Below are 70383 nucleotides of genomic sequence, written 5' to 3'. Positions count from 1 at the left end.
GGTACGCAGCAGACTAGGGACTATTCCAAGAACAGGCTAAGGTTAGGGCAGGCAGCAGACTAGAGAGTATTGCAGGGATAGACTAATGCCCCGGTACGCAGCAGACTAGAGAGTATTGCAGGGATAGACCAATGCCAGGGTACGCAGCAGACTAGGGACTATTCCAAGAACAGGCTAAGGTTAGGGCAGGCAGCAGACTAGAGAGTATTGCAGGGATAGACTAATGCCAGGGTACGCAGCAGACTAGGGACTATTCCAGAAACCGGCTAAGGTCAGAATAGGTAGCAAACTAAAGAGTATTCCAGGAACAAGTGCAGGGCATGCAGCAGACTAGGGAATATTTCAGGGACAGGCTGTTGTGATGGCAAGTAGCAGGCAAGAGAGCATTATTAGGCCAGGATTAGAATCAGGTATGTTGCTTTGCACCCACAATCCGTTTTTCCTTCTTAAGGTGCCCATACACTGCACGATTCTCGTACGAGAATTGCGGGAAATCCCACGATCGTACGAGAATCGTGCAGTGGGAATGAAGACGTGCAACCGTTTCTACTGTACGGTCGCACGTCTTTAAGGAGAACGCTAGAAAACAAGCCGAAAATCGTACGATTTTCGGCTGATTTGAATGATGCTCGGGAGACAAATGCCGAACGGGCCGGTGTGCGCACGCACACACTGCCCGTTCAGCATTGCGGTCATTGCAAGTACGATCTGCCTGTCCAAGATGGGCAGATCGTACGTTTTTTAAATTACTTTACAACCATCGCAAGACTAAGGTCTTGCGATGGTTGTAAAGTGTATGCCACCTTTATCCAGATTTCAGAACTGTACTCTGTTCACTGCTTCTCTACAACATACTGTTAAACATATGGATGCCGGTAGATAAAGTTTTCAGACATGTCTTAAAGTGTACTGTTGAACATTTTTCAGTGCCCACTGTCTTTATTGTTTCTTTTTAGTATTCTGCAACTTCAGTCCCATCTGTACTACTTGCGAGTGAGTATTATGTGCTTTAGCTCTTCTCATTTATGATGCATATTTTAATAATGTCATCACATAACAATTTTTGATCTCTTACACTAAACCTCTCTCCTCTAAATAGGACGGCATTTAAGATCTCTTTACCTCCAGTCATGAAGGCAAAAAAGAAGAAATTAAAATCTATGTTTTAGAGGCAGGACTTGTTTCTGCACAGACGACCAGCGAGGTTTACATGGACTCCTCAGTGATCATAAATAATTACCACCATATCATAAATTTGGAGAGAAGCATCAGACAGCTAACAAGCTTTCATTCTGTTGCCAGAAGGACAACATGGCAACTGAAACTCAACAATCAGAGGAGCACATGCAAGGTGTGATATTTCTGCACCACCGGCAAAAAAAATATTTGTGCCTCAAGTGTAAATAGCAACTATCCACAATCAGTCTTTCACCATTTTATCTGCATTAGAATATTACAGATAGAACTTGTTTGGCTGCTATGGGCAGCACAGACCATTTTTAAATGGATGACATCCAATGTAATGATGCTTCCCTAGAGACTGACAACACTTAACCATAGCTAGCAGAAATGACTGCTGTTTGTATATGAAAATACTGAACCAATAGAAAAATATTACTCTTGATACTTTTATTTGCTGCAGCTATTTATATGTATATGTTTTGTAAAAAATAAAAACAGATCTAAAGTATGAGTCTATTAATTCATTGAGTGATTTTTAATGAAAATGTTTTGCTTTTGACTATACTCCGATCAGCCATAACATTATAACGACTGAGAGATGAAGTGAATGACATTGATTATCTCGTTACAATGGCACCTGGAAGTGGGTGGGATATATGAGGCAGCAAGTTAGCATTTTGTCCTTGAAGTTGATGTTTTGAAAGCAGAAGAATTGGACAAGTGTAAGGATTTGAGCAACTTTGAGAAGGGCCAAACTGTGATGGCTAGATGGGTCAGAACAACTCCAAAACTGCAGCTCTCATGGGATGTTCCAGGTCTGCAGTGGTCAAGACCTACTAAAAGTGGTCCAAGGAAGGAAACCAGTGAACCGGTGACAGGGTTATGGGCGGCCAAGACTCATTGATGCACATGGGAAGCAAAGGCTGGCCTGTGTAGTCTGATCCAATAGAAGAGCTACTGTAGCTCAAATGGCTTGGTGCCGGATACCACAGCATCCCTTCAGAGGTACAGTGGAGTCCATGCCTCGACGGGTCAGGGCTGTTTTGGCAGCAAAAGAGGGACCTACTCCATATTAGGCATGTGGTGATTATGTTATAGCTGATTGGTGTATTTGTATATGTATTTTTTTGAGGGATGTCATGTAGTGAACACTACAAAATTGGTTATTCAAATGTTCCTAAATAAATGTTTAAAGCGTGTCTAAATCCCTCTCTAGAGGTAGAGCCAGCTGTGCTCGCCCCCTCCCCATTTGACCCTCCAATCAGCCCTGGGGGAAGGGGGATTCTCTGCGGGGAGCAGTAACTGACAACCACTGCTCTCTGCAGGGAGAAGATCGGGAACTGAGCTATCAGCGGTATGCAATCCATCAGTTCTCGATATATAGCGCTGGCGTGTGACAGCTGCAGTGTCACACATCGGCTCTAACTATGGGGATGAGTGCATTTCACTCTCCCTATAGTTCTCCTTTAAATCTGAATCAGACTTCATGTCATCTTCAACTTCATGTCAGTTAGGCTTTACATCTACTTTAACTTGATATTTTTTTCATTGTTGCTTTTTCTAAGTCTCCTTCAAACTGTCAGGTTGTTACCAACTGTGATTTCCATTGGTGAAGTTAAAGAGAAGTGAAGTTAGGGGTACCATTTTTTTTTCTAGAGATGCTACATACCTAGATTATTATTGCTGTCCAGTAGTGGGCAGACTCCCAGTAAACATAAGCAGCCCAATCTAACTAAAAATCAAGGGGCTCCGTCTAAGAATGATGTAGACTGTCTTTGCTGACCTCTACTTTTGGTTGTCATGCTGATGCATTGGCATCAATGCTGTCTGAGTCACTGACCTGGAACAAATATAAAGATAAGGAATTCTGACCTTTGCTGATACTCATTTACAGCATACATGTTTCAGGTCTGTCGCTTAAAAGTAGTCAGACCCAGCCAAGCAAGTAGAATTTCTAAAGGACATTTCCACCTATGGTAAGTGATTTTGAGTTTTTGATGGTAATGGTGAGGTGCAGGGGGGATGTACATGTGTGTGCACATTCTCAGGAGTTACAGGGCTGTTTTTCATACTTTATTTTATAGACTCTTTCCTGCAGCCCCTGCACCTCTACATTACCACAAAAAAACTCAAAACCACTTACTAAGGTGGAAATGTCCTTTAAAAGGAGGCAAGCAATCACAGCTCCTGCACCTTTCTTCTGACCGTATTATTTTAAAGTAGGCACAGGCAAACTCCAGCCCTCCAGCTGTGGTGAAACTACAAACCCCATCATGCATCTGCCTCTGGGGGTCGTAGCTGTCAGAGTCTTGCAATGCCTCATGGGACCTGTAGTTCCACAACAGCTGGAGGGCCAGAGTTTTGCCTACACCTGCTTTAAAGTGTATTTCCACTTTTGCAGTCAAATTTGAGAAATCCCCTCTGTATATTTGTGTTGGTAGTCATGCAGCATACTAAAAAATGTTTTACCTTTTAATTATGTTTGTGTAGCACACCATTGCAACCTTCGATCTGATTTTCCAAGTGACAGGAAACTCTTTCTGTCCTTATAGAAAGACTAAGGACAGACTGAGCTCCCTCTCATTAACATACAATGCTTCTAGATATTTAACCTTTTGTTGGGGCAGACATTTTTTAAATCTAGTTTACATCTGATAATGAGATCTGCCAGCACAGCACAGACAGGGTAAGTTAACATTAACCTGCCCAGCCCCCTTGCATTTCAAAGCAAAATTCAGTACAGAGAACAATGTTTCTTTCAGAATACAGCATGTATTGCGCAAGCAGCAGTAGAAAAAAAATAAGGTGATGCAATGTGAATGAGAAACATGTAACAAATATAAATTAGGTGTTAACACAATTTGGCTGCAAAAGTGGAAATACACTTTAAAGTACATGTCCAGGCATTATCCAAATTTACCCCAAACATCTATCTCCGCCTTTAGATCATGTCCCACCATTACTTTAACTTTGTTTTTGTAGTAATAAACAGCTTTTTTCACTTTCTGTGACATCATCAGGTTTGTAAAATTCCTGTGGGGGCAGCTTCTGGGAGTCGAATTCCTATTGATGCCCCCCCTTTCCTCCAGGACCAATTATCCCGTAAGCCCTTTCCCTACACATAGGGGTTCATTTATAATGCCACTAGAGCCCCTAGATGGCACTGACAAACATAAGAATTTGTATGCTTGTCAGTGCCATCTAGGGGAGCTAGTACCATGTAAATAGCATCCCTTTATAAATGAATCCCATAGTATGTAAGCAGACTCTTGGAAGTCATGGAAGCAGTATTACTGGAAAAGAAATGCATGTATAGAGGGACAGAGAAGGTTAACGATAGGTGGAGTATTGTAGTCCAGCAGTCAGGGATGATAATGATGGCTGAGATGTCAGTGCAGCAAAGGTGCTGTGTTGTGTATGATAACAATAATTGCTATTTTCACCCTAAGTTTATGATAAAAAAAATATTTAAAGGATCTACAGTTAGTCAACTAATGGATAATGAGAAATCGTTGACAGCGATTCTCATTATATATTATAATTGATTAAATTGATAAGTTGTTGCAGCTCTAGTGGACATAATCCTCTTTATAGACTAGCATGGGGACCGCTGAGCACGATACCTCCTGAAGACGTGAGTTCTGTGTATTCTCAAACTATTTTCTATTTGTATTACTCTACAGCTCTAAAATACACCGTTTACCACTCATCCCCATTCTATTATCACCAATATCCAACTATCCACAATATCAGTTACTCTTGCTTTATTGAAAACAAAAACAATTATTAACAGAGAAAAAAATACAATTGAACAAGCTTGCATTTCTGTTCTGCTTTGGTTTCTTTAGAAACATTGTCATACTGGACTTAATCTTCCAATCTAAATGATTACAATGGTAAATTCAGTCTAGAGGCTACAAACATGCAGACATGTCTTTCTCCATGGATAGATGATGCATTATAAAGCAGTCTTCTGAAGAGTAATAAATATCCCTCTGTTATATGAAGCATTGGTCCGCAGTCCGTCCAGTCTTTAGCTCTCTATTTGACTCTGTATGCTGCCCGGGAAATGGTTTTGCCAATGTTTTCTGATCGTAGAGCAGAGAAACATCTTGTGCTTTTATTTAGTAGTTTTGGGCTTTGTCCACGGTAGCATTTATCAGATGGCAACAAGGTGACAAAAAAATGCTGAGATTCCTAAAGAAAATAAAAAGTCAAATCAAAATATGACATCTTTTGAAATACCTTCTTTGTAAAAAAAAAAAATTTTTTTAAATTGACCTTATGTATTTAAAGCAGCGAAAAAGCAAGGTCCGCTTTTTAAATGTGTCCCCTGCTGAAACACTGAAAAATAACACCTGTAGTAGAAAACTTGACATAATATATTTACCTTTCCCTCAGCTTATGCCCATGAGGCCTAGGCAAGAGTGACATCATGCTCCTTCTGGCAAGACCTGGGGAATGTAAAGTAGCCAAAATCTCACTAAAGCTGGCCACACACCTATAGATTGTCTGCAGATTTTCTATGGTCATATGGAAAAACTGCCACAGATTCCTCCATCTAGGCTAAACTGTGTGGATGGAGGAATCTCCCACTGGGCCAAGCTTCCCTATCTTGCTAGTCGGCCCCACTGGCTCTCAAAATACCTGAACAATCTGATTGGATGCCGGCATTGTTCAGGTGTTTTGAGAGCCAGTGGGGCCGACTAGCAAGATACTGAAACTTGGCCCAGTGGGAGATTCCTCCATACACACAGTTTAGCGTAGATGGAGGAATCTGTTGCACTTTTTCCATCTGACCACAGAAAGTCTGCAGACAATCTATAGGTGTATGGGCAGCTTTAAAAGGTAAGCCTGCACTGTGCTGCACTGTCTCCTCATCAGATTTAGATTCTTTTCGGCAGAATGTATTTCTAAACTCTTAATTTTTTCAATAATGAATCCAGGTCAGACAAACATACATTGCCCAGCAAAGTATTTCTTTACACCCCAAGCACTTAAAGTCATGGTCCTGAACAACTCTAAATCTCTCGGCTCTGCTTCGCTGAACTTCCTGTCCAGTACAAGATCTCAAGGGATAGCACAGCCTCCAGGAGCTGTTCATCTACTAGCCTGGAGAAGAAAGGAGGGAGGAAGAAGGATGGAGCAGAGGAGCAAGGGAAGGTTTGCCTTGCTGTGTCTCTGTGTTTGTGCAGACACACACAGCTTACTAGCACACACAAGGGTGGCTCCACAGGACCCTGCAAGGGAAGGGAGCCCCCTTAAAACAGGACATCAGGAGAAGTGCTCAGGGGACCAGCTGATTCTGCAGGAAGCTAAAACGTTTAAACATCAAGAAGCAGCATCTGTTGTAAGTGATTTCATGGGAATTTGAAATAGCGTAAAAACCTTTTGACTTTCATATCACTTTGAGGAAGCAGGAGAAAGGTAAGTATAACATCTAACTTCTACGGCATTCCCCTACAGGTATTTTTTTTTCCTGAGTTTCAGCAAGGAAGGGGGCACATTTAAAAAGCTGACCTGCCATGGAGTGGATTGTCCCCTTTAAGTTCGTAAGAGAAACAGATTACATTGACCATAGCAACCAACCATATTAGCCATTTCCTATATCTATGGTATATCTTAAAGGAAAGGGTAACGGAACCATCAACTCTGATGAAACACGTATTACTGCCATTTTGCAGAAGGAGGTCAGCAATGGCAGCTTTCATATTTCTTTATCTCCTGGACCATGCAAGATCAATCTAACAAAAGCTTGGTGTACAAACATGGGAGTGTTTCTTTCCTCCGAGTCAGGTAATACCTACAAATATAAAGATGTTCCCCCAATCCAGCCATAAATGACCATAGTCAATTTACCAATCCAAACACTGAACCAGCACACATATACATTAATGCCCATACCTTAGGAATGCACATGTCAATTTGCAGACATCCATGTTAGTACTGACCCAAAGGAGAAATAGGTGGACACATTTATATTTTTTCTCTGAACAGGTTTCCTGTAAACAGATAGACATATTCCTATGCAAATGATGACCAAACAATGTCTTCTGTGGTCTTTTATGTCCATGGACAATCCACGCTAACCCCACCCCCAATCCCACTAAAATTAGGACTTACTGATAATGGGAACCTCAGGCCATGGTATCCAGTCTTATTTATTTATACATTTATTTATGATTCAGAATAGTTATAGTTGGTTAAGTAGAAATTACATAATCAATCATGTAAAAACTTCCTTGAAACTCACTCTCATATGACTTGTACCATCGTAGCATGCTGTGCTGCTGAAAACTAGTGATGCTGGACGCGCTGTACTGTAGGCAGATGCAGATGAAAGAGTGGTAAAGCTCTGGCTACCGGATTTAACAGAAGACAAATCTGAGAAATGGCTTGTGGAACAGCTCTCTCTGGATTCCCTGGCTCGGCCCACAGAAGTTTGACGGCCAGTTCCCTGGGCTAGTCTCCTCCTCATAAGTAGAGCAAATTGTTTTTTCTCTTCATTTAATTGTGTTATTCTGCTTAACTGGCAATGATTTATCCTCTTCAGTGACTGAAACACACAGAAAGTAGAGGCATGTTAGCAATGTAAGAAACAGGACAATTAATATTAGAAAATAATAATAATAAACAGCTATTGGGGATCCTGGGGAGTTTTCCAATACTGAGAGCAATGTTGGGTTTTATGAGACCTGTGATCAACGAGAAAATGAGGAACTAAATGATAAGAACACATTGTAAGTTGTATATTTAATAGAGCGGGGAAGGGTTGGAACCTCTATTAGGTTTTATGTTTTTTGTCTTTATTTACATTTTGGAGATGCTCTTCTACTTTTTGGCCACCCTGACAGGAAGACTAGTGTACAAGAAGGAAAGCTTCAGACATGTTTTGTAAAGTCCTCAAGAAAACAACGTCAATTAATCAAGGGCATTTAACCACTTGATGACCGGGGTATTAAACCCCCTTCCTGCCCTGTCCAGTTTTCAGTATTCAGCTCTGCAGTACTTTGACATTTATTCCGTCATGCAACGCTGTACTGAAATTAATTTTATACAATTTTTTGGGGACACATAGAGATTTCTTTTGGTGGTATTTAATCACCACTACAGGGTTTTGTTTTTTTACTATATCAAGGAAAAATTACCCAGAATTTTGGAATAAAACTGTTTCCCCTATATTAAGTTATGAAATATTTATTATTACCCAATTTTCTGATAAAATATAAAAGACGGGTCACGTCCGGTAAATAGACACCAAACATGTCAAGCCTTAAAATTGCGCGTGCCCACGAAACCGCAAAAACTACAATACCCAAAATTGCCCATAGACAACAATTTAAAAGTTTTTACCGCTCATCAGTTTAGTGATATCAGTGATTGATGGCCCTAAAATTATTACTCTCACTGCGACATACGCAGTGATATGAAACATGTGCAGTGCAATTGTTGTTTTCCCGCGTTGGCACAAGTATACGCGTGGATGGGGTTATTAAAAATGTTTATTTTTTAAAAAATTTTTTAAAATGTGACTTTTTTTTTTAAACTTTTTTTTTTTAAACCTAATGTTATTGCTATCAGATAGGGGGCTAACAATACATCCTATGTGATAGCACAGGCACACTGACAGGTCTTCTTTATAGAGACATTAGGCTTCCCCAGCTTCTTCTCTAGCTATAGCAGCCAGAGAAGTGACAGCTGAATGCGGAAGTGATGTAATACACACCACTTCCACATTCAGAGATCAGAGAGGAGATCAGCAAGTGGAACAATGCTGATCTCCCTCCGATCTTCCTCCTGAGAGCCGCTGAGCTGGTCTTGGGGCCGCAGAGGGGACAGCGGAACCCGGGATAGAAGGTAACAGTGGTGGGGGGGCGTGCACACTGCAGGGAAGCACATACAAGCAATTGGATGGCTATAGACCTGCCGATCGCTTGTATATGTAACGGCCGTTTGCACCTGTCAGTGTGTCCTGCTCGTGTGCGCGAGCAGAAAAAAGAAAGCTATATATTCACGGTGCCCCGCTGAAAAGAGCTTGCCATCCATCCGTTTTTTTTCCAACGGGCAGACAGCAAGTGGTTAAATAGCAGCATCTGGATGCTACGTAGCCTCTTAATTCCTATGGAAGCAGTAAGGGTGTACTTAGGCAAAAAATTTTGTTGTTTTTTTTTTTAAATAGCAATTGCTTATGAAACAGAGTGCTTTAGCTGATGATCCTGCCATTCCTTGTCCAGGCACTTCCTGTAATGGGCTCCTGCGTTATCCTCCTGTCACACTCAGTGGTGACTACAAGTGGAAGTGCCAACACACATTACGCAGCCATGGTCTACCGTTCAGAAAGCCAATCCTGAGCAATGATGTACAGCCGACACTGGGGTAAGTACAAGTTTATAGGCAGTGATTGAAGAAGCCTGAAGAACATCAGCAGAGATGCAAAAACAGGATAAAAAATGGTGAAAACAGTAAATTGTGAAAAAGTGTCAACTTTTTAGGATACAAACTGAATGTCATCTAGTTAGGGTCTACATCTACTTCAAGGACTTGTAGACACAGGCTTTGTTTTTTATCAGAACAGCAAGCATTTACAAAGATCCCAGCAAGCTTTGAACAGCTTTATTACAGCCTTTAATGCAAGAGGGCCAGATAAGTAGTACTTACAAGATTCATTAATAAATAAGGAGGATGACATTAAAAATACCATAATTTATGCATGTGTGTCCTTAGGGCTCCAAGTAAACTGCTGTGAATAATATGCTTAATCAAATGTCAATACTAACATCATAGGACAGCACCAGAAAACAATTGTGTACAGATGGCAATGAGAACGGTTAAGCTAGTGAAAGACACGGCAGTGGGTATGCACAACCTGGATGCTGAACACAAGTGTTTGCAAATGATTCTTGCATAATCATAATCTTGCATCTTGCTTGTATTGCGTGAGCACAGTGGAGGAATTTCTGCCCCACCTTTACATCGAGGGAAATATTAATCTATTGCCTAAAATTGTACAACAGGCCAACTGACTGTAGTTGGTGAAAGATCAGGTATGCGTATCTGTAGGAGCTATGGGCATAATGAGATTAGTCCAATCTCGCAGAGAGTGATTGGATTAGTGTATAATCGTTTTACGTCTAGGTGAATTATAATGCGTACCTGTCCCCTCACTGACCCCTCACAACTAACCTTAACATAAAGACTAGGCACTGTAAACTGTTGATCAATAGCAATATGCCATTTTTTGGTGTTGGAAATTGCGAAACGAGAAACACCCCCAATGGACTTGCAAAATAGCATGTGGCTCCACTTGCAGGATATCTATGGTCAAACAATTAATATGTATATCTCTATTGAATTTGTATCAGTTCTATCCCATTCCTAATAACCATATTGACCTAGAAGTTTGTAAACTTACTTATTGAAGATGCCATAAGATGTACTTCCACAATTTCACTCAGCCCTGTTAATATACACATCCTTGTGTCACCACTCTCAGGCCTTGTTCACACCAAGCGCGGAGCAGATCCGGACCAGAGCAGGTGCAGACCGGATCAAAACTGCGTCCAATGTATTCCTATGGTATTTTGACCTCCAGTTCACATCGCAGCGTGCGGATCCAGACCAGATCCAGACCGGATGAAAAAAATGCGGCAAGCCCTATTTTACCTGCTCTGGATCTGGTCTGGAACGCATCAAAAACGCATCTAAAACGCAAAAACGCATCAAAAACACATCAAAATGCATGCAAGTGCCTGAAAGCCCATGTTAAACTTTAAAAATTTTTTTTTTTTTTTTTTTTACCAAAACCGGCCCTAAACGCATCAAAAACACATCCAAAACGCGTCTAAAACGCGGCACAACCCACTAAACTGCGTGTGCAGAAACCTGACCGGATCTGGTCTGCATTTGGTGTGAACAAGGCCTAACTCTCCTTGTGTCACCACTCACCACTCTAACCACTCTGTGAACCCAGCCTTAACTAAACCTACCATCTGAACCACAATGTAACATTATCATTGCATGCTGGAAGCAGTGCATGATGGGATATGTAGTCTTGAGAAATTGGGATTTCTTCACATCAAGCAGTAGGGAAAGAGACGCAAAGCACACTGGGAATTCAGGAAGTTGATTAAATTGATGGGCAGACAGAAAGCAGCACTCACTACATAAAAGGGATTTTTTCAAGTGAGCTTTGATTGTATTAACAAAAACAACTCTAGTATGTTATAACAGGATAGTACAGTGGTACCGCGGTTCACAAACTTAATTCATTCCACGATTCTGGTCGCGAACCGATTCAAACTGTGATCAGACTGCGATCTCAACTAGAGGAAGCCACGACCAGTGTCAGAGCAGGGAAGATGGCTGCGGTTGTGTTTGTCACCCGGTGCGGAGTTTGCGAACGAAATCAACATTTTGCTGAACTTCCTGTTTCCGCACCGAATTGTTCGCAAACAGAAGCATTCGTGAACCGAGGTACCACTGTATATGCTGGGAATTTACAACTCCATTAATAGGGTATTGAGGCTTGCACTGCATTCTGGGATTATCTTTTGCCACCTTTAACACCAAGTGTTCCAAAAGTCAAATTTGATACTGCAGGCACCTGGGTTTTCAGGTTTCCTGTGAAAATCCACAACAATTGTCTATTCTTCCAGTTGTTGACACAGAGGGTCAAATTGTTTCTTTCAGCATTTCCCCCTCCCAGCATCTCCTTGTGTGGCTATAATGTGGACTTATGGTAATTAGTTACTAGAGTACATATAAACCCTAACTAAACGGCAGTTTGCTAAAGCAGTGTGTATTATAAACCATTTTTGTTTCACCTTTTTTCATCATCATTTGTTGCACTTCAGTACTGTTGGTCTGTTGTAGCCCCTTTGTAGAGACTTCCCGTGCATACACTCCAGCAAAGGTTGCATGGCCATTTTTTTGTGGTTTCCTGATGGTGACAACAGAGGAACATGTCTGCATGCCCCCTTGTAGTCTCCAATTGAGAGATCATTTGACAGGGTGACAATACAGGAGGCAGTGGCAGAGTGTTGTTACCTTATAACAAGGACCTTAATGGCAGGATTGCCAGGGAAAAACTGTAATATTTTGCAGCTTTCCAGGCCATAGATGTGGTGACTGCATTAGCTTTCTTGTTTTGTCTTTTCTCCCTTTATTTTTCCTTTATTTTTACCTGCCATTAACAACCCTATGTCCTAGTAGGACATTGAGTACTCTGGAGGACCATGTTGTCACCCTAGGACAGACAGTGTGTTACGGTTACAGTACATCTCCCTCTCTTTTCATGTACATAACATAGGGTGTGTTTGCTGTAGTTGTGCACTGACAAACTAAACAGGGCTGGTGGGATAGGAAGTATAAATCTGATCTTGCTCATAACTTTATATCTGCAGTGTGAGATCTGAAGTACTGAAGGTCTGACTGCTAGTCCCATTAGATTTTGAGTGAGATTTGCAGGGTTATTCACAAAAAGGATGAAGGGTTTGGAGAAGGCAGGGGAAGTGATCAATCTAGGACAACATAGCTGATTTTGAAAAATTCTCCAATTCAGCTCACTTTCCATTTCAGCTATGTTGTCCTAGACCAGTGGACAACACTCCAGCTGTGCCAAAACTACAAATTCCAACATGCATCTGCCTCTGGGAGTTATGTCTGTGGCTGTCAGAGCCTTGCAATGCCTCATGGGACTTGTAGTTCCAAAACAGCTGGGGTGCCAAGGTTCGCCATCACTGTCCTAGACTGTTAACTTCTCCTGCCTTCTCCAAACTCTTCATCCTTTTGTGAATAACCCTGTTGGTGATGTTACGACTGTTCTCAATGCTTGAGTGAAGTTGCAGTGCATGCATCTTACTGTTTCTGTTTCATTTATGCTGGATTTGGTGTTCTATTGAAAGCTCCAACTTATCGAGATCTCCAACTACCTCACGTCCGGTGCTCAGAAAGACTAGAGCTCTGTACAGTTGCGGTGCGCATACGCGCATAGAGTTTTCAGAATACTCGTTGAGTTTGCCAGCTGCTGAATATTGTTAAATGCAGATGTACAGAGCTCCGTCAGTCTTTGTGTTTTGCAGTCTAACGCCGTCTGGTCAAAATGTCCAACTTGCAAGTACCCGGCAGTGATGTAGTTGGAGCTTTCGATAGAACACTGGGCTTTCTGAACCTCTCCTGCTGCTGCTTGATTAGACCTTCATCAGTCATTAAACTACCAGTCATGTGAGGCCCAGCTCTGACATGAGAAAGCAAAGCCAAGATACCTCCAAATAGAGATAGTGCAGAACAGGGCATGGTAAGTCAGTAATGAAGGAAGGATGAGCTGCGGGGAGCCTACAGACAATACTTGGTGGCTAGTCTTTTGTCCTCTGCTTTTCTTTTTTTGGCACAGTTTCCACAGTTAAGGTCCTCTTTAGGTCTGACAGCTAGCTTCTAAACCAGGGGTGGGCAACTCCAGCCATCCAGCTGTGGTGAAGCTACAAATCCCATCATGCATCTGCCTCTGGAGGTCATACCTGCTGTCAGAGTCTTGCAATGCCTCATGGGACAGCTGGAGGGTGGGAGTTGCCTACTCCTGCTCCAAACAGTCTGAGCACACACATTATTTTCCATCTGCTGAGAGTGTAAAGTAGAGCATTTCACAGGCTGCAACTGTCGGACTTCAGGTGCCCTCTGACCCCCAGCATTCCAGCTAAGGTGTCAAGCTTAGACTATCTAAAAAAAATTAAATAAGCGAAAAAACAAATCCTTTATATTGATATAAGCATGCACAATTACAATTATTGAAGCCAGTACCAAGGCAAAACATTTTAATGTCCCCCTGGACAGCCAAAATACTCATATTTACTCCAGAGCTGTCCAGCACAGTGCCTCTGCTGCATTACAAGATGTTCTTAGTCTTCTGGGTTGAATGATTTCTACCCCTCCCCCTAACAAGAGCACTGCAACCTGAGGGAAAAAAAAAAAAAAGGGAACAGTTTAAAAAAACTGACAGAAAAGGAAAAAGAGTTTTTAAATACTAAAAAAGGGTCTAAAAAGGAAAGGTAGGGATGCACCAATATCGTTTTTTCAGTAACGAGTACCGATAATTTTTTTTGGGTCCTCCCCGATACCAAATACCAATACCGGAAGTCCTATTAAGGAAGCCGGGCGGCCTGTAATGACTTGCCATCCAGGTTCCTGATTAGCCCAGAAGCTGGCTCTATGCTTTCTCCCCACCTGGTGGCTTGCTGGCCAATCAGGAAGCTGGGGGGAGGGTAATGACTCACCTCCCGGCTTCCTGATTGGCCAACTTGGCAACTAATTGTGAGGGCGGGCGGTAAGTGATTACACGTCGCCCAGCTTCCTGATTGGCCGGGAAGCTGGATTCATGCTCTCACATCACCAAGTGACAAGAGAGCATGAAGCCGACTTTCCGGCCAATCATGAAGCCAGAACTCGAGTCATTACCTACCCCGCGGCTTCCTGATTGGCTAGGAAGCAGGCTCCATGCTTCCAATCAGGAAACCGGGCGGCGTGTAATGACTCGCCGCCTGGCTTCCTGATACCAGAAGTTCCAGTATCGGAAAAAGCATCGGGAGTATTTGGGCGAGTATGAGTACTCACCCAAATACTCAGTATCTGCACCGATACCGATACTAGTATCGGTATCGGTGGATCCCTAATTTCCAGCATTACTCAACCCCGAAGACCGAGGAGACTGTGAGTGTCATAGCCCCACTCCCTGAACACAGCACCCTGCATTAAAGGAGAACTATGAGGTGAGTGCTTTTCACTCACCTCATAGTTCTAGCCGACTTGTGACAATGAGACTGTCACAGGTCGGCTCAGTAGATCGGGAGGTAAGCGAACCCATGCCGGTGTTCGCTCACTTCTCGATCCTGTCACGGCTCTCTGCCGTGACAGGGGAGGGGATGGATTCCCCCCTCCCCTCTCCGATCCGCCAGCGCTGACTGGTGGAACGGACAGGGGAGGGGGCGGGTACAGCTGGCTCTGCCTCTAGATAGGCAGAGCCAGCTGTCACTCACGCAGCTGGATGGATCTCGACATCGATGTCGGGATCCGCTCCGGCTGCGGTGTCTCAGTATACCGTGAGCTGTAGCTCGCGGTGTACTGAGCTTAGGGTGACGGGAGGACGCTAGTTTGTGTCCTCCCGTTACCCTAAGGAGAACTATGGGGAAAAGCCCTGACCCCATAGTTCTCCTTTAATAGTGCACAGTACAGAGAATGGCACTGATGTCAGCACATCAGCCACTCTCACATGACCATCCAGAAATCATGTGAAAAAGTAAAGTAAATCCTGCTTTAGAAATGTTTGAATTTGACTGATTACTGCAGAACAAAACATTTTGGTGTAAATGACTAGTTAAAAAAATATAAAACCTAAAACAAATGCACTGCAAAACTAATGACCTGTGTAACTAAACATAAGATAATTCGAGGATCACACCTTGGTTTTAGACTTGCTGAAAACCTAGGGTCTATCACCCAGGTAAATAAATGTTGGATGCAAACTGATTTATTGCTATGAGCAACTTTTTCAGCAGTTTTCACAAATCATCTCCAATGACTCTTGACATACACAGCAATTCTTCATCTACGCTGTTAGATTGTAAGCTCTCATGAGCATGACCCTCCTAACCATATTGTATTGAATTGTATTGTAAATGTAATATCTTCCTTTATATTGTAAAAGGCTGCGCAAAGCGTTGGCGCTATATAAATCCTGTATAATATTAATATTAGAACCGTACTAACCTCTGTGAGATTCCTTTGCTCCTTCAGGAACTGGTTGGTGACACGTTGTGGTGCAGTCATCAAATCAGACAGGCAGAGTGAATAAAAAGAGTCATTTTTATACAAAGACGACAAAGATGCACCAAAGTCAGGATCCATATTCAGCCAGTAATGTGATTATTGCAAAAGTCAGCAAGGATTTCCTATAACTAGGTGCAAGTGAAACTGACAATTGTTCAGCTGAGTGAGCAGAGATAAGTCAAGGTTTCTGCTTGTCCAAGGGAGGTCTGTGCGAAATTCTATCTGCTGTGGGCTAAACCATGTGAATTTTACACCCACTCCTCCCAGGAAACTCCTGCTAGATTTGGCTATTCCCATAAGCCAAACATTTACTCAGACTTTGGGAGGTAAAACAATCATCTAAGTGCAATGAAGCGGTGGATCTGATTACTTGCGGTACAGCCCTGGAGAATCCTTCAGACATTTCACAGGTTTGAGTCTACAATGACATTCCTGCCTGCTATGCCCAGCATCAAATGCTTTCACAGCCACCTTGGCTTCATGAGTTAAACATGATACCTGGTAGTGCTTTTCTGCATACACAGTTCCACTAAATATTAATCAGCGTGCCGCACAGTTTGCAGCTTCAAGCAGAGTATTGCTTTGAGAAATGCTAGTACAGAAAGTGGATAAAGTATTAAAGCTGAAGCAATAAAATATAGAAATCGCTGGAAGGTAGGGATTTTTGGCAGAAAGAGCATGCAAAGTCTCCTCTCACAAAAAAAAAAAATCTTCCCCTCTCCCCCAGCAATCTTTTAAATTTCTGAGTACACTGTACGGCGCATGAGCCGTGCAGTGTTCACACTCAGCCCATTCACAGTATCTATAAGATGTTGTGAAAAGGCCAGGTGCAGGGGAGGATGCAACTCCTGTGAGCATGCACAGGCGTTACATCATCAGTGGCCACCCAATGGTCAGAGAGGACTTCCAAGAACCTGGAAGTGTTGGACGCAGAGATGACGGCGAGGGGGGACAGAGGTGAGAACCAAAGATCGATCTGGAGAAGTGCACACGTTTAAGGTAAGCATGCCCTATTGTGCAAGTAGGCTGTGTGTCTAGTGAGTACATTCAATCCAGATCTAAAAAGGTATATGTAAGCTAATCAAAGAGCTGCAACCCATCATAAAAGAGAATGAAACCTTCCAACAATCCCTGATGCTGGCCTTTAGACATAAACCCAACCATGTAAACGAATCAGGAATCTTCATTCCGACTACAGGAACACAGACAAGGGAATTAATCCTAAACAATAAATGCTGCAAACTGTGCAGTCACATTATTCCATTAAAAAGTAACACACATACAAGAGGAACCTTTAATATTGCTGGATCATGCAGCCGAACCTCCAGTAATGTGGTGTACCTTATTCAGTGTAACAAGTGCAACCAGGCATGTTACTCTAGTAAAACAGGGCAGAAGTTTCAATAAAAGAAGATAAGAAAGATGATTACTGGACACATGTGGGACATAATTTCACACAACCAGACCATTCTAAGCAAGACATGAATGTTTTGGTTCTCAACTGGTGGGTCGTGACCCAAAAGTGGGTTGCGACCCCATGTTCAGTGGGTTGTCGCATGTCTTCCACTTTTCTAGGTGAGAGGCTGCTCGGCCTCCCCCTAATGCAGCACTGTCAGTTCTCGTCCCAAGCAGCCATTAAAAATATGCTGCCTGACACTGGCACCGAGTGTCAGCTTGAGGTGGGATGGGGCAATTGCCATGAGGGAGCTCCATCCATACATGCATAGCTTAAAGCTCCGTCATGTGTCCTATAGAGTTGCCTGGACCGGAGTGACATCACATTCTGGCTCCCGGCACCTCTACAGGGCATGCAAGGGAACTGTGCAAGCAATGCACATATGGATGGAGCTTCGTTACAGTACAGCAGCCCACACTGGGCCCCCAAAGCTGAGGATCCACTCCAGTTCTCGTAAGGTAGGGAGACTGGGTGGACCTTAAATAAAATGTTTTTGGATTGTGTATTTGTGTGAGAATGTCTGACTGTGGGAGATTGTGTTTGTGGTTGTGTATGCATGTCAGTGTTTTTGAGGGCCCATTCACACTAGTACAGTGCATTAACGCACTGTACCATGCAATCACACCTACCGTGCATTTTGGTGTGTGAGGTGTGTTGTGTTGCCATTTATTTGAATGGTTCCCCAAAAGCACCTCCCACCCACAGTTCGTATGCCCGTACCGGACCGCGTGGTACCTTAATGCCATGTGCTCCATTGCAGTGCGACTTGGGTCACGACTTAATGACTAAAGACAAATCTGGGTCCTGAAATTACACAGGTTGATAACCACTGCTTTAAAGGGAACTTTAATAGTACTCAGGAAAGGAAAATCTTGAACTAGGAAAGATAATTCCATTTGACACAAGATATAATGGACTAAACTTGGATCTCAGGTTTCTAAACCACATCAGATTTTATGACTATTCTCACCTCTGTAAAGCTGGCAATACACCACCTGAATTTAAAGGAGAACTATGGGGTCAGGGTTTTTCCCCATAGTTCTCCTTAGGGTAACGGGAGGACACAAACTAGCGTCTTCCCGTCACCCTAGGCCCAGTATACCGCGAACTACAGCTCGCGGTATACTGAGACGCCGCAGCCGGAGCGGATCCTGACATCGATGCCGAGATCGGCCCAGCTGCGTGAGTGACAGCTGGCTCTGCCTATCTAGAGGCAGAGCCAGCTGTACCCGCCCCCTCCCCCGTCCGTTCCGCCAGTCAGCGCTGGCGGATCGGAGCGGGGAGGGGTAATCCAGCGCCTCCCCTTTCACGGCAGAGAGCCGTGACAGGATCGGGAGGTGAGCAAACCCGGTATTTGTTCGCTCACCTCCCGATCTATTGAGCCGACCTGTGACAGTCTCATTGTCACAGGTCGGCTAGAACTATGAGGTGAGTGAAAAGCAGTTCTCCTTTAAGTTGAAAAAAAAGTTTTTTTTCAATTCCCTAATACTGATGGGGTCAAGTTGATGATCGTTTTGGACGGTAGAGCAGGAAGGACATTTTTTCTCAAACGAACAAAGTTCTGACATGAGTTAGATGAATGTGGTTTTCATTCGGGAAACTCCAAAAATGTAATGTTAAAATCATATGAAATTTTGAAAGACATTCTTCAAGTCTCTGATTGCATGTCTTTACAGGATTTTTCGTGTAAACATTTGTACACAAATCTTCTAGTGTATGGTCAGCTTAACTCTTCCTCCCCCACCAAAGCTTGTCTTACAAAAATAACTGTAAGTACAGTACAAATCAAAAGGTATCCCAGACAGTACTTAACCGTGTTGTTCACAAACCAATAAACTGAACAATTATGCAAATTTTTAATTCCTTAATTTTTGTAATTATTCTCTTTATTAAAGCGGCTACCCTTGCACTGCAAGGGTTAAGTGCTCATTTTGGTCTAGGGACGACAATAAAGAAAATACACTAGATAGAAGATACACCAGTCAAAAGTTTAAGAACACCCCCATTTTTCCAGTTTCTATTAAAATGTACGCAATTTAATGTCTCAATGTACTCTGAAAATAAAGCATTGAACAAATGAACAATTGAAAATCCCAACGAAATCATGGAATCGTTTTCTTTAACAAAATGTAATCTAACAGGGTTATTCGCAAAAGGGTGAAGAGTTTGGAGAAGGCAGGAGAAGGGAACAATCTAGGACAACATAGCTGAACTGGAAAGTGAGCTGAATTGGAGAATCTTTCCAAATCAACTATTTTGGCCTAGACTGTTCACTTCTCCTGCCTTCTCCAAACACTTCACACCGTTTTGTGAATAGCCCTGTACATTTGTGACTCACCAAAATAGCAACCTTTTGCAGATATAACAGCCAAATTAGATTTCACCCTTCTGTCCAGTTCATCCCCAACTAGCCCAATTAACTCTGGATAATGTGTTGGACATTCCATGATTTGAAGACTACCGTCTTGTTCTTTTCTTCTAAGGTACCTTTGACACAGCCTGGCGGTATGTTTTGGGTCATTATCTTGCTGTAGGATGAACCCCTGACCAACCAGGCATACACCAGAGGGTATTGCATGGCGCTGCAAAATACTGTAGTAGTAGTTTTGGTTCAGGGTGCACACACAGAGGAACCAACCTTTTGCCTTCTCAACGGGGTACAAAAACCCTGCGTGCCCGACGTCCACGACATGCAGTTCCTTGGGCAGAGCGGGTGTTTTTTTCTAAATTTAGCCCTGCTTCGGGGGCACAGGACTAAATATAGAGCGGGGGAAGTTGCCACTCATTATTTACAAGTGATCTCAGCGGTGCTGCCTCTCCTCCCCCCCGCCGCCTCCCTCCCCACCATGGTTTTCTGGGTCCCCTGATCTTCTGGGGAAACACGGACAATGGCAAATTACATCAGGAGAGTGGGGAGTAACAGTGAGACAGGAATGCTGTACTCACAGCCTTCCCGTCTCAGCTGTCACAGGAGATCGAGCACAGTGCAGTCCTTTTGATCTCCTGTATTGGAGGTGAATGGTTCCATAAAGAGAACCTGGACTTTGTTAGACCCTGTGTGATAGCAATAAAGTTAAGTTAAAAAAAGTAAACAATAATAAGATAAATAATAATTAAAAAAGTAAAAACAAATGAAAAAAAGTAAAAGATAATAAGGTAAAAATTTTAAAAAGTAAAAAAAAAAATTGATAAAGTTAAAAGTAATAAAATAAAGAAAAAACTTTTTAAAACCAGCCCCGCCAACTCAGATCACTTCAAATCGCGTTGAAATTACTACAGGACAAATTGCCGCCTCCTCCACATTCTGGAATGCCTTTTATTCTTTGTGCTTCTTCTCTCTTCCCTCTTTCTTCTTATTCCCCCCCTCCCTCTTTTTTTTATCTTTTTTTTCTCTCTTTCTGTTACTCTTTTCTCCTCCACCTCTCTCTCCCCCCTCTCTATCCTTCCTTATCCTGACATGAGGTTTTCAGGGACCTGAATACCAGTCTACCCAGTTTTACATCTGCAGCCAAGTCCCTAGGGGATTTCCCCCTCCTCATACGACCTGTTTGATACCTCACTTTGCTTCAATCAATAACATTACATGTAACGGGTCCTGTCCACCCACCTATACCCGCTGTTATTTGTATTTGTTGTTTACAACATTCAAACTTAATAAAAATTGATTATTATTAAAAAAAAAAAGCCCCACCGCCCACGCCATCTGCATGCAAATAAATGCACGCATAGACCAGTGTGTATGTGTGCTGGAGTGCTGCCCCCATTACACTGTGTGCCATATTGTGGTAGCCGGGCACTTTCTAACACGCACAATGTGCATTAAAGGGTAAGTTTACTTTCCCAAGTAATTTGGGAGAAAACTAATCTGGCCCCCTCTCCATCCCCCCCTGCTATACTTACCTTTCGGCAAACGGTCCTTCCCCTTCACCGGTATGGGTGTACTATCTGTACCCCATACTGCCGTCGAGCACAGCCCTGCACTATGGATTTTGAATTTCGCTCATAAAGTCACCTGACCGCACTTACTAATGAAAAGCGCTTCTCAGCGCGGTCAAATACGGTTTTTGGGAAAATTATTTTTTTGTACCAGGAGAGCAAGATTGCCATACTACCAGTCCAAGCGTGGTCCATACATGCAATGTTGGCTGTCAAAGCTACATTAGGAAAATGCCACCCACCCTTAGAGGATGTCACATACTAATTGTAAAAGGCAAATGTTTTTTTAACAGGAATCATTTATTTGCACATACTGCTCTAGATGTTCATTATTCCAGTGGATATTGCTGTTTTCACAAATTCCCCTGGAAAGATCATTCAATGCCCAGTTAAATTCTCTTAATGTTTTAATATAATGCTGTACTGTAAGTGTTTGGGTTTTCTTAACTTTGTTTTTTAATCTGCTAAGTGTTTCAGCAAGGGTTAAAAAAGCAATGGGATATTCAGACCAATGCTCTCACACACAAGCAGTGGCCTGACTCTCCAGCAGTGATGCCCTCCTGAATACTGCTCCAATTAACAGCACTCTAGCTGCCTTGATTTGAACAGTGTTTAGGGCGTGGGAGTTGCGCCTCTGGAGAGCCACTGCGATGTGTGTGACAACAACAGTCTCACTCTCCTTTTTTAATTTTGTAAAAAAGAAGCATGCTCACCGAGGGTTGCCACCTTTACTGCAAGCGAAACCCGAACACTCTACCGACACGCAGACATATTTTTTGGGGAGAATGAGTCATGGCTTATTCATATGTAAAAGGAACCACCCATTAATATGTAAATATCACAGTTGAGACTATTTTCAGTAAGGGGCAGTAGCCCCTATCTTAATTTTGGTTGCCCCCGTCTACCTGACATCTTGTGTCCGGGTTCCTGGTGCCATGAAACCCGGACACAGCATTCAAAACCCGAACTGTCCGGGTAAATCCTGGACAGGTGGCAACCCTATGCTCACCTATCAGGACTTCTCCAGAATCTCTCTCATTCTCTAGAACTCGCTACCCCAATCTGTCCAGCTATCTTATATTCTGTCTGCCTTTAGGCAATCCCCAAAAACTCATCCCTTCAGGGAAGCCTATCCCACCTCTACCTACCCACTGAACTATCGCTTTCTCAAGCAACTCACTGTCACACAGCTACCGCCTTTTATATAACTTGCCCCTCCCTTTTAGATTGCAAGCTCTCATGGGCAGGGCTTTCCTCACCATGTTGCCTTGAATTGTATTGTAACTGTATTGTCTTCCTTATATTGTAAAGTGCTATGCAAACAGTTGGCGCTATATAAATTCTGTATAATAATAAGTCATAATTGGGGTAAAATAAAAGTAAAACTCAACAGTCACACAATAGTTGTGGCAGTAGGTGGGTGACCTGCGAACCTCAACCTAAAGCTGGCCAAACACTGTTAGAATTTTAGCTGATTCACAGGCATTTGGCAGATATAATATGTATGATAAGTATAATTCTTTTTACAGACAACCCTAGTGGAGGAACATTTACTGCTCTTTTTGAGATGGAAACATTGTTCTTGTGAAAGATGTCTGGTGTTGTATCTAGTTTCACACAATAAAAGCACATTGATAAAAATTAATGAGCTAGGACAGAGAGATAATGAGTCTATCACAAGGACACTGACATCCCCATGCAGTGACAATAGTCTATTTATAAGGGAAAGCAGCTTGATAGTAAGTATGAAACAATCTTACCTTTGTATATTTGAGCTCTTGCATATAACAGGGACAATAGGGCAAACCATATTTATTCCCATCTACAATGTCCAAATAAAAAGAAAACAACAGTTTAAACATAGTACAGAAAACACAAAACTGCATTGGACAAAGACTACAGGCCATAAAATATGCATTGGTCATTGCAGGGTTATGCATTAGGAAAACGGTTCTCCATCCATTAATTTACAACTCTATTCATCAACACAGAATGTGTAATGTGGAATTAATGCACAGGACTGTCGTTACCCCATAAAGGAATATTGGGAAGATTGGCAGGTTTAAACTCTGCTAATCAAATCTTCTGCTGCCAATGACACTAGAAAACTGGATTTTTTAAAATAAACACAACTCTAGTTATAATCTCTATCAACGTGTTTATTATCATCTGTGACTCTTACGGAGAGATCTGCCCGCACTGTCAGTCTTGGTAAACACAATGGTGAGTAAGAGGAAAACTCCCCAACGGGTACACATACACCAATAAAAACCTACCGTAATAAAGGTTCTGTCCTTACTTCACTCTACTATAAAAGTGTTTTATTACAGTCTGTGCCCCACTTAGTGAAATTCTGCTGTATCAGTGACCAGACAGAAAGCCTTTTCATGCTGCACAGCCTGTCTGAGATCACAGTTGTATCATTTTACATGGCCCACTGGAAACATTCATCATTATATTTATTGTCATTATGATCACTGACAGATATGCTGCACAGATTTATCGCGCGGTAAAACAGTAGAAAGGCATCATGGCACACTCACAAACTAGCATGTAAAACAACTTGTCTCACCACTAAGGACAATGACAGAGGTTTGGATACACGTCTTCTGAAAAGGATGTGTAAGCCGCACTGCCGCGCCAAGGCACCTCTTATAGTGCGGTCCTAACTCTAACTCTAACTCTCCCGCGATATCGCGGCAAATTACCGCGCGATATCGCGCTCCAATGCATTTCAATGGGGCAAAGGGTCCTGCTGTCGCGGGTCGTGTGTCGCTACAGCAGGACCCTTTTTGGAGCGGATTTAGCCGCGATTCAAGCTTGCTCAATGCAAGCTTGAACGCGATATCGCGCGGCAAATATCGCGATATCGCGCAATATGCAAATCGCGCAACAAACACGCGATTTGCATATCACGCAGTGGGAACGGGGCCTCACACTGAGCGATTTATCGTGCAATTTTTGCAGCGATATCGCTCATATTTCCACGCGATATCGCTCTATGTAGCTTCTCCAATCCATTTCAATGGAGCTGTTCACATCTCGTCGCTCAATATCGCTTGTAGCTCGTCGCTGGTAGCTTGTTGCTCCTACATGTCCCTTTTATCGAGCGATTTTGCTCCTGATTGCATACAGCCCAATAGGAAAAAGTTGCGCGATGTCGCTCAAAATCGCGCGATTTTCATGTCGCTCAGTGTGAAGGGGGCCTAACTGACCATACACCTTACTCCTGCATTCCACCATGCCCAAAGAAGAGTGGTCAGGTACAAGCCGGGTCGTTAACAGGAGGGCAGCAGCACGGTACAGGAACAGGATCCAAGAGAGTGGTCGGGTAACAAGCCAGGTCGGTGACAGGTCTGCAGATAGGAAGCAGGGTTTCAGGAAGCAGGGTTTCAGGTTTATGGGAATCAGTCAAGTGCAGGCGACGCAAATACTGAGCCAGCTTCCTGACTGCAGGTAGGGCCTAAATACCCTCCCAGGAAGCACCAGGTGATGGGATGATCAGTCACAGCTGGGGCACACCCGCAGGTGAGTACTGGAGCTGCAGGTTCCTTACAGTCCCTGGCTGCTGGAGACACCCGCAGGCGAGCACTAGGGTTGCCACCTGTCCAGGATTCACCCGGACAGTTCGGGTTTTGAATGCTCTGTTCGGGTTTCATTGCAGCAGATACCCGGACACAAGGTGTCAGGCAGACCAGGGGCAACCAAAATTAAGATAGGGGCTACTGGCCCCCCACTGGAAATAGTCTCACCTGTAATATTTGCATATGAATGGGTGGCGCTATTTAGATATGAATAACCCACGACTAATTCTCCCCAAAAAATGTCTGCGCGTCTCTAGAGTGTTCGGGTTTCGCTTGAAGTAAAGGTGGCAACCCTAGCGAGCACAGGAACTGCAGGACCTGGCTCCAGCACCACCTGGGGGTGCTCTGGATCCTGACATCTACTGATTGATCCGCGGTGGCTGGGAGCAAAAGCCAGCCTGCTATTGGCTATTTTGAATTGCAATAGCCAATAGCAGACTGGCTTTCGCACAGGCCCACTGCTTGCTATCAATCAGCAGAGGAGCAGACCTGAAGGAGAAAGTTCTCCATCAGGTCAACTCCTAATTGACAGCAGGCTGATGCAATAGCCAGCCTGCTATTGGCAATTTGAAATAGTCAATAGCAGGCTAGCTGTTGCTTCCCCTGCTATCTGCTGTGTTTTTTATATTCTGACAGCGGCCGCCTCTATTCCTACATAGATTGTCTGACTGGCTCTTTTGATCAGCTGATCGAGGGATGCTGGCCAGACAGTGGCACCCACTGTGCTTATTATCGATGATATCGGTACATTTAACCGATAATTTGGGGACTATCAGCCCCGATTATTGGTAGATCTGATAATTGGTAGACCCCTAATGGGGAGCGAAGGAAAGGTAGGGAGATGGTGCTGGAGATGGTGGAATTAAAATAGAATTGCACATTTAGTTACATCTATATAAGAGTATCCCGCACCCTCTCCTAGTCTTATAATCACTCTTGCTTCCAAAAATTGAAATACAAATACCATTTGCACCCAAAAGTGCACACATACAAGCGCTTACAAATGCACTGGATCGCACCTGAAAGCCCATTTGAAGCTAAAAAAACAAAAACGCTCCAAAACATGGAAAATCACTGTAAAAATGTGGCAAAAAGCAGTGCACCGCGTTCCACATCTGGTCCAGAAAGCAGTGCTTGTAGCATTTTGATCCCACTGCACCGGACTGCAGGCACAATGCGCCTTGCGATCCCGTGCGGGGGATCGCATTGTGGCCGGAGGGCGTGGCTACGGTGCCATTCACTTAAATGGCCAGCCACGCCCCCTCCGGCCCCACGAAATACTGAGGTGGCCGCAATGCGATGCGACTGCTTTGATGGGGTTGGCGGCGCGTGGGGGGGGTTTATTGTGGAACCTGGCCTTGGGGCGGCAAGGAGAGTAAATCCGGCACTGGATATGGTGTGAACAGGCCCAGCATTAACTGCCTCCTGGCCGGCCGTTGTGAAGAAACGGCAGGCCGGGAGCTCCCTGGATCTGAGCAGGCGTTTTTAAACGTCTGCTTAGCGATGTCCACATGCAGCACGGCGTGCGCGAAACTGCCTAAATTTAAAAACAAGCAGCGATGCCTGTTAACATACAAGCGATCCACCGACTATAGAGCCGGCGGATCGCTTGTATAACGTGCCGGTCCGTGTGTCCCTCCCCTTTTTCCTTAATATAGTAAAAAATAAAAAACCCAGTGGTGAATAAATACCACCAAAAGAAAGATCTATGTGTGTCCAAAAAATGTTATATAATTAATGCCTGTACAGCTTTGCATGACGGAATAAATGTTAGTCAAAGTACCGCAGCGCTGAATACTGAAAAATGGTCTGGCCAGGAAGGGGGTTTAACACCTGGACAGCAAGTGGTTAAGCAGAAGTAGTCAAATAAATGACAAGACGGTTGGTGTGAGGGTCCAGCAAGCCCTGCTGAACACACAGCTGACAGTCATTAAGCACCAATCACAGCACATTGCACCTTTTTTTGTGATAACTTTATTGAATGTCACACCTGGCATTTAGGTTCTAACAGACATTTGTCAAAGTAAAGTAAAAAAAAACAAAAAAAAACAGTTTTTAATATTAAAATAAAATAAAATAAATCTAATAATAATAATAACATTTTATAAAAAAATAAAATGAAGAAAAAAAAGGCCTCAGTCATGAAGGGGTTAAAACAAGGCAAATTGCTATGTCTGTGAGTTGGAACTGCACAGGTAAAGGCGGCCAGTGCAGAGCCAAAACATGGTATGAAAAGACTCTCAGTCAAAATGAACTGGGGTCAGACTAATCCAACACGTTATTAAAGGAGAACTATGGGGTCAGTGTTTTTCCCCATAGTTCTCCTTGGGGTAACGGGAGGACACAAACTAGCGTCCTCCCGTCACCCTAGGCTCAGTATACCGCGAGCTGTAGAGACGCCGCACCTGGAGCGGATCCCGACTTAGATGACGGGATTCGCCCAGCTGCGTGAGTGACAGCTGGCTCTGCCTATCAGCCAGCTGTACCCGCCCCCTCCCCTGTCTGTTCCGCCAGTCAGCGCTGGCAGATCGGAGCGGGGAGAGGGGAATCCAGCCCCTCCCCCTGTCACGGCAGAGAGCCGTGACAGGATCGAGAGGTGAGGGAACCCGGTATGTTTTCCCTCACCTCCCGATCTACTGAGCCGACCTGTGACAGTCTCATTGTCACAGGTTGGCTTAGAACTATGACGTGAGTGGAAATCACTCATGTCATAGTTCTCCTTTAATCTGATTTGCCCTGCTCAATATGGCGGCAAGCGGCGGCCATATTGAGCGGGGCAACACACATTAATAACGTGCTGGATTAGTGTGATCCTAATTCATTTTAATACTTTTGTATTAATTGCTGTGGCGTATGTGCATAGGGAAATGCCGCAGGTGGCGCTCGTGCAGTAGAGCCATCTCGGCTAAACCTCTAGTTCGAACGAAACCGGAAGTCAGAGCACTCGAGGAGTTGGAGCTTTCAAGAGAACACCGCCCTTCCAGTCTCTCATAACTCTATGGTAGGGCGCTGTGACGCAAGTGTGGAAAATGGCGGAGGTGGATTTTGGGGACAGCGAGCTCTTTCAGCAGTTGGACGAGAATGTCGAGCCTCAGCCTGTTCATATACGTTTTAATGACGCCGAGGACAGTGAGTTGGAGCCTAGCGGGTTACAGGAGCAGCTGGCCCGTTGTGAGGAGACCATAGAGCACCTGCGGGCGGAGAATATCCTTTCCGGACCCACGGCGGGATGTATACCGGCCTATAATACGGTGGCCGATAATGTGCCGGCTCAAGCTCCCTGTGAAAGAGCAGAGGTGTACACAGTACTATTAATAGTATAGTAATATCATATTTACTGTGCTGGGGGCATCATGTCCTATCAATAGAACGGTGGCTTTATTTGTATACATGGCTGTGCAAGTGACACGCAGCTAAACAGTGGCTGGCCTCCTGTGCTTGGTTTATTTAAAAGCAGGGGAAATGATCTACGAAGTACAAGCACACTTTATCCTTCCAGATCAGATTCTCCTGTGTTTAGATGTACATGCATTTACATGTGTTTACATTTATTTATATGCACTTAGGCCCCATTCACACAGGGACTTTGCTGTGTTTTTGGGATTCCTGTGGCAAGAACCTGTGGATCTCTCCCAAACTGCATATAATTGTACTGTGTATATGCAGACTGCTGCTTAGAGATGCCGTCACCCTGCTATATTTACTTCAATGGGTACAGTGGATGCATCTGACCTGGGCTTTCTCATGCAAGAATCTGTAGGATCTCGCCACATGGATCCCAGCATTTCCTGTATGAATGTAGCCTCAGTGACCTGCATTGTGCTGCACAGTGCAAGGACAGTTTTGTCTTGGGTGGGGTGCTGCAATAAAATGCAAACATTAGGGATGCACCAATACTGGTATCAGTGCCGATACAGAGTCTTTGGACGAGTACTCGTACTCGCCCAAATGCTCCGATGCATAGCCCGACATTTCCTGTATCAGGAAGCCGGGCAGCGCGTCATTACACGCTGCCTGGCTTCCTGATTGGCCGGGAAGCCGGCTCCATGTTCTCTCGTCACAAGTGACGAGGGAGCTTGGAGCCGGCCAATCGGGAAGCCAGGCAGCATGTAATGGCGTGCTGCCCGCCTTCCTGATTGGTCGAGAAGCTGGCCAATCAGGAAGCCGGGCGCAATGTAGTGACGCAGCACCCGGCTTTCTAATTGGCTGGGAAGCCGGCTTCATGCTCCCTCGTCATTACACGGCGCCTGGAAACGGCATCCTTGGAAAGCCGGGTGGTGAGTCTTTACACGTGGCCCGGCTTCCCGGTTAAGTAGGAAGCCAGGTGGTGAGTCATTACACGCCGCCTGACTTCCTGAATGGGACATTTCGATATCGGCGAGTACCGTAAAAAAATATCGGTAGTCGGTACTGAAATACCGGTATCGGTGCATCCCTAGCAAACATGCTGCATTTAAGCGCAGCACACTGGATCCCGCCGCAGGGCAGCAGTCACCTGGATAAAGTGTACACATTGTACACTCCACATAAAGTTTAAAAAAAGATAAACGGTGACCGCTCCAGCAGCATACGACTGGACAGACTCACTCTGGAGCAGCTGTGCCTGGCTATCCATTAGCTTCTAGCTTTCATTTGAAATCTTAACTGAACAAGTTGAAGATTAGGGCTGCAACTAACGATTATTTTCATAGGGGGAAAAAAGGAAATACCATCTTTTATTTAAAATGAAATTCACAAATGGAGTGTTACAAGCAAAGTCTACTTCAGAATAAAACTGCAGGCACATTTTTTGCAATCGCCCGGCACTGGAATGCACGGCATTGCAGTACCGTGCGGGCGATCACACTGAGGGCGGGAGGCGCGTCTGGAGGAAAATGTTCACTCTATTGGCTTTACGTATACAACACACACTACCTGAGCTGTCTCGACACAGCCCACCTGCAAAAACTCGGGGACATTTATGAAAGCAACAAAGTTTCAGGCACAAAGGCTAAAATCTCGTGCTAACTAACTGCAGAGTTTCATCTCTGTTATGCATCCTGTTATGCATCCTGTTATGCGGTATACTGAGACGCCGCAGCCGGAACAGATCCCAACATTGCTGTCGGGCTCCACCCAACTGCGGGATTGACAGCTGGCTCTGCCTATCCAGAGGTAGAGCCAGCTGTGTCCTCCCCCGTCCGTTCCGCCAGTCAGCGCTGGAGGATCGGACAGGGGAGGGGGGAATCCCTGCAGGGAGCCGTGAGTGACAGTCACGGCTCTCTGCAGGGATAGATCGAGAAGTGAGCGAGCGACAGTCTGTGTTGGCTCACTCCCCCCCCCATCTACTGAGCCGACCTGTGACAGTTTCATGTTCTCCTTTTAATGTTTGCGACTCAGTGCATATGTTTTTTGAGATTTTGCATATTTCAACTGCGCAGTATGTGTATAGTATTTCCAACAGTAAAAGACTTCCAAAGAGAAGCACATCTTAGAAGTCCTGTATAATGTATTATTGCTGGGATTTGTAGTCCTTTATACAGCGCAATGCAGAATACCACCAGCTATATAGGAATACAACATATCCCAGCAATACATTATACATATAGTGTATAATGTATTGCTGGGATTTGTATTCCTCTTTAGCTGATGGTACATTGCTCTGTATAATATACAGTACAGCAGAATGTACCATCAGCTATAGAGGAATACAAATCCCACTATCCCAGCAATACATTATAGAGCACCATGTTTGGAAAAGTGCAGGCTTACCTGAGCAGTCCTCCTGCGACTTGTTTCTGAGATCGGGCCTGTCGGCGGCTGTCATCCGCCCACACCTGCTCCTCCTTACTACTTCTACCCGCGTCCCTGTGCCGATCGTGGATGCAGGCGGTGAGCGTGAGGCGGGGAGGAGGTGCTGCGTGTGGAGCCTGGATGCGGGCGGGCGGTTCTGGCAGTAGCGAGCCTGAGGTGGGGATGAGGTGTGGCACGCAGTGTGTTTGGAGCCGTGAACAGGGCCAACCAATCGGAAGCCAATTAATCGATGATTGAAAAAGTTGACAACTTTTTCAATAATTGATTATGTCGATTAGTTGTTGCAGCCCTAAAAGATGAATCTACAGTGAATGTCACACTTGCTGGTTTATGATTATAGTATTTGCTCTATGTTACGGTATTACACATTGATTGCTATTACAAGAAAGTCTTATTTCCTTAACTCCATTTTCACATCAAGAGCTCAAGAGAAAATTGTCTGTTGTTTCACGGCCAAGGTATGCATATTTATCTCTTATATCTTCTAACTTATTTCTTTGATTTGAGAAGCTTCATAGAATGTGTTTATGAAACATGTTCAATGGTTGCAAAGCATACTGTTTTGGTTTGGTAAACCTGGAAATAGCAAAGTGTAAAAATTACATTCAGGACCTTGGCTTGCCATAAGTGGCTCATGTGATATATGTATGGCTAGACATTAGTACCCCAACAATAAAGGGTTATGCATACTGTTGTTTTTTTGTCATCTTCCAGGACGGCATACGAGAGATGGCCCTGCCCACCCTCATTACTGTTGCCGCAATCTTGTTTTTAGTAAATCAGCATGCTTATTTTCCTGTTTATTTTGTCCTATAAATCAGCAGCCAGTGTGTGTGAAGACCATCCTTCCCTGCTGATTTTTCTTGTAGGGGCTCTGCAAACCTGAGGCTGGTGGATGGTCCCTTGTTAAATTTGTTCCTATATCTTAATACTGGAACTCGTCCCTTGGTGAGGTTTGGGGACAACTCCTGGCAGCTTGCTCCCTTGGGAAAACTGGACCCCCTCCCCCAATGCTGCATAGACTGTGCTGTTAAGGAGCTGCTGACAAAGCTACAGAGATCATACCAGAGAGAGATGGAGCTTCAAACTGTTGAGAGGGAGAAGGCTGTAGACCCAACTAATGCTGGCTTTAAAAGGAAGTCCCTTGTGTGACCTCTCGCTGGCTTTCATAGGACGGACCAAAAACTGCACAGGGATGTGGATTTTGCATCGCCTGGGACATGCAGCTCCATGTGGGTAGTATTTTTCTACATTTAGCCCTGATGCGGGCTTGCAGAGCTAAATGTAGATCGGGGGAGCCACCACTTATTTAGTGCAAGTGATCTCAGATCACTGGTGTAAAATGAGCAGTGATCTTCTCAGAGCGAAGAATGCCTGTTCTCCTTTCCTCTGTGATAAACTGAGACCGGAGAGCAGTAATCACAGCACCACCTGTCTCAGCTGTCAAACTGCACAGAAGATCTCTGTGTTGGCGGGCAGGTCCCATAAAGAAAACCTGTCACCTCCAAACTATCACATAGGGGCTTGTAAGCCCCTATGCTATGGGAATTAAATTTAAGTGAACCCCCCCCCCCCCAAAAAATAAATGTAAATAAAAAATGCAAACCAACCCTGCAACCCCCACCATCTGCATGCAAATAAACGCACACATAGGACGTGTGTGTGCTGCCCTCATTCCACTGTGTGCCATATTGTGGTAGCCAGGCAGTAGCGCTATCTAACACGCACAATGTGCATTAAAAGGTAAGTTCGCTTTCCCATGTAATTTGGAAAAATAGAATGACTTAATAGGTTGGACTTGATGGACTAATGTCTTTATTCAACCTCAAATACTATGTAAATCTGGCCCCCTCTCTCCCCCACCCGCTATACTTACCTCTGGGCAAACAGTCCTTTCCCTCTGCCAGTACGGGTGTATTATTTGTACCCCTTAATGCTGTCCAACGCAGCCCTGCGCTGTGCATTTTGAATTTCGCCCGAAAATTGCGAGCACTTGTTGGTCAGCATGGTCAGGAAGACTGCGCAGCACGCAAAGGGGCTGCCCCTGAAATTGCGCTTGTACTATTTTTCAGGATGAAACCACTGCAACAGTCTGAACAGTGCACATTAAAGTTCATTGCTTTATGTTTAGACCGGTTCCGCGCGTATTCGTACTGACTACTATGAGTGGACAACTGCTCCTGTGTGAATGGAGCCGTAGAGGAAAATTTATCAAACCTGGAGCAAACGAAATCTGGAGCAGTTGCCAATGACAACCAATCGGCTTCTATCTTTCATTTTCAAAGCTAAACTGAAGAGAAGCTGATTCAGAAGATGCTCCAGTTTTAATAATTTCCCCCTTAGTAACCCCATTGTTTTCAGCAGCAGCAGAGTACAGGAAAGGGGGGCGAATGTGCTGCTAGGAGGATTGTATAAAAGTAAACATGTCGCTTTGCTTCACACAGGCAAGACGCAGGTTTTCTTAAAAGGTGAAAATACTATACGTTTTAAGTATCAACCTTACTTGAGGCTATGTTGCATATTGTGTTTTGTGAAAGCTGAATCCCAAAATGCATGTTTGGCTTTGGCCGATTTACTGTATTTCTAAATGGCTCACCTTATTATACTGTATTATTGCCTATGTTTTTGTTTTCAGCGGCTTATTGGTGGAAGATAAGTTTGATGGACCTTTGGTACAGATTCTTTTCATGAACCATGTTATTTCAAAGTAAGTCACTGTTCTTTAATTTGTTGATTTAAAAGGAAGCTGTAGACATGTTCTTAAACATATAAAGGTAAGCCTTATCAGATAACTTAACCACTGCTCCCTACTCGCTGCAGGTATTCGACTGCCTGATCAGTGGAGTACTTGCTCTCCTCCGATGACTTCAGTGGTTCCTTCACCAGCTCATATGTCCTGTAGTGAGGCACAAGCTTGTGGGGAAGTGAGCGTCTTACACACCCAGAAGTGTAGAACACTTGCACCAGCTTTTCATTACACAGGTCTGGTGCCGACTGCAGTGGTCTGTGTCCCCGCTGCCACTGCCGACACAAGCGGGGATTGAAAGGGGGAGGAGAACAGACGAGCGGCGGGAACTCATCGAAAAGCAACTAAGCAATAATGAGAATCGTTGCCAACAATTCTCATTATTGATTATAATTAATTTAATAGATTAGTTTTTGCAGCCCTAGAAAACAGTGATTGTAAAAATGCTACCAATAGATACCATGCAAGTATTGCAGCTGTTATTGTGGCACTTATCTCCAAATGCACAGCAGTACAGACATCAATATACATATGTTTTGCCACTTCAATGTCTAAAAGAACTGTCATGGTCTAAGCAGTAGCTAATGTAGAAGTCCGAAAAGCAGGGAGCGCCTTCTACCTTAGGCTCCTTTCACACCTAGGCATCAGGGTTTTCGCCCATGTTAGTGTGCGTTTTACCTAGCATTTTGCTTAGCACGTTAGACACGAGCGCACATTAAGATGAGTGTTTTAATGGGCAGATGGAAAGACAAAAACAGGCACAGAAATGTGCAAACCACTCGTGTGAACAGGAGCCATCTAAGCGAATGGGATTTCTTGTGTTTTGAGAGTTTTGTCGCACTTTGCTTTGAGCATCAAAATGCCTGGGTGTGGACAGGGACTTGCTTCGAGAGTTAAAGTAGCTATTTATCTGTTACATACAATGTATTAAAGGAGAACTATGAGATGAGTGATTTTCCACTCACCTCATAGTTCTAGCCGACCTGTGACAATGAGACTGTCACAGGTCGGCTCAGTAGATTGGGAGGTGAGCGAACAGATACCGGCGTTCGCTCACCTCTCGATCCTGTCATGGCTCTCTGCCGTGACAGGGGAGGGGCTGGATTCCCCGCTCCAATCCGCCAGCGCTGACTGGTGGAACGGACGGGGGAGGGGGCGGGTACAACTGGCTCTGCCTCTAGATAGGCAGAGCCAGCTGTCACTCACGCAGCTGGGTGGATCTCGACATCGATGTCGGGATCCGCTACGGCGTCTCAGTATACAGCTACAGCTCGCGGTATACTGAGCTTAGGGTAACGGGAGGACGCTAGTTTGTGTCCTCCCGTTACCCTAAGGAGAACAATGGGGAAAAGCCCTGACCCCATAGTTCTCCTTTTAAGGAGTGACTGACTGCTGCAAATGTCAACAATTAGTGTGAGTAAAGCTGCCCATACACTGGGTGAATTTCGGGCGGTTTTTAATGTACCGGTCGAAATTCGCACAGTGGGTGGGACTTTTGGCTACCTTTCAGCCTGCATTCCTCGATCAGCTGATTGAAGCAGCGGCTGGAAAATCTTCATACGATCAGAGCCTCAGCCAATGAGCTGCCCGGGTATTCTAAAAGGTGCCGGCGGCACCTGTCAGAATACAATGCAAACAGCTGGGATTTTTCAATCGACACGTTGTGTTGATGGAGGAATCGTGTCAATTTTTTTGGTTTGGCCCGCGGGTTGAATGAAAAAAACTGATAGGTGTGTGTATGGCCAGCCTAAGAAGCCCATGTATAAGTATGTATTCTCATCTGATTACCTATGCTGGTGAAGGTATAAATGAAGATTCAGGCTTGAATTGTGGTTTGTCCATATTCATGTTGTACCAATGCTTGCACCACTGTACATTTTGGCAATATGTAACACAATAACGTACCTGCAGTATATTTAACCCCTTCATGACTGAGGCCTTTTTTTTTTCTTTTTTTGTTTACATATTATAATCCACATTTTAGGCCTGAAAATACTTAAAACCCCCAAACATATATTTTCTGAAAGCCAAGACCCTAAAGAATAAAATGGTGGCAGTTGCAAATTTTTATGTTGCACGATATTAGCCCAAAACACAAAATACACATTTTTAAAATAAAATATAAAAGATGAGGTTACGACAAGTAAATAGATACCCAACATGCCCAGGTTAAACATTGTGTACAGCTGTAAAACCGACAAAATTCAGTACCCCAAAAAGTCCATAGACACTTAAAAGTCCCCACAGGTCATCAGTTTAGAGATGCGTGTAAATATTATTGCTCTCACTCCGGCAAGCGTGGCCATACCCAACGTGTAGCGCGATCGTCGTTTTCATAGGTGCGTGGTCCAAAAGACCCTTAGTATCACCTTTTACACTCTAAATAAGCTATTGAAGTGCAGATCACACTTCAATAGCTTTTTGCTGGGCTTCAGGAGCCAAGGAATGAAAGCTATGGGACCGGAAGTGATGTAATCTGCATCGCTCCCGTTCCCATAGTGCGGGGAGGAGATCGGTGAACGGAGGTTTCGCCGATCTCCTCCCCAGCTTCCCCCTGACGCCAGAAAAAGCCAGTCCCTGCCCTGTAGGCGGGGCAGCGGAGCCCAGGAAACACGGTGGGGGCCATTTACCGGCCTATAGAAGCAATCTGGTGACAGCTGAGCCGCCAGAATGGCTTCTACTGTAAAGTTGGCTTTACGAATGTAAACAGAGTCCGAGTCTGTTTTAAGGGCCCTATGGCAGTGACGTACACTGTACGTCACTGGTCATGAAGGGGTTAAAGATCTGCAGTTTTAAGATCTGAATCTTTACTTTAAGGGATTTAGTTTTACAATCATGGTGGGATTGCATATTATGAAGGCAGAAATCCACATTTTACATCCTGTGACATCACAGAGCATACAACTCTCATCAGCTTCTAGTGGGTGGGGTTGTTGGGGCAGTACATGTTTTTCAGCTTCGTGCAGGCTACAAATCCCATTGCTTTTGGGCCTTGCTTGTGATGTCTGCTTGTGGGCAGCAGTATGGAGGATGATTGGGGGGCAGTAAACTTCCCTGAGGCTTCAGTTGGGTAAGTGAATGCTTTAGTAGTAGAACAGTGCAATCTTAGTAATGTTGCAGAACTGGCAAAGTGAACACTACATACTGTTGCTTTAGACCAGTGCAGGTAATGCCCGCATGTGGTATCAAGTGTGCGATGGTGACGCTACCTCTAGTTTTGAGGACTATGGAGGCTGTGCCCTTAACTGCCAGGCGGCTGCGGAAAGGACTGGTGACTCTGAAAATCACCCAGACCAGATATCAGTCGGCAGCAATAAGCTGTACAGAAAGTTTGGGAGGATTTTGTTAGAAGCACAGTGGCGTGACATGGAAAGATGCTGTTAGGTTTTCCCTGACGCAAGGAATTATTAAAAAGTTGAGCATGACTTGGAGGCACAGCTTATTCAGTTATTGCCATGAGAGTATCATTTAGTTGTAACATACCATTTAAGAAAGTGTATTTTTAAAGTTTAACTTTTGTCTGCTGGAGTTCTAGAACTGTGAATGTGTCTTTGTTATAACCTGTGTATTGTGGGCTCAAATACTATTCAGTGTATTTAACTGTTTAAAGTGTAAATGTAAAAACATATTTTCTTGCATAGGCAATTCCATCAAGAAATTGAGGATTTTGTCTCAGATCTGCTTCAAAAGTATGAAGAACAGCAGAGGGCTAACCCTGAAAAAACAGCATTCAATATTAAACCTCAGGTAACCCTTATTAAAGGTCAAATTCATAATGAATAACATAACATTTTTTGTGGATAGAATATAGGAGGGTTATAAATCCTGACAGCCTTTTGTTTGTTCTCTGTGTCCCTTTTGGGGGTAATTTCCTTCACTTCCTGTCTGATAGCTTCAACAGGAAGTGAGAACAAATGCCTCCAAAGAGGGGGAAATCCCTGGTGGTCAGCAGGATCGCCAGAACTATGTTCCCCATTGGAAGATTCCCATCTATTCCTGTTCTGGTGACCCAAACTTTTGGAATTGTTTTCACTTTCAGTAGTAACAGTCACCAGGACAAATTATAGGGTGAATCTCCTTAATAGGGACACAAGCAGCAGTAAAATCCTGACAGGTGTTCTAATCCCTCTCTACTCTTATCGAAACTAAAGGTGCCCACACACCTTGCTGTAATCGTACGATAATCGGGGGGAAATCCCGCGATCGTGCGATTTATCGCAACGTGTGTGGAAGGTGTGCGACCTCTCCTACTGTAAGGTCGCACAACTTTTATCTTAGGAACATGTTCGAAAACCCACCAAGAATTGTACGATGTTCGTAAGATAAAAGTCGGACGGCCGGTGTGCGCAAGCGCACACTGCCCGTTTAGCATTGCGGTCATCGGAAGCCCGCCCCTCAGTGGGGCGGGCTTGCGATCATCGCAATTTCGATCTGCCTGTCCAAGATAGGCAGATCGTATGTTTTTTTTTAAATACCTTACAACCATCGCAAGACAAAAGTTTTGCAATGGTTGTAAGGTGTGTGCCCAGCATAAAACAAAGTTCATGTCGGTTGCACTGAAAGACGTATAGTTTTAAAAACCTAATGGTTGTTTTTTTTTGGTTTTTTTTTCCAGCCATCAAGTTTTTTGTTGGAGGATAATGGGGGCTCCAATGTGGATACAATTAAGAAAATTAAAGAAGCATTTAGTGTAAGTATTTAGTTTTGTTTGTTAAAGGGAATGAATGAAAGAGACCAGCTTGATGCAAATATGCTTGGCAATTTTATACGTGTTTTTTTTATGCTGGCTTCACATTTGTGCATTACAGTAATGTGTAATTGGCGTTGTGTTGCCATTCATATTTTTTTTTTCTTTTTTAAATCTTGAACAATAGTTTTATTGAGCAAATACAGTACGTGTTATGGAATAGTGCACACGTTAATATGATTGCCAAGCCATTAGACTGGAGAACTCTATCCAGTCATTTTTATGATACCCCAGCTCAACACATTTTAGATGGGAATTATCTGTGCATTGTGTTGCAGCGCACATATGTGGTTTTAGGTATGTTGTGATACAGTGGCAAACCATTTAACACAAATTAACGTGGAATAATGCATGTGTGCGTATAGTAACACACCCTAACAATCTGAAGTGACCCTCTGATGTGTAAATTGTTATTGTATGCATTCATGGGGACAACCATATTTGCTTTGTACATATATAGGCCCATGGTGAGAGCTTCGGGGGTCATACCCAGAGTCTGCTAGGACATTATCAGAGAGTGCGGTGCCGGCCATTAATGTTACTTTCTGTACTGGGTCCTGTGTTCAGCACCCACCTTTGCACCAATTGTGCAGCGTGTTGGGTTAGCTACAGGGTGCTACCCAGGTCAGCGGCGTATCTGCACTGCTGTGCCCCCGTCCCTGAAGACCCCTTAGGGGATGTGCTCATCTGAAGTAAGTGAAGCAGAGATGTAATTCTTCTTTTGGATGCAAAAGACGCTAGAGGTGGGGAGTCCTAGCCCTCTTTCCCCCCTTCTTCCTTTCCAGTTGTAAGCTAGCTGGTGCCACTGTTCTATCGAAAGCTCCAACTCCTCGAGTTCTCCAACTGCCCGACTTCCGGTTTAGTTAGAACTAAGAGGTTTGGCCAAGAAAGCTCTTCTGCACGAGCGCCAGCCGCGGCATTGCCCTATACACATACACCACAGCAATGAAGTATTAAAATGAACCAGGATCACACTAATCCAGCACGTTATTAATACCTGGTAGCCCATTCAAAGGAAAACCCTTACTGCAAAAGGCAGTGGGGGCAGAACTTTTCTGGGATCCATAAGACCTTTTATGGTCCTGCAGGGGATCCATACCTGTCCTTCACACCCAAAACTGAATATTTATTTTGAATGTAACTAGTCTTTAATGGTACACTTCCAGGTAGTATTTAGAGTCGTAAATATAATTTTGTTTGTCACAGAATTCTGATCATAGAATTAGTACTTTGTCAGGCCGGTAACTTTCAGATATGTGTTTTTGTTTTGTTTAGTTTAGTCCCAATATGTCAAGATTACTTGCTATGACAGCATTTCTGTTAAATGACTGCTCTCTACATAAAATTATCAAATGAATCATAAAATTGAATTCTAATCTCTTTGGCAGGTTGTTGGAAGTGTCCTATACTTCACAAATTTTTGCCTTGACAAGCTTGGCCAGCCACTCATAAATGAAAATCCACAGCTGACTGATGGTTGGGAAGTACCAAAGTATCCTAATATGAAGCTTCCTTTACACCCACCCAGTGGTAATCCTCTTATTCTTGTATTATATGACTCTTTTTCTGTTTATAAAGGCAGTGCAGCAATACCATGAAACCAGATGCCGGAATCAAAATTAAGGATTGAATGATTTTATACATTTTACCATTTCATATGTTTACCTGTCATACAATGATATTCAGAAATTGTGCTTTCTGTGTAGTTCTGGTCTAGTTTTAAATCATTTTTATCTACCAAATAGAGTTGGGGTAGCCTTTTATACAGTTGGGATAGCCTACCTAAAACAGGGTATCGCTCTCTGCTGGACACAGCAGTGTTTACTCTATTCAGCTCCTGCATTTTACGAGTGATTCTTAAAATGCAGTTTGTGGTGTAGAGCCTGCACCTTTCAAATGTTCTCTGCACAACTCAGCTGAAAATACTTTGTGAAAGGAGAAGAGGTTAATCAATTGACTTTAACAGGCAATCAGGCTCTCCAGCTTCCAGTTTTTGTTTTTTTCCCTACTAATGAAAATGTATAGGGCTTTGCTTGCTTCTGAGTGCTGAAGCAAGCTAAGTGCTAATTACAGCTGTAAAGTCATTGTATTAGTATTGTGCCTAAAGGTAAGTCAATGGAGTGTCTGATATATATCTGAATAGAGTGTAAGATATACTTGAAACTCTACACACCCTGACCAACCTCTGTGGTTCCACCTTCAAATCACCTCTTGATGGTCCCTATTCCTTTTGGTGGTATCGGTATGCATGTTCTGTAGTTGCTGGGGCTGGTTGGAGTGAGGGGTCAAGTTCCTTCTTTGTCATTATTAAAGACAAGTTTGGGTGACTGAGTTAATTTAGTAGTCTATTTTATATACTATAGTAAACCTACAACAAACCTGGGTAAGTAATTGATCCTAAGAAGAGGGGAAAATACATGTAAGCAGTGGTTGCCTTCGGTGAAAACCACAATCTGATACAGAGATGAGGTTTGTGCAAATGTTTCCTGTAAAAAAAAAAAAAAGAAAAAGTGGGAGGGCAAAGCCAAGTTTGACTTTCAGAACAAGAAATATGGTGGCCACGGCCCCGGTTTCTTAAATGTGTGGATAAATACTAAATCAGAGAAGCTGAACTGTTCAATACTTGCTATTTGGGCTAGTTTGGGAAAATGCAGCTTGCTTTGAGGTGTATTCAGCTTCCAGGTGCACTCTGCATGACATTAGTTTAATACGCTTGTGAAATCATTTTCGAGTTTGTTTAGAGGTGCATCTGAACACTTTCTAAGATGCAACTGCCTACTGCAAGTGGTTTTTGCATTCCTGTTGACTTGTATGGCAGCAGAAGCAGTACTTGCATGAACAAAAACCTGTTGACACGAACAATACATGACATCACTGTCCCAGTGCATTCTAGAAGAGGGCAAACAAACTACCATGTGAAAATCAAAGCTGTTTTTAATACATTCTAAGGCCTTATATGTTCTGAGGCCTCATTCACACCAGGACGGTTGTGGATCAGCGTGGTTTCTGTGCTGATTTCAAAAGAGAGGTTTTGGGAGTTTTTTTAATTGCGTTTCAGTGCTGAATCGCAATTAACCCAAAATCGCCCAAAACCGTGCTGATCAGCGTGGTTCCATTGAAAGCTGTATGAAAACTGCACTGATCAGCGCAGCAAAAATTCGGATTGCGCAGAGCCGCACGGTCCCCATAGCAATGTATGGGATCGTTCATGTCGGCGGATCCGTGTGGCCGAATTGTGTGAACGGGGCCTAACTGTTGCATTGGTTATCAACATTTCAAAGATGTAACTGTAAGGGGGTCACTTATGGTGCCTGATAATTGAGACCAAACCATCTATCGATTTTTTATTTTTTATTTTTTTTTTAATATAAGAGTAAACCTATAAGTAAAAGGCTTTTTCATTTTAGGAGAACTGATTGGGAACAATTTTTCAACCTTTTGGCCATCTGAAATGAAGCCTAACTCAGACAATATGCTTCTGCTTTTGGGCCATAACATGTTATCCCATGCACTATGTACCCACCCAAGGTAAAGCTCCCCACCCCCTTTTCCCCTCCCCAACACTCTTTTTGATTAGCGGAAAGATGCCGTACTTACTGCATGCAATGCTGCAGTTGACGGACCAGGTGCACATAACTGGATGTCAGGAGGCAATGAGTGCTTCCAAGCATCAGAAGGGTTTGTCATGGACAGATTTTTCAACATGTTGCAAAAGTGTGTGCAAATGAGAGCTGCATTAAGCGGCCAAGAGAGATCAGTGGTTCCCAGTAGTGCTTCAGTTTGAGTAAGATGAGACGAGTTGTTGAGTCACTTTTACTGATGGTGGACTGTACTTAGCCTGTGTCGTTACCAGCTATAACTGTAAATCTCGCTTTTTCTCTGTGACCCTCGTCTGGTTTAAGAAACCTACATTGAAGAATGCCCTAACTGTTGTGATTTTATAAAAGATATATTAAATTATATTTTTGTGTTTTTTTTTTGGGTATAGACATGCTTCTGGTAACTTTTTTGTTTTTTTTAATGCTTTTAAGTTTGTGACCTCATTCTTTACTTTATACTTTATATTAAGCTTTATGTTTTTTGTTTCTGTGCTGTGAAGCTTTTTGTGAGCATATAATTAAAACACCTTAATATATCTGAAAAGATACCAGCAAGTTTTTACACAGATTGTGTCTCTAGACGGCCAAGAAGTACAAGTAAAGGCAAAAAGGTTTGTATGCACTTTTTTCTATAAATGGGACATTCTGGTTGATACCAGGCACTTTTATTAATTTTTGTTTAAATTTAATTTTGCTCAAATAAGTATTATATAAAAGACACAGCTCTGTATTTGTCAATTCTTAATTAAATGTATTTTTAAAAATACACGCAGTAAGAGAGAGGAAGAAGTAGTACAGTGTCAATAAGCATGCTGATAGGAGAAAGTAAAGTGACAGATGAGTTCATCACTGAGCTGCTCATTTCACTGTCTAGTCACAGACACGGGGGTTGGGGTTTCCCATTAGATTGAGGCCCATTAGTAGCAGAAAAAAGTAATGCAAGGTAAAGTGAAAATTGCAGTAGAAGCTAGTATTTTTCCTCTTTTAACCCTTTCGCTGCCATGACCTGCTTTCCTCTTTTGACCTTAGCTGGTCAGACCATTTATTGGTCATCTTTTTTATATTTCTAACTGCAGCTTTTGGAGTTTGTAAAAGACCCCCCAAACCATACATTTCATCAAAACACAGGACTGGTAAAATAAAAAGATGGTGCTACTTATTTTGTAGGTCCTGCGATAATTGCGCAAATGTTTATCAAATCAATATTAAACCAATAAAAATACACAAGTAAATCGATAAAGGCACACTAAGTGTTCGTTCACACCAGATGCAGTGCGTTCTGACCCGATGCTGGCTGGAGGGGGCATGGCTGGCCATTGAAGTGAATGGCACCGTAGCCACGCCCTCCGGCCGCACGGGATCGCAAGGCACATTGTGCCTGTGGTGCGGTGAAAATAGTGCTTGCAGTGCGTTCCGGCCAGGATCCTGCACACAACACTTTTCCGACTAAATCTAAAAGATAAACGACGCTTTGCAGTGCTCTGCCACATAGTTTGAATTAATGTTTTGAAAAGGGAACAAAAATAAAAAGAATCAAGCACTGTGATGTGTTTTAACAATGCAGTGCATGGCAGAATTTCAATTAATAGCTGTCAGCGGCTTGTTAGCTGCTGATGACCTCTATCCATATACAGGGGACCATCAGTGAGACCTTTCTGTAAAAGTGACTATGTGCTTATACCAGAAGGGTGAAAGCCACCTCCATAAGGCATACTGTCATGGCCAGCTGGAAACAGTTGTGTACCGCTGTATGCCTTACGGCGGTGACAGGGAAAGGGTTCAAAGGCTCCTAATTTTTCTCATGCTTTTTTGCAGAGATTCTACTTTAAGTTTTACATTCCCTTTAGGTAACAATTACAGGTCTTGTACCTCCCACAGCCTGTGACTTAACAGTAAAACAAAAAGCAGCACATCGATGAACTCACCTGTTTTCCTACTCTATCCTCCATGTTTCTTGCACTGCAGCAGAGCTGATTGAATTCTTGTGCTGCTTCTCCCTCTCACCACCTGCTGTCCAGGTGTTTGCAGGAGGCTTTTACCAGGTAGTAAAATTCATGTACTCGCACTGTATTAAATACAGTATGCTGCTCAGGGAGGCTGAGCGTTGTTTGGAGCACTGTGCAGGGGGAGTGTCAGACCTCTGGAGCACTGTGCAGGGGGAGTGTCAGACCTCTGGAGCACTGTGCAGGGGGAGTGTCAGACCTCTGGAGACTTGGACTACTGCACTCTGAATAGTGATCCGCCTCTCCACTGTACTGCTGACATGACACAGGCTGCTTTTACAAGGGGTAAAGACACACACAAACAAAACAGTCCGCATAACTGAATAGCGCATGAAAATGTGAGGCTTCAGTTGGGCTTTAAGAGTAGAGATTGAGACTAGGGATGCACCGATACCAAGTACAGTACTTGGTACAAGTACCGATACTTTTTCAGGCTCCAAGATTAGACCAGAGAAAAATTCAAAAGTTAGGAGGCACACGGAGCTCCTGGGATTTGCACATCTCTGTTTTGATGTATGATTTTGTTTTTATAAATATAAATAAAGGGATGCACCGATACCAGTTTTGCGAGTACAAGTACTGATACTTGCCCAAGTACTTACAAGTACTGATACATTTTTGTTGTCATGTGACAGTTTTTCTAAAACAATATCGACTAATGATTTCAGGAAAGTGGTGGAGCGTCAGAGCCAGGTACCAGCTGCAACCACTGCAACCCTGGTAGTTCTTGTGAAAATGGCAAGTATTGGCATTGGTACTCAAAGTATCGGTGCATCCCTAATTGAGACCCCCTAATTGGGCCTTTTAGGGTATTGTGCTGCTCCATATGCAGTTTAGTATGGTGCAGTTTGCTGGCACCCCAATGCGCTGTATAGTAACTTGTAACACATGGCAGCGCATCACAATGCACATACTGTGAGTGATGAGCTGTTGTGCTATGCGCCTACAATGCACAGTGTGTCCACTGAAGTGCAATTGCAACCCATTCATAATGAATGGACTACCGTAACAATTCAAATTCTCGTGTGTTGCAGCATACTTTAATGTAGGACAACAGACTGTAGAAGTGTGCATGGGAGGAAGCCTAATGTATGTAGGGGTGGTCCCAAATTTAGCATTTTTGTGTATTTTTAAATTTAAAGAAAAATAGCAAGGTAAAGTATGACTGATATACAGTAAATTGACAATGTCATAACTTGTATCAGGTGAGTTAATGGAAAAGAAAAGCATTTGTCTTTTAATTCTGTAAAGTTGCACTAATATTGGAAGAAATGTCTAAATTGGCATTTGTTTGAAAACGAATATGTACGCAAATGTCAATACTTTAAAGTTTGGATGGAGTACAGAAGGAATAAACTCCCCTTCTATTTCCTGTCTCTCCCAGGGAGATTTCTCGTAAAATGTTTTTTCCACCTTTGCATTCAAATTTAAGAAAACTACTGTTTATGTATTCGTATTCACACAGCATAAAGAAAAATAATGTAAACATATATATTTTTCTCCCGTTCATTGAAGGACACAGGGCAACAGATCGTAGATCCTGTATGGTAGGGTAATATCGCCACCTGCAGGAGAAGGACGCTAGGCACAAAACTAAAGACCAATTACAGCCTAGGGGCGGCCCCTGCCGGTGGCCAAACCCCCCACCTGCTGACAAGTCTCCAGTTTTTTGCCTAGCGTCAGGAGTAAGGAGCTAAAAAAATTTCTCTGGAGAATTTTTTTCTTTTCTTCCGTTTTGACTTGATTTTTCTTCTACTGGATCTACGATCTGTTGCCCTGTGTCCTTCAATGAACGGAGAGAAAAGGATTTTACGGTGAGTACAAAAATCCTATTATTTCTGGCCTTTTAAGATGTTTTGTTAAAGCAGGCAAGATGGCCAATTCCAGGTTTTTCTCAGCACCTTCACAGTTATCTGTCCTAGTGGAAATGCTTAGGACTGAAACTTGAGGATTGTTTCTCTCATTCACTTAACATAATATGGCTGAGCCACCAGAGACCTCTAACACCTTACAACATCTCCTAACATTGCAAAAAAAGATAAGCAAGTAGAAATGTTAACCCTTAAAACCCTAACCCAAGTAAAAGCAGTTTAAATTGCAAGAAACCTATTTTATTTTTATTTTTTTTTTAACACACCACACACCTCCATCTCTTCTGATGTATAAATGAGAACATATAAAATAGGTGTTATCCCAATTTGGCTGCAGAAGTGGAAATACACTTTAAGCTCCTGTCCTTGAGAAATTCCCCTCCTTTTAAACTGCTGTCCCCATTGAAAGATTTCCACTCGCCTTTGGTTCTGGTGACAGTCCTAGTTAGGGATTTCTCCTTGTAATGGACAAAATTACAAATTGAGCTGATTTTCTCCCTGGCACGAGGATTCAGAGGGCAATAAAAACTCGATAGTGCTTCTGACCCTTCCACGTGCTATCCAAAACTAAAAGAAACCATTTTTGTTTTTATACTCTTATTAAGAAAGATTCCCACTTTCAACAATTATACTTGTAATTTACATATAAAACTGGTTTGATCATTAGAATTAGGGATGTACCGGTATTTCGATATCTAGTACCGAAATTGTTTTTCGGTACTCGCCAATACTGAATACAGATACCGGAAGTCCCATTAAGGAAGCCAGGCAGCGTGTTATGACTTGCCACCTGGCTTCCTGATTAGCAGGGAAGCCGTCTCCATGCTTCTCGTCACTAGGTGACGAGAAAGCATGGAGCCGGCTTTCTGGCCAATCAGGAAGCCGGGCGCCCTGTAATGACCCAGTGCCCAGCTTCCTGATTGGCTGGGGAGCCGGCTCCATGCTTCCTCGTCATGAGGTGAAGGAGCATGGAGCCGGCTTCCTGGCCATTCGGGAAAATTTTCATCTGTGGCTTGATTTGCACACCTGAGCAAAACGGATATTTTTCTGTGCAAACACAGTATTCCGACACAAGGCTATTTAATTTTAGAGCCATGCCAGGTGACATCAACACACTATTTGTTTTTTTTTGTCGTCAATCGCCAAAATGTAACATCTGTTATCACAAGTTGAAGTTGCTCTGTCGCTGCCTGAAAAATGTCTGAATTTTGATTGCTAGTGAAGTAGCAAAAGATTGCTGCCGTTTAAGGTAATGAGGGAGCAACTCCTTGGTATATTGTCAGCTGAATATTGGTGACTCTGTTATTGGCAAAGTGTTGCTGGTGACAGATTAGCCTCTGTGACATAGGCCTGATATACTGTATCATGTAGATTTGGGGTTACCAGTCTGCAACATGAAACTGAATACTCCTGATTTGTTGCAACTTTGTACCTTTTTTATTTTTTTTAACTGAACCTTTCTCTTGATTTCATCACTTAGGCCAAAAGCATGCTGTTTCAATTGTGGCTCAGAAGAACATCAAATAAAAGACTGTCCAAAAGTAAGACATGCTAAGATAAGTCAGTTGTGGCCAAATTGCTAAAAGTTTTCTTTAGTTATGAGTGGTTTTTGGGAGATGAAATCTACCACTACCGTCTTATATCATGGAAGGACTGCAGTAGAAAGATCCCTGGACTGCTGCTAAAAGAACCCCTGACTGTACAGATTTATTTTTTCCTTCTACATATACTGCAATGTAAAATGAATGAACAGTTCCAAAAGTGCAAGCCCTATATAATAGCCAACCCAGGTAAATGGAGATAGGGGTGGAGAAATATCTGCTGGGATTTTTTGAGTTCCATCAGATGAGGCTGCTCAGAGCTAGTCATTCCCCTACTTGTAGTTACGTATTTTTTAGATCAATGAGTCTAAACCCATTCAGTCAATTCTTGCCACAGATCTTTCATGTGGCATGTTATCTCATATCAGATTTGTCACAGGTGTTTTTGTTTTTACAGCGACTGTCTTGCGAGTACAGGGGCTGCCCTTGTTGGCCTTAGCCAGTATTACTAGGGAATTGTATTTATTTGAAATTGGGGAGATCTCTCATTGTTCAGGTGAATAACAATCCTGAAGCTACTTGAATCTGTCAATGCCAGTCATAAAAGATTGGTTTGTACTCCTGCTTCTTAATGGCCCTGACTAGTAATTGGAAAACTACTCTTTCTAGAGAGGTCCAGCTCTGTAGAGGAGAGCTCCATTCACACAGGAGCGGTTGGCTGAATATGCGCTCTAAACATAAAAAATGCACTTTAATGTGCATTGTTCAGACTTGTGGTGGCAAAATAATCCATGCACGACCGTCTTTTTTGGCTCACGATTGCGGCTATAGCAATAGCCGCAAACAAGCGGAATCCGTGCAGTTAAAAGATTGTAGCGTTTTCCGTGCCCCGTTGTCTTCGGCATGGGAAATGCTAGTGCTATATGTGAATGGAGCCTCACTTGGCTGCCATGTACTGAAAGTCTTTAATGTAGTGGATGGCTTCCAGATACTGGGGGGTTGCAGGAGCAGTACCACCATGACAGTTGAAATGAGGATTGGGGATGTCTCTTAGCTGGTTGCAAATACTTCTAGGGATTGACTGTGGAATATTTTTTTCTTGCACTGTGGGAGTTTTGTTTTTAAATGAAATGTGTACTGAATGATCACATAGTTTGCCATGATCCACATAGTACAGTACAATAAATCTTGCTCTACACACTTAAGATTAGAGCTGCAACAGTTAATCGATTTAGTCGATTAAAATCGACGATTGAAAACGTTACCAACGTTTTCGATCGTCGATTCGTCGGCTATCAATTGATTTTCCTGTTCGGGGCTCGACACGCGGCCTGAAGCACACGTCACACGCTGCTCACGTACCGCTGCGCCCGCCGTGCTCACAGGACACCTCCCACCGCACGCTGCTCCCACCGTGCCCACAGGACGCATAAGCCACGCCCACCGCTGAAGCCTGTTCGCGGCTCCACACTCAAGCCCCGCACGCAGCGCACGCCACGCCCACCGAACGCGCACGCCGCAGCGGTCCAGCTCCCGACGCTCCTCACATCTAGCCGGGCCGATCACATGACGGGTGCGGGGGATGTGAGCGTGACGGGTGTCAGCCGGGGGACGGAGACTATGGCTGGGGACGAGCCGGCATCTATGGAGGGAATGCTCAGACAGTAAGTGCCCCGACCCCCCCCGGAGCCTGGGACCCAACACTGTGCACCCCAACCCACCATCATACCCATCCTCTGCACCCCAACCCACCATCATACCCGTCCTCTGCACCCCAACCCACCATCATACCCGTCCTCTCCATCCCTTCACTCCATTCCATCATTATACCTGTCCTCTCCATCCCTGCACTCCATTCCACCATCATACCCGTCCTCTCCATCCCTGCACTCCATTCCACCATCATACCCGTCCTCTCCATCTCTGCACCCCATTCCACCATCATACCCGTCTTCCCTATTCCTGCATCATATCCGTTCTCTCCAATAACGCCAGCTATAGAGGAATACATCAGATCCCAGCAATAATACATTATAGTATAATGTACTATTGCTGCGATTTGCTGCAGTCCTCTATAGCTGCTGGTATTCTGCACTGTGCCGCTTTATAATGTACTATATTGCACACCACACTTTTTTTTTACTTCCACCGCTCCAAGCTTGCTCCCGTGATGGACTACAATCTCAATACAAACTAGTAGTCCATCACTGGAGACTTTTTTTTAAAATCCGATTAATCGATTAATCGATTAATCGAACGTAATAATCGGCTAACCGATTATGAAAATAATCGTTAGCTGCAGCTCTACTTAAGATAAAGCTTTATTACTGGGGATTTGTTGCCATTTCACATCTGTGTAACATTGCCTTGTTTTTATTTTGTTAGTTGGCTCTCAATCCAAGCACATCATTACTTAAATGTATGAGTTTGCCTGATCTTTGACCGCTGGCCCACAGAGGCTGCTGCATTGTGGAATTTTGAGATAGGCTAGAACTGGAAGTCCAAGTTGATGCAAGGTGCCTCATTGCACGACTTTGTAAACGTTTAAAATGATAAAGTTGTACTATGGATGCACTGATATATTGGCCGCCGCAACATATCGGCCGAAAATGGCACTTTTGGCATAATGCTGAAAGTGCCATTTTCCTGCCAATACATCTGTGTCCTCAATCTCTTTTTCTATTTTAAAAGGGAAATATCAGGCGTCTGTTTAGACCCCTAATATTTCCCCAAAGCCCCTAAAATTAAAGTAAAATATTTAATGAATTAATGAAAATAAATATAATTTTTTGTAGAGTTTATAAAAATTAAAAAAAAAAACATTTTTGGTATCGGTTTCGGCCTGACAATTTGTTTAATTTCGGTTTTAAAATTTCCATTTGGGTGCAGTTTAAGTTGTACTCTTTGGTGCCTATTTACTGAGCTGCGGTTTTTCAAGTTTGGGAACAGTACAGGTTAAATGTATGTTCTACTTTGTACTGTACATTTTTTTACATTCATAACATAGGTGGCAAATACCTGTATTTTTAGTCTATCTACATAGGTAGCTTTTTCACTAGGGTGTGTCTGGTCCAAATCGTACAACAATGCTAATAATTCATGTTTACCTAGGTAGAGCCTGTAAAGTGTCGTATTCTTTTCCAGCCCCGAGATAGTGCCCATATTGGTATGAAGAGAAAAGAATTCATGAATTCCTGTGCAGAATCTGGTAACCAAAACTATCAGCAACGATACCATGTTGAAGAAGAGAGATTTGTAAGGTTTAAGCCTGGGGTTATAAGGTGGGTATTTAAGGTTCATGTGTAAAGAAAAAAAACAAAAAAAGTTTATATTTAGTTTATTTTTGTTTTTAAAAAAGGCAACCAATTCCTAAATTACTTGTGTTGGTGTCAAAAGTATCTGCAGAACCTTTAAGATAAGCTGGTCAAGGCTGTTAAAATTTTAACTCAGAAAAAATAACCTGCCACTTTAATAGACACAGAACCTCTGTAGTGCCTCTAAATTTTTATTAAGATGTTGATTCTTCTACTAATGTAACTATTACATATTCAATTTTAATTATATGGTAAAATTGGGTCTTTTTATGGCTTTACAGCTCAGAGCTTCAGGAGGCCCTTGGAATAACAGATAAGCACCTTCCTCCATTTATATATCGAATGCGCCAGCTTGGCTACCCTCCAGGATGGTTGAAAGATGCTGAACTGGAGAACTCTGGACTCTCTCTTTATGACGGAAGAGGTATGTTCTTCTGCAGACATAGATAAGTTAAGCTATATGCAATAGCCTTGCTCTTGAAACTTGGTTCATATGTAATAAGATTATAACACTTTAGTGTTCATGTTTATCGTAGAACACTTTTTAATTTCAATATTCCTAATTTGCTTTGTAGATACAAGTGATGGTGAGATTGAAGAAGATCCTGAGGCACAGAGCAAGTCTGTATCTTATGATTTATCAAAGTTAATCAGCTTTCCTGGTTTTAATACTCCTCCCCTTTCTGGGGTTGCGGACGTGAGTTTCCTTAAGGATTGTTTATCCCTGCTTTCTGATAGGAAAATATCAATTCTTTGGTGTTTTGACAAATTTAGGGAACCTCCTAATGCTACACCAACAATAATTGTGTTTTAAAAGTGTGTGCAACTTGCATTTGTAGAGTGATCTGCACTGTACACTGCTTATAAAACCATAACGCATGTGCAGACATACTTGGATGTTTTAGGTCTTGTGAATGGTGCTGGTCAGTAGATCACTTTGCAGTTGCAAATTTTATATAATATGTTGGACAGGAAATCCATGCTACAGGTGTAACATGACTAGGCCTGAATCCCTTGTTTATGAAGCCCAAAGGACTTAGCTCTTTTGGTTCTAAATAATTGATTTTCATTTCCCTACTTTTTGTTTTATAGTCCATTTAAGAAATACAAGCTCTTAATTTTATCTCCCCCAAAATGTTTTCATACTTTTTGTTCAAATTTTCTATCATTGTTTATATTTTTTCATGTTTGTCATCCGTTTAGCTGCATCCTCCATCAACTTTTTGTTATCCTTGTAAACCTTGCAGGGTCTACTTTGCTTGCTGTGCTGTCTTAAGCATGTTTAGTCTCCATTGCGGTCTCACATCTGTTCTTGTATACACTGCAAATTTTGTGTTTCCAAGCTAACATTTTGTATTGCATTTTTCTAGTATGCACCCCCCCATTATTCTTGTGTATTAACCTCTAAAAGGGGTAAAGGCTATAGATAAACATTTGAATGCAAAATGGTGGTCAGTGTAGGTGACTTCCTTAGGTTCACAGCTTTGTGTTTTGGGTCCTCCTTTACCTCCCTGTCGGTCCGTTAAAGCACCAACTTCTTAGGAGAGGCCAGTATTTGTTTAATAGTGTCATGTTTCCAATCTTTCCGTGCTCTTGGGAAGTGGCATTCAAGAATGCCTTTTCTGACATCACCAAACAATTGTTTTTTGTTTAAATGTTTTTCTCTCAGGATTGGAGGAATTTTGGATCAATCCCAATGCAGCCAACACACCAGAAAGATATTTTTGCCAGCTATCTGTCTCATAACTTTCCAAAAGTAAGTGAAGAATTTGTTTTCCTTAATCCTTTTCAGCCGTTTGTTTAGCTTGGCATTGAAAGTTTATATTTAAATGAAGAACATGCTCTTACGTTACGGTTTACATTCTTTGTTGTGCCCAATTTTGAATCGGTGATTCATTTTTTTAATTTCCATTTTGAAAGTTATTCAACCCTGGAAAAAATGGTGTTGAAATTCTTCCTAAAGTCATTGTACACATTCATACCTTGTTGGTGCAAATAGACCTCCTTCTGTAAAATGATTTGTATGCTCTTTATGTTTGATGCATTTTAGCACTGTATTTTCCTACTGCTTATTAGGGGGAAAAAATAGGTTGTTTAAATAGACCTAATGGTTAGAATATGTGCTGCCTTGTATGCAAAATCAAAGTTTATTTTATGATCTGTAAAATTGCAAGTGATGCACTTGCACTCCCTGCATGCATTGTAATATGAATTTAGTAAATGGCTTTAAAAAAAACAAATTTCTAAAGTATTTTTAATCCACAGCCCAGCAATACCAGCCAGAAGAGATCTTCGTCTCATTCAGGTTCAGAACGGAAAAGACAGAAGACCTCCAATAGCAAAGGGGAGTCACCCATGGATATGGAGACAGGTAATAAAGCAAATGCCAAATATCTAATCCTGTGAGGAAAGTCCTCCAGTTAGGAAGATATTTGCAAAACTGATACCAATACAGAAGATTCCCTTCATAAAGATGGGACAAGAGGAAGAGGACCCGGGGTGTTCAGACCGCAGCATCCTGACAGCAGGCCAAACGCAAGGCCATCATAGCATTTGTTCTACCGCCAGGGACATGAAACACTGTAGATTGTTTAGTAACAATCAAGACTCCCAATATGATTTGTGTTTAACCTTTCCAAACCAGAGCTTTAACCTTTTTCCTGCCACCGCTGTAAGGCATACGGTGGAACAAAACTGTTCCCAGCTGGCCAGGTCAGTATGCCGTACAGAGGTGGCATTTGCAGTTATGCTATAAGCTCATGGTCACTTTACCGACCATGAACTTAAAGTAGAACTATTCCCCTGACTGTGCTCTTTAAATTAATAGCGGTTATCAGCGGCTCGCAAGCCGCTGATGACCACTATTAACAAAAATACCAGGCGCCCGCACCGCTGGAGCCTGCATGGATCCTCGCTACTCTCCCCCCGCTTGTAGGGGCTGAGGCAGCGGGGATCCGAAAAAAAATCCGGAGGAGTGGCTGGGAGAAGCCGCAAGTTTCAGGATGGCCGAGCGGTGAGGAGAGCGGACCCGCTGTCATCCTGTCAGTTTGCGGATGACAGCGGCTCTGTGTGTGGCTGAGCAGAAGGTCGGTAAATATCAGTGATATTTACTGATCCGCTGTGTGCAGAACAAACACTGGAGTTATTGTCTGATCACTCCAGTGTATGTAAATAACTGGGGACACATAGTGCTATGTGTCCCCAGTTATGAATGAACAGGATGTGATTTACATAATTTCCTGTTTATTCATGAATTTCTCAATGAGATGCACTCACTATAGAGGCTTTTCCCCCATTTAGAAACTGGTGATGGTAAAATATTACCAGTTTCTAAATGGGAAGCCTCTGTAATGAGTGCACAACCCTCCTCCCCCACACACAACATACATGTGCACCGTATTGTGGTGTATGCCATGCACATGCGCTGCAGTGTGTTGTGAGAACGCATAGCAGTGCATGATTTAAAAAAAATTATTAAAAACAATTTAACAGTGGTAGCGCATTGCACAGCTTTGACGCATTGCCATGCTTTGTAATACCTTTTGTTGCAATTAAATATACCCTTGTATCATTTTATCACAACACCAACACCGTGCAAAAACAATTTTTAACGTAAGTCGCTTATTTACAGTTTTGCGTACCTTCATTTTTTTACCTTTTCGCATAAAGGCGCAATTTCAAATGTGGCAATATTTGTTATTAACTCAATGCAGTGTAATCTTTTAGATTTTAGTCAGAAAATATTTTCTTCTGTGTGCTGATACTGATTTTAGTGCTTTTATCAATTGAATTGTGTATTTTTATCGGTTTAATAATTTGAGAAACATTTTTGCAATTACCGTAGGGCCTACAAATTTAGTAGCACCATCTTTTTATTCTACCGGGCCTGCGCTTCCAGAAAATACATGGTTTGGGGGGTCTTTTACAAACGCTAGCAACCCAGCAGTTGAAAATAAATCAATGCTAAAAATTGCGTGGCCAGCTGATGCAAAATGTTCCGGAGGCAGCGAAAGGGTTAATGGTTCTGTGAAGGTTAGTTAAAGCTGGCTGGTTGGCAAAAGCCTCTGTGTTCAGGGCCGAGAAATATACTTTACAGATTTTCCAGTTTCAGGTATAATCCCGGTTTAAAGCAGACTAGACAATTTTGTTCTGTGCCCGCTACACACTAAAGCTTGCAGTTGTATACCATCAAGTTCCCCATTGTATATTATCTGTATATTTAAATATATATAATCGTTTGTATGCAAAACTAACATTGTTACTTTCAGCTAATGATGACCTACAAACACGTACAAAAAACAACCCACATTTGTTTTCCATATGTAATAAAAACCAGACACAAATGATGGGACCCTTAACCTAACATTTTGTTGCACAAACTTAGAGGCAGTTCCTGCAAACAAATGATTTGTGTACCTCTTAATGAGACTTCTGCACCTCCAACAAGTAGTTTGACCCACTGTTTTTGAGCAAATTGCTCCAGCTGTCTCAGGAGTGAAGGGTGCCTTCCCCAGACTGCATGTTTCAGCACTTTCTATAGTTCTATAACATTCTGATCAGGGCTCATAGAAGGCCACTGCAGAGTAGTACAGTGTTTTGTTCTTAGACATTGAATGCTTTTAGCTGTGTTTTGAGTCATCCTCTTGGAGAACCCATGACCTGCAACTGAGCTTTTTGACCCTGGGCAATATATTTTGCTCTACAATTTCTTGATGTTTTATTGTGCCCTGCACAGACTTAAAATGGCAAAGCAACTCCAAAACCTAACTGAGCCTCTTCCATGTTTTACAGAAGGTACAGTATTTTCTTTAAAAGCTTAATTTTTTTTATCTCTTTAACATAGAGCTGATGTGACCTGCCAAAATATCCAGTGTTGTCTCATCTCTGTAACTGACATTCCTCCAGAAGCATTGTTGCTTGTAAATATGCATTTTAGCAAATTCCAGTCTTGTTTGTTTTTTCTTTCAACATTGGAGTCTTCCTTTGAGCCCAATGTTGCTCAAAAAGCGATTGGATGATTTGATCAGACCCTGATGTACCTTGACCTTGCATTTCAACTTGTATTTTTTGGAAATTTTCCTTGGATCTTTGTCTACCATTTGCACTATACTGTTCTGTTTAATCTGGAGTCCATTTTCCACTTGTGGCCATGTCCAGGGAGGTTGGCTACAATTCCATGGACCTTACCCTTTATTATTTTCAACTCTTGTCACAAACATCAAGCTGCTTGGAGATGGTCTTATAGCCTTGCTGGTCTAGAATTGTCTTTCTGATCTCTTCAGACAACTCTCTCCTTTGCGTTCTTTCATCCATATTCAGTGAGGTGAACACAATACCAAACTGGTTACAAGATTGAAAATGTGTGGTACTAATTACAGAAAACCATTCGTTACTATTACTATTATCCAATGTATCATTTTTTCTAGGATTACCAACAAATCATTACTACAGCATTGTAGAATAAGCAGTGCTTTATCCCTTTTTCACACTTGTACTTTTACATTCCAAAGGCATGCAGGTATACATGAGACAATTGCTCTTAATGTGAAACAATGCTTTATTCATCCTAAAAAGTGATCAATGAGATGTAAGGTTGCCAAGAGATTTGTCCCCATCTGTATGTTGTGTACAGCTTCAGACCCTCTTCTTAATTTTACTTTTTTTTTTTTTTATACCTTAACTTTTTCTTAAGGTTTTTACATATTGTAACAAACATTACAATAGACAGATTAGCCAAACTACAGAAACACACATCAAAGGTGCAAGCATCATACAAGTAGAATATAGAGATGTGCAAATATAGTACAATAGAGACCTAGAAGACAATATTGTAAATACACAGCACCCGCTTTCCACCTACACCCCCCCTATCCACTGACCCAGATGCCAGGCTTATACAACAGTGATTACATTTGGCGGACCCTCTACCCCCTTATCTTTAACCGCAGCATCCAACCACCTAAACCATATCAAGGCGTACTTCTTAGTTGCCTCTTGGTACACTTTTACACCAGATTCACAATTCTCTGGGCTCCCTGTTGCTGTGCAGTTACTTGTTTAAACGGCAGTAACTTTCTGCTCAAGAAACTTAGACCATACAGAGGTTTGGGTGAATCCTACATTTCCAGAAATCAGTGCTTATTACTTGGAGTATTTCAGCCTGATCCTGGGATACAGCCTTGTCCAAGGTTTTCCTTCTCCTGGGCCTACTTCAGATTCTCCACTCTCACTTTTAGGTTCTACAGTCACGGAGCCATCCCACCCTTCACTTCTTCTGAATGAGTGTTTCACTGTAAGGGTGACCTCCTTTTAGAGGCAATTTCATATGCACTACTTCACTCCCAGACCATTGCAGCTCAATATTCTCACGGCATGGAAAAAGGGATCTCACTTAAGAAAAAAAACAGGCTGTGGAGGAAGTGCAGTGCATTTCTATTGTGATTTTCCTGTTTTCCGATGTCTTTTTTTTTGTTTTTAGCTTAAAATGGGCTTTCAGGTGCAATCCAGTGCATTCCAGACCATTGAAAATGAAACCAGCAGTATTTGTTTTGTCTGGACCAGAACGGACTGCGCTGGTGTGAACAGAGCCCAAAAATACCATAGGGATAGATTGGGATGCTTTTTTTGGTCTGGGAAAAGACTTTTCTGGTCTAGACATGGTGAGAACAAGCCCTTAGGAACCAAAAGCCTCACATCTCAAAGAGAGGGAATTGAATTTCTGGGTTGGGGCGAAACATCTCGTTCCAACTCTCTCTGCTGTACACATCCCAGGCTTGGAAAATTGTCAGGCAGACTTCCTCAGTTTTCAACTTCTGGACTCCATAGAATGTTCTGTTCACCCCATGGTGTTTTGAATCCCTGTTGCAGCTGGGGGATTTACAATACAGTATAAGGAAGACATTACAGTACAGTTCAAGACAAGATGCTAAGGAGGGCCCTGCCCTTGGGAGCGTACGATCCTTAACTATTAACAAAAATGCAGCTTATTTGTGACGATCCTCAATCATCTCTATATTTATGCCGACACTGTCCTTCTTCCGGAGGGTGATCAGAGTGGGCACATCAAGTGTCGGTACCATACTTCCGGGCCGCAATACGTCTATATGCAGCAGTCGTGTACCGCTCGTGTACCTGGTACCGCTTTTAACAGCAGGCGATTGCTGTTAATGTACAAGCGATCCAACGTCTGTACAGCCGCCGCATCGTTTGTACCGTGCAGCGGTGCCGCGGCCGCCATGTCTCCCCAGGAGTGGCTCCCCGCAATGATCGGAGAGAGATTCAGCGGCCTCCAGCCGCTGATCTCTCCTCCGATCACTGGACCTGGAAGTGATGTGTATTACATCACTTCCGGTGTCACTGTACACAGTCTCCGGCTCTTAGAGTCAGGAGATGAAGCAGATCTCTGCTTCCTCAGCTTCTTTGGGGTCCCTACGTGACTGGGTCTGAAAGGCCCCTGATGTCTCCATAAAGAGGACCTGTCACACCCTATCTGCTATTACATAGGGGGCTTGTTAGTGTAAAAAAAAGTGTTTAAAAATGTAAGTAATATCAAAGAAAAATAAGAAAATGCTAAAAAGATTTTTTAAGTCCCCCGCCCCCCACATGCACACACAAACGCGCGTCGGTGTGCCTATGTGCGGAAACAACAATTGCGCTACACATGTTACATATCACTGCTAATGTCAGAGTGAGAGCAATAATTCTAGAGCTGTCAATCATTGTTAGCACTAAACTGATGAGTGGTAAAAGCGTTTAAAATGTTGCCTATGGGAAATTTGGGGTATTGAATTTTTCTGCGGCTTCACGGGCGAACGCAATTTTAAGGCTTGACATGTTTGGTATCTATTTACCTGACGTGATCCCGTCTTTCTTATTTTATCAATAAATTGGGTATTATATTATGTTTCTGTGCACAATTTTTTATTTTTTTTTCCCCTAAAAATACTAGTTTGATAAACATTTGCACAAAAAACGTGCAACGTAAAAAATTGCAGCTAGCTTTTTTTTTTATTCTACAGGACCTCTGCTTTCAGAACATATATCATTGTTTGGGGGTCTGAAGCTGTTTTCTAGCCAAACATTTATATTTTATCATGTGTGCACAAATAGTAAAAAAATGCCCCGGACAGCAAGTGATTAAAGTGCATTAAGGTCCAGCACGCCTGTATTTTACTTGTAATCTGTATACCATGTGTTTGTGGTTTTTGCGATGCAGCTGTGTCTTTCCACTTGTAATGACCTGGAATGTAAACATACTTGGTGAATAAAAGATTTATAAAAAAAGATGTTCTATATGTGAGCAGGATATTGGCAGAAAAGATCTAAAACTCTTAAAACGAATTTTCAGCTGATAATCCGCTCCATAACATTGACTGTACATTTTTTTTTTTTTTTTTTACATGAAATGGAGTATGTAAACCTTTCAGGAAACCACCTTCGTGCTACGTCATATAGTAAAAGATGCATAGTTTGCACTGTACAGTGATTTTTAAAATATTTCTTCTTCTGATTTTCAGATTCAGATGTGCCCTCAGGTTTCAGTTTTCAGCCTCCTCTCCCTCCCTATTGTTCTCCACCTCCAATGCCTCGTGGAACTCCACCTTCAACCCCTCGCAATTTCATCCCACCACCTCCACCAACGCCAACTCCTCCTCCACTTCCAAAAGGAACACCACCTCCCACTCCTAATAGAGGCTCTCCATTGCTTCATTCTAGAGCTAGTCTTAGGGTTCAAGCACAGGCAGCGGATAGTATGGATGAAGACACATTGACTTTGGAAGAGTTAGAAGAACAGCAGCGTTTAATTTGGGCTGCTCTTGAAAAGGCAGAGAGCACAAATAGTGAATCAGATGTAAACACCACACCATTAAATGGCAATTCTGTTGCCTCTTCACCAATTAGGACTGAAACGGAAAGTGTCAATGGAGGGAAAGTTAAGGTTCAAAAAAGTGTAACCAAGTCAACACCACCTGATGCATTCCTTGAAGCAGCTGGACATGAGCCTGATGATGACAAAACTCAAATTCCCAAAGGTAACAACTTGTTGAGTGAAAAAGATGGTGACCTCAGTGTGGCAGAAGATGCTGCAAAGCCTAATGGAGCAGCTGCAGGACTTAAGGAGATGCAAGAAGAGGATGGAGATGCTGCAGAAGAGGCAGCTTGTGTACCTTCTCCTTTAAAACCTGCTGTTCCAGACAGGAGTAAGTTTGCGGAGGGAATCACACCATTTGAGTATGACAACATGTCAGAGGCTACTGGCACATACCTTAAGCTCAGAAGCGTGTTAAAGAATTCTCCCCGAAACCAGCAAAAAAGCAAAAAGAATGTGTAATGATAACCTAGTACACCAGGACTATTAATCTTTTTAATTTTTTTAATATTTAAGAAAATAGTTGACATTTTCTTTCTACACAAACGCCTGGAAAAAAACAAAAAAAAACAAAACCTTTTTCCTATGTAAAGTGATTTATATGAAATAATACAAATGCATTTTTAACAAGACTGAGTGTTAGTGAGCCCCACCATTTGGATTTGCCATAAGTATTGATTTAAGTCCAAGAAGAGGTAAAGTTACAGTGTCAGTTAAAGAGCATTGAACAGTAGGTCATGTTAAAATAGATTATATATAGTGCAAATACAGTTTTCAGCATTTTCTTATGAAAATAAGGCAGAAGGCCATATTTTTATGTAAAAGTACAAACAGCAAAGCAGCTACATTTCCGTTTATAGTGAAAACATCATGAATTTTTCATTTAATAGATGAAAAATGTTATTTCAGGTGTACATGTTTGATATGCTGTTATGGTTTCAAATTTTGGGGATAAATCTTCTAAATTGTTTTATAAATGTTGAATGCTCTCCTCTCTAAATACTGTATATATTGACTCACCTCTGCCAATGGGCCTTTTCCCAGTGGTAAGGAGCACTCATTGACGTCATCACAACAGCACTCACTACAATTAGCTGAATATCACACAGGGACAGATTCTACTGTATCTGTACTGTAGCACAACCTGCTCCTACTGTATCACTGAGGAGGGAAATTGGCTTAAAATTCTGAGACTTGTGTATTACGCAAGTGGAAATAAGAAATGGGGTATTTAGATCTTTTAAGCTCGGCAAGGCAGCACAGCTAACACTGTGTACTTTATTGCATGGTTACTAATCCTTTTTATTCATGCACCACAAAGCAATGCAAGACCAGTGCTTTATTATGCTGTGATTTATTTGGAGTTTGTGGCTTGGATTTCCCACAGTGAGATGAACAACAAAAGCAAGCCACTTAAGCTCTTGTCACTGAGAATCACTTTTACTCCAATCCCGTCAGAAAAATGACAAAGCATATTCTTTAGAGGGTTGTGCTTCCAACACTAGGAGATAAAATCTGGCTTAAAGCAATCTTGCCCTTATCTCAGTATTAAGAAAAGTTTGGGAAAGTATTGCTTCAGGCAAATGTGGGGGCTCTTAGACATATGATTTGTGAAGCACTAGCTTTCCAGCAATTAAAGGTTCTAGGTAGGCAGCCAAGCTTACAGCCTTTCTAAGCTCATTTATCCTTTATCCCCTTCATGGATCTGATGCATAGAATCTGCGCCCATTCTATATTAGGCAGTGTTCACAGAACGTAAAACTAAACATGGCTTTCAGTTTTGATCTACTTTATCAAGGGAAGCCAAACTTTGGCCCTCCAACTGTGGTGAAGCTACATATTCCATCTGCCTCTGGAAGTCATGTCTGTTGCTGTCATCCTTGCAATGTCTCGTGGGATTTGTAGCTTCGCCACAGCTGGAGGACCAAAGTTTGGCTACCTCTGCTTTTATATGATATGTTTTTGTACAGTTCATTATTTGTGCATTTCTGCCCAAAAGAATATTGACTTAAGGTAAAATATTTAAGAGAAAACTGTTGTGCTGTATTTGATTTTAAGAATTGTCCATATTTAGTCATTATAGCAAGTGGTGACTTTTCAGGTAGTGTAGGTTTATCTTTTTAATTTTATTTTTTTTGTCTATTCTCTTGCTATTTGACTGGGCCATATGATAGTCAATGTTTTAATCCATCTTTTTACCGTATTTGTGGGAACTGGCACGGTTTATCTTAAAATCAGTGTTTGTCACTCTTCAATATATTTTTATACATGATTTAAATTTCTTTGGTTTTAATGCCACTGCTACTTTTTTCTAAGACCATTTCTCATAACCCCCCCACGCACAGTGTACTGAGGTTAAATAAATGAGTCTTCTTAAAAGTCTTGTGTTTTCTGGTGGTTTGTAAATTGTGTAAGGGTATTATGAACACTTTGTTTTCCTGTGTTCTTGAAGCAGTCCACTGACCAACAAAGTATGAAAGGTAAATGGTACAAAGTGATGGCAACTCCTTTTACCTCACTGTGTAAACATGAACACATACAGTGAATACCTGTGCTAAAAGTAGTTCCTGAAATAAGGGAAACTGCATGATGAATAGACATGTGCATTTGGATTTGGACAAACCTGCAAATCAACAAAAATCAGTTGGTTCGGCGGTTCGTCCGAATCCGAAATGACGACTTTAATATATGCCCGAATATACTAAAACGATATTCGGGCATACATAAATGTATTGGTTTTCAGAACACGCCAGCGGCCATATTGACCACCGGTGTGTTCAGTGCATGCCTGCTGCCATCTCGGAGGCGGAACGCGTGACGTCACACGCTGAATGAGCATCATATGTAAAGTTGTGTCTTGTGTACATATTCATGTTTTACTTTAATTACAGTGTACTTTATTTTTTTTTTACACTGTTGCCCCACCTCACTGTGTACTACCAACCTGGTCTTGTATTTGCCTTCAGCCTCGATCCAACAATTTCAACTGTGCAGGCCCTGCTCCAAGCTGCATAGCCTTTCCTCTAAAAATGGCTGTTTCATATTGCCTTATGCGCCACAGCCCAATTAATTTCTGTTGAAACGCCATTCTCTAAGCATTTTGAAGTGGGACCGAACACTGGAGATCACTGGTTCAGTGCTGATGGCAAGTATAAAGGCCGTGACACACTGCACGCGAAGCCGTGCAGAGCGAAGCAAAGCCATCCGGCACGGAGCTTTGCGTGCAGTGTGTGAGCTGAGTGCAGTCAGATGATTGACAGCACCTTCAGCCAATCGGCTCGTCCGTGACAACCTGCCAGCTATCGCGACGCGCTGGTTCATATGCGCAAGCCGATTGGCTGAAGTTGAAATTGTTCATCTCGGCACGCTCAGCTCCGCGAGCTCTCGCCAGCTGAGGTGCCCAGAAGAAAATTACATGACACACTGCTCGCAAAGGCAGCGCGCCACCGCTCCGCGCTGCTTCGCCTGCAGTGTGTCACGGCCTTTAGACTCGGGGAGGGGAGACCAAGTTAAAACAACAGTCAATTATTAAAGCATTGTTTTGTTAGCTAAATACATTCTAGGTGCATCAAAACACATAGGTGTGCAAAGTCTTAGGCTCCATTCACACCAGGGAAGTTCGTTCGCTCGGAACAGTAAACACATTTATTCCTATGGGGCTCGTTCACGCAATCGCGCGTTTCAATCAGCCTGCTGCTAAAACTGCTCCCTGAGCTACTTTTTCATATAGATTTCAATTGAAACATGCTGATCAGCACGTTTTTTATTGCGTTTCAGCGATGACCTTGGCCACTCAGTGCCAGCATGTTTCACCCACTTTCTTACCAGGACATGTTTCAGTTTTCATCGCTGAGATAGTTTGACAATTACTCTGTCATGTAACACTGTAACCAAATTCATTTTTAGATCAGTATTTGAGACCACTTTCTTTTGGTGGTATTTAATAACCCCTGAGATTTTTGTTATAAAGACTGAACAGAAACATTACATGTTTTTTGTGTAAAATATACAGTTGTGTGAAAGTGTTGGCCCCCTTCCTGATTTTTCATTGTTTTGCACGTTTGTCACACTTTAATGTTTCAGATCATCAAACAAATTTAAAATATTAGTCAAAGATAACACAAGTAAACACAGTATACAGTTTTTAAAGGAAGGTTTTTATTGTTAAGGGAAAACAAAATCCAAACCCACATGGCCCTGTGTGAAAGTGTTTGCCCCCAAACCTAATAACTGGTTGGGCCACCCTTAGCAGCAAGAACTGCAATCAAGCGTTTGCGATAACTTGCAATGAGTCTGTTACAGCGCTGTGCAGGAATTTTGGTCCACTCATCTTTGCAGAATTGTTGTAATTCAGCCACATTGGAAGGTTTTTGAGCATGAACCGCCTTTTTAAGGTCATGCCACAGCATCTCGATAGGATTCAGGACTTTGACTAGGCCACTCCAGTCTTTTTGTTTTTCTTCAGCCATTCAGAGGTGGACTTGCTGGTGTGTTTTGGATCATTGTCCTGCTGCAGAACCCAAGTTTGCTTCAGCTTGAGGTCACGAAAAGATGGCCGCACATTATCCTTCAGGATTTTTTGGTAGACAGCAGAATTCATGGTTCCATTTATCACAGCAAGTCTTCCAGGTCCTGAAGCATGTTCTCCCTGTGCTTGCCTGGATTTCCTCCGGGTACTCCGGTTTCCTCCTACATTCCAAAAACATGTTGGAAGGTTAACTGGCTTCTGTCTAATTTGGCCCTGTATGTATGCATTTGAAATAGGGACCTTAGATTGTAAGCTCTTAAGGACAGCAGCTGATGTACACTATGTGTAGCAATGTGTAAATTGATGGTGCTATATAAATACCTGCGTCCCTGAAGGGGAAGCTGCCCATGGGGACTTGATCGGAGGAGGAGGAGGAGGACACATGTTGGGCTCATAAAACACTTCTGCGAAACAATTGTCACAGCGTGTAGTACTACAGCATGCCACTGGAGGGTGACAGGTGGATGCAAATCAAACATACAATCTGGTGCACTCTAAAGGCTGTGTAGCAGCCAAGTGATTGCCACACACTTCTGTGATTCCTAGAACTATCCTACAAGCTAGAATCCTTGTGTTCCCACTGATCACACACCTACACACGAGACTCACAGTAGACTGCCATCACCTGCAAATTGTCTCTGGACTAGTCTGCTAGCAAACCATACACGCAGGGCCGGATTTCTGGGAAAAACGTCAGGGCAGCAGGGGTGTGGAATTCCGATCTCCCGATGCCCAGGGCATGCAGTTTCAGGTGCCAGATGGGTCGTTGTTTTCTACATTTAGCCCTGCTTTGGGCAAGCAGGGCTAAATGTACAGCAGGGAAACCGCCGCTTATTTTGTACAAGTGATCGCGGCGATGTCGCCAAGGTTACTGGGATGCGGCCTGCATACAGGGGGGGCGCATTGAGGAACCTGGCATTGGGGCAGCAGAGAGAGTAAATCCAGCCCTGCATACACACAGATCCCTGTCTTGCAGATCTGCTAACTTATACACACTGACATTAGCCTGCATACAGTCTGCAAACACACAATGCAACTTCATACAGGTTAACAGTGAGCTTATAGTGAGCATGCAGACACTAGTAACAAGAACGCAGAAGTCCACTTACTAATTTTATAGTTTAATATCCCTGGATGTGCCGTGCATGAGAAAATATGTACAAAAGTTAAAAAAGTCATTGACGTACAAAAAAAAGGTTGGCTAATGACATAAAATAGGAGAAAACCAGAAAAATTTGACCGTAGGGCCGTATTGTTTGTCCTGCTGGCGGGAGAACGCTGGAAATCTGTAAACGTTGTGTTCTTAGATGCACTCTCCCAGACGAATAACTTTATAATTCCAGCTCCCCAATGTATTAGGATTTGGATGTGGAACAGGTTCTAGCCCTCTGACCAATCATTTCAGGAGGTATGACTCTACCTGCTTGGAGGAGAGGTTCTGCTCTCTGAAGTGGCCCTGGGTTACTTGGGCCCGCTGGTTCTGATGCCCGGATGCGGCAGGCAAACCCCAAGTAACAGTTTTGTCAGTTCCTAGAGGACTGTGTTAACCGGACGCCTACTTATTTTTAGTTTTATCTTCCTATGACTGATAAATTGGATTTTATCAGAGCTGAAACATAATGGTGACAACCATTCCCAGAAGGAGAGAAGCCAGGACTTTATAGAGATATCTGGTCCCCTGCTGTGGACTGTAGTCGAAGAGTCCACAGAAGTGACCTTACACCTCACAGGGGGTCACTTAGCAGCTGGGTGTGAATTAGGCCTGAGCTGTCTATTTAAATTACAATGGTGACGTCTGCTTTCCTATGAACAGCTGATCAGAGAATTGTATAATCTCTGGTGATATCCATTCCCTCTATAAATTGATATCAACTCTTATCAATTCCCATTATACATCGATATCACAGCCTATAATAATATTTGAAACGTATCAGTCCTGATGTTCTGACTTCTTATTGCATTCTAGAGTCCCTAAAATGCCAGGACATTGCAGACAGCCTCAACAAGTACCCTTTTTTGCAAATCACACACCCGAGGATATTAAGAGGCATAATGAGTACTCTGAAGTTTTCATTTATTGGCACCATTTTTTGAAAATTAAGAAAGTCAATGAAGTTTGATTCAATTCAATTGAAATTTGATGAAAATACCATAGGAATACATTGGATGCATTTTTGATGCTCTCTGTAACTGCTCTGCTCTGCATCTGCTCCGCACTTGGTGTGAACAAGCCCTTACACTCTGTTCACACTAGCCTGTGCGCTAAAACCATCCATTTTACTGCGAGGGCTCATGTCTGTGTGTGCCGGAGGAGCCTTTTTAAAGCGCAAATCACTGTTTATTTTTTGTAACTTTATTGAAATGTAACAAAGCAGCATTTCATTCATTTCTAGAATAAAGTTGTGTTGCAGACATCCTGCATTTTCCGCACCTCTACACTTTGTTGTGGTGGCAACTGGGCATATAGAAAGCAATTGTTTTCTAAATGCACATAAATGGACTGTATGCACCCAAGATGTACCTGCATGAATGGTCACATACTTCTTAGTGCACCTTTTGAAGTTGAAAAAAATTGATGTGCTCTGTTCTGCAAATTCTGAACAGCTCCAGTGGACAAGAGCTCAAGCAAACCCCTTTCACCTACCTTACTATAAATCACAAAGGCCTGTCATAGTTGTTGTGGGCCCTTTTTATAAGCATGGAGTTTGGGATAGAGTGAGAGAAAGAGATTAGGAGATGGTTGAACTTTGCATGATAGAGAGCAGTCTGACTATTCATAAATATATGGTGGCAGGTTAGAATGGTACAATAGCTTTTGTTTTTTTTTCTTGATATTAAAAATCCTAATGGAATTATTTGATCAGGTTTAAAAACCTTGTTTTTGTATGTAATCCATAATTTGCATAAATGTGCAGGCTCTGCATTTTTCTTTAGTGATACTGCACAAAGACTGCTACACCGTTTGTCTTTTTAGGCACAAGTCCATGGCTTAGGTTTAACTTAATTATCACATTGTACATTAAAAAGCTTTCAAAACAAAACACACAATCAAAAAATAAAATCTGTGCCTTAGCTGCCCGGTGCCATATAGTCTAAGCAATAGTAGCTGCCTGCAGTGGTGTATTTTGGTTTTGTGTTGCCCTAGGCACGACTAAACCCGAGCATACCCCCCCATCCCTAATCTAAATTAGTCCCACTCCTTCCTGTTTAAGACATTTTGCATAACCTGTCAGTCGCAGGATACAGCGCGCATGGTATATCTAGATTCTGACAGATTGCGCTATCAACGTAGCGGGATGCTCTAGTTCTACCTTTGCAATAGCCACCTTCTCCATTTCTGGCTTGATGGGCTCCCTAGTTCTGCAGCTACAATAACCATTCTCTCCTGCCCTGCCATGCTGTGCTAGTCTCTAGTTCTGCAGCTGCAACACTGATCTTCTGCCTTAATATGCTGGGCTGTCTAATTCTGCAGTTACCCATCTTCTGCCTTGGCCGCTGGGCTCTGTAGCTTGCCCCGCTCTAGAGACATCACCCTGCACGTAGCTTATAGGCTTCACTTCCCCGGACTCACCCCCACAGAGGTGCCGATGAGCACGATGACATCTGGATCTCAGCCCTGGGGTCCTGCGGAAGCTCCTCCGCTGCCTGAAGTCAGAGATTTGGGTGCTGGTTTCCCAGGGAGGTCCGGCGCACGAACTGCCAGTACATCTGGATGAAAGTCACACACACCAATACATTGCACAGCATGTTGACCAGGTAGAGGAAGGAGCTGCAGCCGGCATAGATGTAGGAGTAGGCGGCATAGGTGGACACGTTGGTCCCCAAGTCAAAGAAGCACCAGGTCCAGGGGTACTGGCAGTAATTTGTGAATAAATTATAATATAATTTTTTTTTCTCTTTTCTAACTAGTTTGGGGGCAGCATTTTTTGGCGCCCCCCTGGAAAGTGCCGCCCTAAGCAAATGCCTAGTTTGCCTTGCAGTAGATACACCCCTGGCTGCCTGTAGTGTCCTATGTATAATCCTGCTCTAAAGAAAATTAGAAATGTAAGCAATACTTCTTAAAAATATTTAAGGTATGCTGTGTGAATGAACACGCATAACACAGGTTTTTGTCAACTTGACTGCAAATGTGGAAATACACTTTAAGAAAACCTTATTCTCAAAGTAAACCTGACTCTAATGGATCCTCTGTATTTCTGGGATGTCCCTTTTAGAACCGGTTAGGTTAGGGTCTGTGATGGGATTGACATTAATTGTAATGAACCATACTTGCACAGATGCAGTTCCCTCTGTCCATCCTTGATTATCTACCCATTCTTTCAATTAATTAACAACTGAATACAGTTATTGAATAATACTGACACAGACTGTACAAGCGACCAAGTTTTTGCAAAATCAAGCCTTGCCATTTACAGCACTCAGCCTCTCCCCTGTCATAGATCTGTCAAATGCCGGAGCCTTTGTTGAATCTCTGGCATTTAACAGTTGAATCACCAATCCAGAATTTAGTTTGAGGGCGGGATGTGGCTTAATCACAGCTTGAGCAGAATATGTATCATGTTATTTAGCTAAACTGCAGAATTCTGAGCTAATCCATTTATATTATGCAGTGCAGACATGAAGACCTTCGTTCCTTAGACCTTTCACGCCCACCGACTTATCTCGTATTTAAACACTTCCGACTGTCCGCTTTCTGGTGGAAGTCATTCATGCGGCTGTACAGCCACCTGATCACTTCCACACCCACTGGAAGGCACTACCCCTGCCAATTATCCTGCTACCCTCCTTCCAGGCCCCAGAGGGGCATGGCAGGTACAGTAGAGGGAGATCCGTTGCCGGATCCCCCTCCAGTGAATGAATGAAGTCAACAAGCATTTTGTCACTTCTGTTCCAGAGCTGCCGTTTCCTGGCCACTGTGGCCTGGGATGAAGCTAATCAAGCACGATCTGTGATTGGTCAGCTTCAGTAGAGTGCAGGGGAGGCATAAGGGGTCAAATAGGCTCATTAAAAAGAACAACTATTGTCAACTCTCTATGTGACAGCAAAAAAATTACAAAATAAATCACATGAAATCAATTAAAAAACAAAGTTCAAATGAAAATGATTGTACCACAAGTTTGGTATTGCCATGCATGCAGGGTAAGAGTAATCATTCAAGGGCCATCATTCACAATTGACTCTAAATTGATGACATGTAAAGTCTTCTAAAGCGCCGCTTATGATCAACTTTGGCTACCAAAGTGTTTTGCTGCTTCATAGATGCACACAATTTTGAGGTTTGACATGTTTGGTATCTATTCAGTTCAACCGTTTCTTGTATATTTTAGCAGAAAATTGGGCATTATATTGATTGTGTGCACTAAAATTAATTTGAATGCATTTTTTTACTGAAAATTTGGATTTGATGAACCTTTGCAATAATACTGTGTGACATACAAACTTGCAGCAGCCACCATTTTATTCTCCAGGTTTTGTCAGAAAAAGCCTTTAAGAGCCTTCAGAAAACATTTAATTTTGAGAGGTGGAAGGATTTAGGCAATTTATAGGCCTAAAATGTGCATCTTAGCATGTGTGCAGAAAAAAAACCCTGCTCTGGCAGCAAAAGGGTTAAAGGTAAATATTTTTGTGTTTTAAACTTGTCATGGGAAAACATGGATGTTGCCACTGTTGTACTGTTTGTGAAAATGCTAGTTGCCTGGTTGTCATGCTAACCCTCTTTTTTAATGTATTGAATAATTGACCTAGAATGATTATCTAGATAAGGACTTCTGGCTATTCTAACTTTCTTATCCAGTATACTTGTTTCCTGTGATTTCCAGTATACTTGTTAAACTGTGATTAAAACTATAATGTATAGCTCATGTTATACCAGGTAAACACCTAAAAAAATGTTTTGTTTTTTTTTAAATCAGTAATAATGTTATATTTACAGGCAGCCATCAGATGGAGCTTTCGGTTTCCTTTTACAATTTTGTTCCTCCTTACCATCTGTTGTTGACAAAAATAAAACACTTTACAGAGCTCAGTATCACAATCTAAAAAGTATACAGGTGAAACTCGAATAATTAGAATATCGTGCAAAGTTCATTTATTTCACTAATGCAACTTAAAAGGTGAAACTAATATATGAGATAGACTCATTACATGCAAAGCAAGATAGTTCAAGCCGTGATTTGTCATAATTGTGATGATTATGGCTTACAGCTCATGAAAACCCCAAGAACCCCAAATCCACAACCTCAAAAAAGTAGATTATTACATACAATCAATAAAACAAGGATTGTACATAGAACAATATCGGACCTCTGAAAAGTACAAGCATGCATATGTACTCAGTACTTGGTTTGGGCCCCTTTTGCAGCACTTACTGCAATTACTTTTGCACGATATTCTAATT

At 42.6% G+C, this 70383-nt stretch overlaps 1 protein-coding gene and 1 long non-coding RNA gene across 2 annotated transcripts; both read left to right on the top strand.

The window, feature by feature from the left end:
• Positions 1-942: 942 nt before the first annotated feature.
• LOC108787658 lies at positions 943-1372 on the top strand. Its single transcript, XR_001941282.1, has 2 exons — positions 943-993; positions 1100-1372. It is a non-coding gene; the product is annotated as an uncharacterized LOC108787658 (long non-coding RNA).
• A 26613-nt stretch (positions 1373-27985) lies between these two features.
• Positions 27986-59935, top strand: ZCCHC8 (zinc finger CCHC-type containing 8). Its single transcript, XM_018556991.1, has 14 exons — positions 27986-28179; positions 31184-31226; positions 33404-33475; positions 37156-37261; positions 38130-38204; positions 39650-39753; positions 42406-42471; positions 47215-47275; positions 50420-50556; positions 50871-51013; positions 51165-51286; positions 52259-52345; positions 52855-52960; positions 59106-59935. The coding sequence occupies exons 1-14, from the start codon at positions 28005-28007 to the stop codon at positions 59918-59920; spliced, it is 2112 nt and encodes a 703-aa protein (XP_018412493.1). The 5' UTR covers positions 27986-28004; the 3' UTR covers positions 59921-59935.
• Positions 59936-70383: the final 10448 nt, after the last annotated feature.

This window comes from Nanorana parkeri, unplaced genomic scaffold (genome assembly GCF_000935625.1).
Source record: "Nanorana parkeri isolate BGI_ZX_2015 unplaced genomic scaffold, ASM93562v1 scaffold13, whole genome shotgun sequence".
Taxonomy (NCBI): domain Eukaryota; kingdom Metazoa; phylum Chordata; class Amphibia; order Anura; family Dicroglossidae; genus Nanorana; species Nanorana parkeri.
Note: the sequence above shows the minus strand (reverse complement) of the source record. Positions and strands in the feature narration are given on the sequence as shown.

Excerpts from the sequence above, each read along its gene's own strand:
- ZCCHC8 (XM_018556991.1), top strand. The coding sequence starts at position 28,005 with ATGGCGGAGGTGGATTTTGGGGACAGCGAGCTCTTTCAGCAGTTGGAC. Across the intron at positions 31,227-33,403 it reads TCTGTTGTTTCACGGCCAAG|CGGCTTATTGGTGGAAGATA; the intron begins GTATGCATATTT and ends TTTTGTTTTCAG. Across the intron at positions 51,287-52,258 it reads CCCTTTCTGGGGTTGCGGAC|GATTGGAGGAATTTTGGATC; the intron begins GTGAGTTTCCTT and ends TTTTTCTCTCAG.